Raw genomic sequence first — 72,089 nt, forward strand, 5'->3', positions numbered from 1 at the left:
AGTTCCTGAGAGGACAGGATAACCAGATGTGCCAGAGATCTTTCAGAGGGAGATGAGCGAGCTCCTGAGAGGACAGGATAACCAGATGCGCCAGAGATCTTTCAGAGGGAGATGAGCGAGTTCCTGAGAGGACAGGATAACCAGATGCGCCAGAGATCTTTCAGAGGGAGATGAGCGAGCTCCTGAGAGGACAGGATAACCAGATGCGCCAGAGATCTTTCAGAGGGAGATGAGCGAGCTCCTGAGAGGACAGGATAACCAGATGCGCCAGAGATCTTTCAGAGGGAGATGAGCGAGCTCCTGAGAGGACAGGATAACCAGATGCGCCAGAGATCTTTCAGAGGGAGATGAGCGAGCTCCTGAGAAGACAGGACGACATACTGGTGTACGGTGCAACAAACAAGGAAGAACGCGACAGGAATCTGAGCAAAGCGCTACAGACCATCAAAGAGTCAGGACTACAAGCGGAACAAAGACAAGTGCCACTTTGGGAAGTAAGGAGATACAATACTTTGGTCATGTGATCGGAGCAGACTTAAGAGCCCAATCCTGTAGACAGTTGGTATACAGGAAGTTGTAGAGCTAAGGAGAGTGTGTCCAGGGTTCTTTTTCCTCACGCCTCTAAGTTGTCTCATTTATCCTCAAAGAGACTCGTGACTTGGAATACATGGTGTTGCCATGACAAACAGTCTGCTGCCTTTTACAAAACATTTATTTTTATTTTTTACAACCATCCATTTCATAAATGGGAGACAGATGAGTTAATGAGCTCAGACGAAGAGATTGAAGCTCTGCGTTTCTCTCAACAACAGATGTACACAACACCAGTAGAATGTGAAACTACCCCTCAAAATGAATGGACAGGAAGAGTCTGAGAAACGAATCAAAACACACTTTATTGCTTGTGGTCGTAGTAATGTTGACATGGAATCATGAACAGTCAAACAGCATTAAAAACAGTAAATATGGTGTCAGTGTTTTCTAGTAAAACAGAATAAACATTCAGTTACTGTGTAAAGACCGAGGCTGGGACTATTACACGTTAGACTACAGACTGTGAGGATTGTATTGACAGACTGGATGCCAGTGTTGTTAAAGTCTCACACAGGACTACCATATTCCCCAGGACAAAGGTGTCAGCACTACAGGTGCAGATTTAAATAGAAAGAAGTCCTCACGGTGAAGTGATTGAAAAAACCTGATCATGATTGATGTACATCTTATTTGAAGAGTAAGCCAATGGTAACAGCACTTGAAAGGACCTGTGAAAACTACCAACGCTACAGTTGGTTATTCCATTTGTACTGCTGTTATTGATCATTCTGGGTACCTGAAGTCAAGTCACAGTATTTAAATTTGTCAACAACAAAATATGGAAGGAACACCGCTGTCCATATGCTTTTGAATCATAAAAATGTAGACAGGTGAAACATCAAATTAACTCGACGTGATTCAACAAATAAATGTAATTGTTATAAACTGTGAACTAGGCGATCACAGATTCAACCACATGAACGGTAGCTAAATCATGACGGTTACCAGTCAAACACACGATGACACAAAACACAGACAAAAATGAACGAAATCAACTGACTGATTTGGCCGTCTCCACGCCAAAGATCACGATTACAAACATGAAAACATAACGTCTTGTGATGATTTTCAACTGTTCATTGGAAAACTACCAGGAAAAGCAGGTTTCCGAGACAAGACATAATTAAACAACAAAAACCATGTTATCGTTGGAGACTATATAGACAAACTGTAACCAACACCGGGTAAACGTCTGTATCCGTCCACATCAAATACCTCATCAGTGTATCATTACGTCATCAGTGTATAAAAACATTGTCAGTCTATTAAAACCTCATCAGGGTATTAAAACCTCATCAGGGTATTAAAACCTCATCAGTGTATCAAAACCTCATCAGGGTATTAAAACCTCATCAGTGTATTAAAACCTTGTCAGGGTATTAAAACCTCATCAGAGTATTAAAACATTGTCAGGGTATTAAAACCTCATCAGTGTATTAAAGCATTGTCAGGGTATTAAAACCTCATCAGGGTATTAAAACCTCATCAGTGTATTAAAGCATTGTCAGGGTATTAAAACCTCATCAGGGTATTAAAACCTCATCAGGGTATTAAAACCTCATCAGGGTATTAAAACCTCATTAGTGTATCAAAACCTCATCAGGGTATTAAAACCTCATCAGTGTATTAAAACCTCATCAGGGTATTAAAACCTCAGAGTATCAAAACCTCATCAGAGTATTAAAACCTCATTAGTGTATTAAAACCTCATCAGTGTATTAAAACCTCTTCAGGGTATTAAAACCTCATCAGGGTATTAAAACCTCATCAGGGTATTAAAACCTCATCAGGGTATTAAAACCTCTTCAGGGTATTAAAACCTCTTCAGGGTATTAAAACCTCTTCAGGGTATTAAAACCTCATCAGGGTATTAAAACCTCATCAGGGTATTAAAACCTCATCAGGGTATTAAAACCTCATCAGTGTATCAAAACCTCATCAGTGTATTAAAACCTTGTCAGAGTATTAAAACCTCATCAGTGTATCAAAACCTCATCAGGGTATTAAAACCTCATCAGTGTATTAAAACCTCATCAGTGTATCATTACCTCGTTAGTGTATTAAAACCTCATCAGAGTATTAAAACCTCATCAGGATATTAAAACCTTGTCAGAGTATTAAAACCTCATCAGTGTATTAAAACCTCATCAGGATATTAAAACCTCACCAGGGTATTAAAACATTGTCAGGGTATTAAAACCTCATCAGGATATTAAAACCTCATTAGGGTATTAAAACCTCATTAGTGTATTAAAACCTCATCAGGGTATTAAAACCTCATTAGTGTATTAACCATGTGCAGCATTCTACAAAGCTTAAGTCCTACTGTAGAGCGCCCCATAGTGGAGAAAGGAGGTCAAACCTGTGTGTAGATTCTACCAGCAGTCAGTCATGTGGTCCTAGTAGGGAATAGGGTGCCATAGGGCTCTGGTCTAAGGTAGTGCTCTATTATAGGGAATAGGGCTCTGGTCTAAAGTAGTGCACTATATAGGGTGCCATAGGGCTCTGGTCTAAAGTAGTGCACTATATAGGGAACAGGGTGCCATTTTAGATGTACCTCTACTACGCAATCAACTCATGTAAATGTTAGTTAACTTCTCTAGGGTAGGGGGCAGCATTTTCACGTTTGGATGAAAAGCATACCCAAATTCAACTGCCAGCTACTCATCCCCAGGAGATAGGATATGCATATTATTAGTAGATTGGGATGGACAACACTCTGAAGTTTCTAAAACTGTTTGAATCATGTCTGAGTATAACTTATTTAGCTTATTTAACCCCGAGGACAAACCATTCAGATTTTTTTTTTTTTTGAGGTCACTGTCTCTTCAATGATTTTTCATTGGGAAACCAGATTTCTAAGCGAATTCTTACAGTTCCTACGGCTTCCACTAGATGTCAACAGTCATAAGAAATAGGTTGAGGTTATTCCTTTGTGTAATGAAGAAATACGGCCATCTTGAAGTCGAGGCACTCCAGGTGTCCTAGACATGCGTTTCAATCAAACAGAAGGCATGCTACATATCGTTTTAATCCTGTATTGAACACATATCATCCCGTCTTCAATTTTATCGATTATTAACGTTAAAAAATACCTAAAGTTGTATTACAAAAGTAGTTTGACATTTTTTGGCAAAGTTTACAGGTAACCTTTGAGATATTTTGTCGTCACGTTTGAGCAAGTTGGAACCAGTGTTTTTCTGGATCAAACGCGCCAAATAAATGGACATTTTGGATATATATCGACGGAATTAATCGAACAAAAGGACCATTTGTGATGTTTATGGGACATATTGGAGTGCCAACAGAAGAAGCTCGTCAAAGGTAAGGCATGCATTATATTTTTGTTTCTGCATTTTGTGTCTGCAGGGTTGAAAAGTTCTCTATTTTGTTTACTATGGTGCTATGCTCAGATAATAGCATCGTATGCTTTCGCTGAAAAACCTATTTGAATTCGGATGTGTTGGCTGGATTCACAACCAGTGTAGCTTTAATTTGGTATCTTTCATGCGTGATTTAATGAAATTTTGATTTTATAGTAATTTTCATAGTAATTAATTTTAATTTGGCGCTCTGCATTTTCTCAGGCTTTTTGCCAAGTGATACAATTTTCTACAAATCTACATGCATTTAAAAAGCAAAAAGCGGCTAGGAAGGTGAGCGGCACCATACCTATTATCTTGCCTAAACTCAGATTTTTGGATATAAATATGAACTTTACCGAATAAAAAATACATGTATTGTGTAACATGAAGTCCTATGGGTGTCATCTGATGAAGATTATCAAAGGTTAGTGATTAATTTTATCTCTATTTCTGCTTTTTGTTACTGCTCTCTTTGGCTGGAAAAATGGCTGTCTTTTTCTGTGACTTGGCTCATACCTAACATAATCATACCTAACATAATCGTTTGGTGTGCTTTCGTCGTAAAACCTTTTTGAAATCGGACACTTTGGCTGGATTTACAACAAGTGTATCTTTAAAATGGTGTAAAATACTTGTATGTTTGAGGAATTTAAATTATAGGATTTCTGTTGTTTTGAATTTGGCGCCCTGCAGTTTCACTGGCTGTTGACGAGGTGGGACGCTACCGTCCCACATACCCTAGAGAGGTTAAATCATCTCCTCCTCAATGACGTGGTGTTACAGAGGAGGTCCTCCTCAACGATGTGGTGTTACAGAGGGAGGTCCTCCTCAACGACGTGGTGTTACAGAAGGAGGTCCTCCTCAACAATGTGGTGTTACAGAGGGAGGTCCTCCTCAACGACGTGGTGTTACAGAGGGAGGTCCTCCTCAACGACGTGGTGTTACAGAGGGAGGTCCTCCTCAACGACGTGGTGTTACAGAGGGAGGTCCTCCTCAACGACGTGGTGTTACAGAGGGAGGTCCTGGTGTTACAGAGGGAGGTCCTCCTCAACGACGTGGTGTTACAGAGGGAGGTCCTCCTCAACGACGTGGTGTTACAGAGGGAGGGCCTCCTCAACGACGTGGTGTTACAGAGGGAGGTCCTCCTCAACGACGTGGTGTTACAGAGGGAGGTCCTCCTCAACGACGTGGTGTTACAGAGGGAGGTCCTCCTCAACGACGTGGTGTTACAGAGGGAGGTCCTCCTCAACGACGTGGTGTTACAGAGGGAGGTCCTCCTCAACGACGTGGTGTTACGGAGGGAGGTCCTCCTCAACGACGTGGTGTTACAGAGGGAGGTCCTCCTCAACGATGTGGTGTTACAGAGGGAGGTCCTGGTGTTACAGAGGGAGGTCCTCCTCAACGACGTGGTGTTACAGAGGGAGGTCCTCCTCAACGACGTGGTGTTACAGAGGGAGGGCCTCCTCAACGACGTGGTGTTACAGAGGGAGGTCCTCCTCAACGACGTGGTGTTACAGAGGGAGGTCCTCCTCAACAACGTGGTGTTACAGAGGGAGGTCCTCCTCAACGACGTGGTGTTACAGAGGGAGGTCCTCCTCAACGACGTGGTGTTACAGAGGGAGGTCCTGGTGTTACAGAGGAGGTCCTCCTCAACGATGTGGTGTTACAGAGGGAGGTCCTCCTCAATGACGTGGTGTTACAGAAGGAGGTCCTCCTCAACAATGTGGTGTTACAGAGGGAGGTCCTCCTCAACAACGTGGTGTTACAGAGGGAGGTCCTCCTCAACGACGTGGTGTTACAGAGGGAGGTCCTCCTCAACGACGTGGTGTTACAGAGGGAGGTCCTCCTCAACGACGTGGTGTTACAGAGGGAGGTCCTCCTCAACGACGTGGTGTTACAGAGGGAGGTCCTCCTCAACGACGTGGTGTTACAGAGGGAGGTCCTGGTGTTACAGAGGAGGTCCTCCTCAACGATGTGGTGTTACAGAGGGAGGTCCTCCTCAATGACGTGGTGTTACAGAGGGAGGTCCTCCTCAACGACGTGGTGTTACAGAGGGAGGTCCTCCTCAACGACGTGGTGTTACAGAGGGAGGTCCTCCTCAACGACGTGGTGTTACAGAGGGAGGTCCTCCTCAACGACGTGGTGTTACAGAGGGAGGTCCTCCTCAACGACGTGGTGTTACAGAGGGAGGTCCTCCTCAACGACGTGGTGTTACAGAGGGAGGTCCTCCTCAACGACGTGGTGTTGCAGAGGGAGGTCCTCCTCAACGACGTGGTGTTACAGAGGGAAGTCCTTAAAGTAAACTACAGTAGAAATAGTAGAATGTCTTTGCTACAGTGTCCATCCATCCATCCCATTCATCCATCCATCCATTCATCCGGGTATATCTGCAGGTAACAGGTTCTTCTCTTGCTATCAGAATGACAGCGATGACATCTAGCTAGTTGAATCACACTGATGATGTCATCAAGCTTCAGAGTCAACTGTGTACCCCTCCATATCTCCATGGTAACCTCCTGCCATGCCAGCAGGACGTCCCCGACAGTCCCTCAGCTGCTCCAGTGGTTCTGCTCCTCAGTGACACATCCCAGAAGTCATCTCTTTCTGGAAGGGAGAAAAGAAACACACGTGACTGAGACGATGAAACACACAGTTACACGTGACTGTGATGATGAAACACACAGTTACACGTGACTGTGACGATGAAACACACAGTTACACGTGACTGAGACGATGAAACACAGAGTAACACGTGACTGAGACGATGAAACACACAGTTACACGTGACTGAGACGATGAAACACACAGCTACACGTGACTGAGACAATGAAACACACAGTTACACGTGACTGAGACGATGAAACACACAGTTACACGTGACTGAGACGATGAAACACACAGTTACACGTGACTGAGACGATGAAACACACAGTTACACGTGACTGAGACGATGAAACACACAGTTACACGTGACTGTGACGATGAAACACAGTTACACGTGACTGAGACGATGAAACACACAGTTACACGTGACTGAGACGATGAAACACACAGTTGCACGTGACTGAGACGATGAAACACACAGTTGCACGTGACTGAGACGATGAAACACACAGTTGCACGTGACTGAGACGATGAAACACACAGTTGCACGTGACTGAGACGATGAAAGACACAGTTACACGTGACTGAGACGATGAAAGACACAGTTACACGTGACTGAGACGATGAAAGACACAGTTACACGTGACGGAGGATGAAACACACAGTTACACGTGACTGAGACGATGAAACACACAGTTACACGTGACTGAGACGATGAAACACACAGTTACACGTGACTGAGACGATGAAACACAGTTACACGTGACTGAGACGATGAAACACACAGTTACACGTGACTGAGACGATGAAACACACAGTTACACGTGACTGAGACGATGAAACACACAGTTACACGTGACTGAGACGATGAAACACACAGTTACACGTGACTGAGACGATGAAACACACAGTTACACGTGACTGAGACGATGAAACACACAGTTACACGTGACTGAGACGATGAAACACACAGTTACACGTGACTGAGACGATGAAACACACAGTTACACGTGACTGAGACGATGAAACACACAGTTACACGTGACTGTGACGATGAAACACACAGTTACACGTGACTGTGACGATGAAACACACAGTTACACGTGACTGTGACGATGAAACACACAGTTACACGTGACTGAGATGATGAAACACACAGTTACACGTGACTGAGACGATGAAACACACAGTTGCACGTGACTGAGACGATGAAACACACAGTTACACGTGACTGTGACGATGAAACACACAGTTACACGTGACTGTGACGATGAAACACACAGTTACACGTGACTGAGACGATGAAACACACAGTTACACGTGACTGAGACGTTGAAACACACAGTTACACGTGACTGTGACGATGAAACACACAGTTACACGTGACTGAGACGATGAAACACACAGTTACACGTGACTGAGACGATGAAACACACAGTTACACGTGACTGAGACGATGAAACACACAGTTACACGTGACTGAGACGATGAAACACACAGTTACACGTGACTGAGACGATGAAACACACAGTTACACGTGACTGAGACGATGAAACACACAGTTACACGTGACTGAGACGATGAAATACAGAGTTACACGTGACAGTGACGATGAAACACACAGTTACACGTGACTGAGGATGAAACACACAGTTACACGTGACTGTGACGATGAAACACCGAGTTACACGTGACTGAGACGATGAAACACCGAGTTACACGTGACTGAGACGATGAAACACACAGTTACACGTGACTGAGACGATGAAACACACAGTTACACGTGACTGTGACGATGAACACAGAGTTACACGTGACTGTGACGATGAAACACACAGTTACACGTGACTGAGGATGAAACACAGTTACACGTGACTGTGACGATGAAACACCGAGTTACACGTGACTGAGACGATGAAACACCGAGTTACACGTGACTGAGACGATGAAACACACAGTTACACGTGACTGAGACGATGAAACACACAGTTACACGTGACTGACGATGAAACACACAGTTACACGTGACTGAGACGATGAAACACACAGTTACACGTGACTGAGGAGGAAACACACAGTTACACGTGACTGAGACGATGAAACACACAGTTACACGTGACTGAGACGATGAAACACACAGCTACACGTGACTGAGACAATGAAACACACAGTTACACGTGACTGAGACGATGAAACACACAGTTACACGTGACTGAGACGATGAAACACACAGCTACACGTGACTGAGACAATGAAACACACAGTTACACGTGACTGAGACGATGAAACACGCAGTTACACGTGACTGAGACGATGAAACACACAGTTACACGTGACTGAGACGATGAAACACAGAGTTACACGTGACTGAGGAGGAAACACACAGTTACACGTGACTGAGACGATGAAACACACAGTTACACGTGACTGAGACGATGAAACACACAGCTACACGTGACTGAGACGATGAAACACACAGTTACACGTGACTGAGACGATGAAACACAGAGTTACACCTGACTGAGACGATGAAACACACAGTTACACGTGACTGACACGATGAAACACACAGTTACACGTGACTGAGACGATGAAACACACAGTTACACGTGACTGAGACGATGAAACACACAGTTACACGTGACTGAAACGATGAAACACACAGCTACACGTGACTGAGACGATGAAACACACAGTTACACGTGACTGACGATGAAACACACAGTTACACGTGACTGACGATGAAACACACAGTTACACGTGACTGAGACGATGAAACACACAGTTACACGTGACTGAGACGATGAAACACACAGTTACACGTGACTGAGACGATGAAACACACAGTTACACGTGACTGAGGAGGAAACACACAGTTACACGTGACTGAGACGATGAAACACACAGTTACACGTGACTGACGATGAAACACACAGTTACACGTGACTGACGATGAAACACACAGTTACACGTGACTGACGATGAAACACACAGTTACACGTGACTGAGACGATGAAACACACAGTTACACGTGACTGAGACGATGAAACACACAGTTACACGTGACTGAGGAGGAAACACACAGTTACACGTGACTGAGACGATGAAACACACAGTTACACGTGACTGACGATGAAACACACAGTTACACGTGACTGAGGAGGAAACACACAGTTACACGTGACTGAGACGATGAAACACACAGTTACACGTGACTGAGATGATGAAACACACAGCTGCACGTGACTGAGACAATGAAACACGCAGTTACACGTGACTGAGACGATGAAACACGCAGTTACACGTGACTGAGACGATGAAACACACAGTTACACGTGACTGAGACGATGAAACACACAGTTACACGTGACTGACACGATGAAACACGCAGTTACACGTGACTGAGACGATGAAACACGCAGTTACACGTGACTGAGACGATGAAACACACAGTTACACGTGACTGAAACGATGAAACACACAGCTACACGTGACTGAGACGATGAAACACACAGTTACACGTGACTGACGATGAAACACACAGTTACACGTGACTGACGATGAAACACACAGTTACACGTGACTGAGACGATGAAACACACAGTTACACGTGACTGAGACGATGAAACACACAGTTACACGTGACTGAGGAGGAAACACACAGTTACACGTGACTGAGACGATGAAACACACAATTACACGTGACTGACGATGAAACACACAGTTACACGTGACTGACGATGAAACACACAGTTGCACGTGACTGAGGAGGAAACACACAGTTACACGTGACTGAGACGATGAAACACACAGCTACACGTGACTGAGACGATGAAACACACAGCTGCACGTGACTGAGACAATGAAACACGCAGTTACACGTGACTGAGACGATGAAACACGCAGTTACACGTGACTGAGACGATGAAACACGCAGTTACACGTGACTGAGACGATGAAACACAGAGTTACACGTGACTGAGACGATGAAACACACAGTTACACGTGACTGAGACGATGAAACACGCAGTTACACGTGACTGAGACGATGAAACACAGAGTTACACCTGACTGAGACGATGAAACACAGAGTTACACCTGACTGAGACGATGAAACACAGAGTTACACGTGACTGAGACGATGAAACACAGAGTTACACGTGACTGAGGAGGAAACACACAGTTACACGTGACTGAGACGATGAAACACAGAGTTACACGTGACTGAGACGATGAAACACACAGTTACACGTGACTGAGACGATGAAACACACAGTTACACGTGACTGAGACGATGAAACACACAGTTACACGTGACTGAGACGATGAAACACACAGTTACACGTGACTGAGACGATGAAACACACAGTTACACGTGACTGAAACGATGAAACACACAGCTACACGTGACTGAGACGATGAAACACACAGTTACACGTGACTGACGATGAAACACACAGTTACACGTGACTGACGATGAAACACACAGTTACACGTGACTGAGACGATGAAACACACAGTTACACGTGACTGAGGAGGAAACACACAGTTACACGTGACTGACGATGAAACACACAGTTACACGTGACTGACACGATGAAACACGCAGTTACACGTGACTGAGACGATGAAACACGCAGTTACACGTGACTGAGACGATGAAACACACAGTTACACGTGACTGAAACGATGAAACACACAGCTACACGTGACTGAGACGATGAAACACACAGTTACACGTGACTGACGATGAAACACACAGTTACACGTGACTGACGATGAAACACACAGTTACACGTGACTGAGACGATGAAACACACAGTTACACGTGACTGAGACGATGAAACACACAGTTACACGTGACTGAGGAGGAAACACACAGTTACACGTGACTGAGACGATGAAACACACAGCTGCACGTGACTGAGACAATGAAACACGCAGTTACACGTGACTGAGACGATGAAACACGCAGTTACACGTGACTGAGACGATGAAACACGCAGTTACACGTGACTGAGACGATGAAACACAGAGTTACACGTGACTGAGACGATGAAACACACAGTTACACGTGACTGAGACGATGAAACACGCAGTTACACGTGACTGAGACGATGAAACACAGAGTTACACCTGACTGAGACGATGAAACACAGAGTTACACCTGACTGAGACGATGAAACACAGAGTTACACGTGACTGAGACGATGAAACACAGAGTTACACGTGACTGAGGAGGAAACACACAGTTACACGTGACTGAGACGATGAAACACAGAGTTACACGTGACTGAGACGATGAAACACAGAGTTACACGTGACTGAGACGATGAAACACACAGTTACACGTGACTGAGACGATGAAACACACAGTTACACGTGACTGAGACGATGAAACACACAGTTACACGTGACTGAGACGATGAAACACACAGTTACACGTGACTGAAACGATGAAACACACAGCTACACGTGACTGAGACGATGAAACACACAGTTACACGTGACTGACGATGAAACACACAGTTACACGTGACTGACGATGAAACACACAGTTACACGTGACTGAGACGATGAAACACACAGTTACACGTGACTGAGGAGGAAACACACAGTTACACGTGACTGACGATGAAACACACAGTTACACGTGACTGACACGATGAAACACGCAGTTACACGTGACTGAGACGATGAAACACGCAGTTACACGTGACTGAGACGATGAAACACACAGTTACACGTGACTGAAACGATGAAACACACAGCTACACGTGACTGAGACGATGAAAAACACAGTTACACGTGACTGACGATGAAACACACAGTTACACGTGACTGACGATGAAACACACAGTTACACGTGACTGAGACGATGAAACACACAGTTACACGTGACTGAGACGATGAAACACACAGTTACACGTGACTGAGGAGGAAACACACAGTTACACGTGACTGAGACGATGAAACACACAGTTACACGTGACTGACGATGAAACACACAGTTACACGTGACTGACGATGAAACACACAGTTGCACGTGACTGAGGAGGAAACACACAGTTACACGTGACTGAGACGATGAAACACACAGTTACACGTGACTGAGACGATGAAACACACAGCTGCACGTGACTGACACGATGAAACACACAGTTGCACGTGACTGAGGAGGAAACACACAGTTACACGTGACTGAGACGATGAAACACACAGTTACACGTGACTGAGACGATGAAACACACAGTTACACGTGACTGACACGATGAAACACGCAGTTACACGTGACTGAGACGATGAAACACGCAGTTACACGTGACTGAGACGATGAAACACACAGTTACACGTGACTGAAACGATGAAACACACAGCTACACGTGACTGAGACGATGAAACACACAGTTACACGTGACTGACGATGAAACACACAGTTACACGTGATTGACGATGAAACACACAGTTACACGTGACTGAGACGATGAAACACACAGTTACACGTGACTGAGACGATGAAACACACAGTTACACGTGACTGACACGATGAAACACGCAGTTACACGTGACTGAGACGATGAAACACGCAGTTACACGTGACTGAGGATGAAACACAGTTACACGTGACTGTGACGATGAAACACCGAGTTACACGTGACTGAGACGATGAAACACCGAGTTACACGTGACTGTGACGATGAAACACACAGTTACACGTGACTGAGGATGAAACACAGTTACACGTGACTGTGACGATGAAACACCGAGTTACACGTGACTGAGACGATGAAACACACAGCTACACGTGACTGAGACGATGAAACACACAGTTACACGTGACTGACGATGAAACACACAGTTACACGTGACTGACGATGAAACACACAGTTACACGTGACTGAGACGATGAAACACACAGTTACACGTGACTGAGACGATGAAACACACAGTTACACGTGACTGAGGAGGAAACACACAGTTACACGTGACTGAGACGATGAAACACACAGTTACACGTGACTGACGATGAAACACACAGTTACACGTGACTGACGATGAAACACACAGTTGCACGTGACTAAGGAGGAAACACACAGTTACACGTGACTGAGACGATGAAACACACAGTTACACGTGACTGAGACGATGAAACACACAGCTGCACGTGACTGACACGATGAAACACACAGTTGCACGTGACTGAGGAGGAAACACACAGTTACACGTGACTGAGACGATGAAACACACAGTTACACGTGACTGAGACGATGAAACACACAGTTACACGTGACTGACACGATGAAACACGCAGTTACACGTGACTGAGACGATGAAACACGCAGTTACACGTGACTGAGACGATGAAACACACAGTTACACGTGACTGAAACGATGAAACACACAGCTACACGTGACTGAGACGATGAAACACACAGTTACACGTGACTGACGATGAAACACACAGTTACACGTGATTGACGATGAAACACACAGTTACACGTGACTGAGACGATGAAACACACAGTTACACGTGACTGAGACGATGAAACACACAGTTACACGTGACTGACACGATGAAACACGCAGTTACACGTGACTGAGACGATGAAACACGCAGTTACACGTGACTGAGGATGAAACACAGTTACACGTGACTGTGACGATGAAACACCGAGTTACACGTGACTGAGACGATGAAACACCGAGTTACACGTGACTGTGACGATGAAACACACAGTTACACGTGACTGAGGATGAAACACAGTTACACGTGACTGTGACGATGAAACACCGAGTTACACGTGACTGAGACGATGAAACACAGAGTTACACGTGACTGTGACGATGAAACACACAGTTACACGTGACTGAGGATGAAACACAGTTACACGTGACTGTGACGATGAAACACCGAGTTACACGTGACTGAGACGATGAAACACCGAGTTACACGTGACTGAGACGATGAAACACACAGTTACACGTGACTGAGACGATGAAACACACAGTTACACGTGACTGACGATGAAACACACAGTTACACGTGACTGAGACGATGAAACACACAGTTACACGTGACTGAGGAGGAAACACACAGTTACACGTGACTGAGACGATGAAACACACAGTTACACGTGACTGAGACGATGAAACACACAGCTACACGTGACTGAGACAATGAAACACACAGTTACACGTGACTGAGACGATGAAACACACAGTTACACGTGACTGAGACGATGAAACACACAGCTACACGTGACTGAGACAATGAAACACACAGTTACACGTGACTGAGACGATGAAACATGCAGTTACACGTGACTGAGACGATGAAACACACAGTTACACGTGACTGAGACGATGAAACACAGAGTTACACGTGACTGAGGAGGAAACACACAGTTACACGTGACTGAGACGATGAAACACACAGTTACACGTGACTGAGACGATGAAACACACAGCTACACGTGACTGAGACGATGAAACACACAGTTACACGTGACTGAGACGATGAAACACAGAGTTACACCTGACTGAGACGATGAAACACACAGTTACACGTGACTGACACGATGAAACACACAGTTACACGTGACTGAGACGATGAAACACACAGTTACACGTGACTGAGACGATGAAACACACAGTTACACGTGACTGAAACGATGAAACACACAGCTACACGTGACTGAGACGATGAAACACACAGTTACACGTGATAGACGATGAAACACACAGTTACACGTGACTGACGATGAAACACACAGTTACACGTGACTGAGACGATGAAACACACAGTTACACGTGACTGAGACGATGAAACACACAGTTACACGTGACTGAGGAGGAAACACACAGTTACACGTGACTGAGACGATGAAACACACAGTTACACGTGACTGACGATGAAACACACAGTTACACGTGACTGACGATGAAACACACAGTTACACGTGACTGAGACGATGAAACACACAGTTACACGTGACTGAGACGATGAAACACACAGTTACACGTGACTGAGACGATGAAACACACAGTTACACGTGACTGAGGAGGAAACACACAGTTACACGTGACTGAGACGATGAAACACACAGTTACACGTGACTGACGATGAAACACACAGTTACACGTGACTGAGGAGGAAACACACAGTTACACGTGACTGAGACGATGAAACACACAGTTACACGTGACTGAGATGATGAAACACACAGCTGCACGTGACTGAGACAATGAAACACGCAGTTACACGTGACTGAGACGATGAAACACGCAGTTACACGTGACTGAGACGATGAAACACACAGTTACACGTGACTGAGACGATGAAACACACAGTTACACGTGACTGAGACGATGAAACACACAGTTACACGTGACTGACACGATGAAACACGCAGTTACACGTGACTGAGACGATGAAACACGCAGTTACACGTGACTGAGACGATGAAACACACAGTTACACGTGACTGAAACGATGAAACACACAGCTACACGTGACTGAGACGATGAAACACACAGTTACACGTGACTGACGATGAAACACACAGTTACACGTGACTGACGATGAAACACACAGTTACACGTGACTGAGACGATGAAACACACAGTTACACGTGACTGAGACGATGAAACACACAGTTACACGTGACTGAGGAGGAAACACACAGTTACACGTGACTGAGACGATGAAACACACAATTACACGTGACTGACGATGAAACACACAGTTACACGTGACTGACGATGAAACACACAGTTGCACGTGACTGAGGAGGAAACACACAGTTACACGTGACTGAGACGATGAAACACACAGCTACACGTGACTGAGACGATGAAACACACAGCTGCACGTGACTGAGACAATGAAACACGCAGTTACACGTGACTGAGACGATGAAACACGCAGTTACACGTGACTGAGACGATGAAACACGCAGTTACACGTGACTGAGACGATGAAACACAGAGTTACACGTGACTGAGACGATGAAACACACAGTTACACGTGACTGAGACGATGAAACACGCAGTTACACGTGACTGAGACGATGAAACACAGAGTTACACCTGACTGAGACGATGAAACACAGAGTTACACCTGACTGAGACGATGAAACACAGAGTTACACGTGACTGAGACGATGAAACACAGAGTTACACGTGACTGAGGAGGAAACACACAGTTACACGTGACTGAGACGATGAAACACAGAGTTACACGTGACTGAGACGATGAAACACACAGTTACACGTGACTGAGACGATGAAACACACAGTTACACGTGACTGAGACGATGAAACACACAGTTACACGTGACTGAGACGATGAAACACACAGTTACACGTGACTGAGACGATGAAACACACAGTTACACGTGACTGAAACGCTGAAACACACAGCTACACGTGACTGAGACGATGAAACACACAGTTACACGTGACTGACGATGAAACACACAGTTACACGTGACTGACGATGAAACACACAGTTGCACGTGACTGAGGAGGAAACACACAGTTACACGTGACTGAGACGATGAAACACACAGCTACACGTGACTGAGACGATGAAACACACAGCTGCACGTGACTGAGACAATGAAACACGCAGTTACACGTGACTGAGACGATGAAACACGCAGTTACACGTGACTGAGACGATGAAACACGCAGTTACACGTGACTGAGACGATGAAACACAGAGTTACACGTGACTGAGACGATGAAACACACAGTTACACGTGACTGAGACGATGAAACACGCAGTTACACGTGACTGAGACGATGAAACACAGAGTTACACCTGACTGAGACGATGAAACACAGAGTTACACCTGACTGAGACGATGAAACACAGAGTTACACGTGACTGAGACGATGAAACACAGAGTTACACGTGACTGAGGAGGAAACACACAGTTACACGTGACTGAGACGATGAAACACAGAGTTACACGTGACTGAGACGATGAAACACACAGTTACACGTGACTGAGACGATGAAACACACAGTTACACGTGACTGAGACGATGAAACACACAGTTACACGTGACTGAGACGATGAAACACACAGTTACACGTGACTGAGACGATGAAACACACAGTTACACGTGACTGAAACGCTGAAACACACAGCTACACGTGACTGAGACGATGAAACACACAGTTACACGTGACTGACGATGAAACACACAGTTACACGTGACTGACGATGAAACACACAGTTACACGTGACTGAGACGATGAAACACACAGTTACACGTGACTGAGGAGGAAACACACAGTTACACGTGACTGACGATGAAACACACAGTTACACGTGACTGACACGATGAAACACGCAGTTACACGTGACTGAGACGATGAAACACGCAGTTACACGTGACTGAGACGATGAAACACACAGTTACACGTGACTGAAACGATGAAACACACAGCTACACGTGACTGAGACGATGAAACACACAGTTACACGTGACTGACGATGAAACACACAGTTACACGTGACTGACGATGAAACACACAGTTACACGTGACTGAGACGATGAAACACACAGTTACACGTGACTGAGACGATGAAACACACAGTTACACGTGACTGAGGAGGAAACACACAGTTACACGTGACTGAGACGATGAAACACACAGCTGCACGTGACTGAGACAATGAAACACGCAGTTACACGTGACTGAGACGATGAAACACGCAGTTACACGTGACTGAGACGATGAAACACGCAGTTACACGTGACTGAGACGATGAAACACAGAGTTACACGTGACTGAGACGATGAAACACACAGTTACACGTGACTGAGACGATGAAACACGCAGTTACACGTGACTGAGACGATGAAACACAGAGTTACACCTGACTGAGACGATGAAACACAGAGTTACACCTGACTGAGACGATGAAACACAGAGTTACACGTGACTGAGACGATGAAACACAGAGTTACACGTGACTGAGGAGGAAACACACAGTTACACGTGACTGAGACGATGAAACACAGAGTTACACGTGACTGAGACGATGAAACACACAGTTACACGTGACTGAGACGATGAAACACACAGTTACACGTGACTGAGACGATGAAACACACAGTTACACGTGACTGAGACGATGAAACACACAGTTACACGTGACTGAGACGATGAAACACACAGTTACACGTGACTGAAACGATGAAACACACAGCTACACGTGACTGAGACGATGAAACACACAGTTACACGTGACTGACGATGAAACACACAGTTACACGTGACTGACGATGAAACACACAGTTACACGTGACTGAGACGATGAAACACACAGTTACACGTGACTGAGGAGGAAACACACAGTTACACGTGACTGACGATGAAACACACAGTTACACGTGACTGACACGATGAAACACGCAGTTACACGTGACTGAGACGATGAAACACGCAGTTACACGTGACTGAGACGATGAAACACACAGTTACACGTGACTGAAACGATGAAACACACAGCTACACGTGACTGAGACGATGAAACACACAGTTACACGTGACTGACGATGAAACACACAGTTACACGTGACTGACGATGAAACACACAGTTACACGTGACTGAGACGATGAAACACACAGTTACACGTGACTGAGACGATGAAACACACAGTTACACGTGACTGAGGAGGAAACACACAGTTACACGTGACTGAGACGATGAAACACACAGTTACACGTGACTGACGATGAAACACACAGTTACACGTGACTGACGATGAAACACACAGTTGCACGTGACTGAGGAGGAAACACACAGTTACACGTGACTGAGACGATGAAACACACAGTTACACGTGACTGAGACGATGAAACACACAGCTGCACGTGACTGACACGATGAAACACACAGTTGCACGTGACTGAGGAGGAAACACACAGTTACACGTGACTGAGACGATGAAACACACAGTTACACGTGACTGAGACGATGAAACACACAGTTACACGTGACTGACACGATGAAACACGCAGTTACACGTGACTGAGACGATGAAACACGCAGTTACACGTGACTGAGACGATGAAACACACAGTTACACGTGACTGAAACGATGAAACACACAGCTACACGTGACTGAGACGATGAAACACACAGTTACACGTGACTGACGATGAAACACACAGTTACACGTGACTGACGATGAAACACACAGTTACACGTGACTGAGACGATGAAACACACAGTTACACGTGACTGAGACGATGAAACACACAGTTACACGTGACTGACACGATGAAACACGCAGTTACACGTGACTGAGACGATGAAACACGCAGTTACACGTGACTGAGACGATGAAACACACAGTTACACGTGACTGAAACGATGAAACACACAGCTACACGTGACTGAGACGATGAAACACACAGTTACACGTGACTGACGATGAAACACACAGTTACACGTGACTGACGATGAAACACACAGTTACACGTGACTGAGACGATGAAACACACAGTTACACGTGACTGAGACGATGAAACACACAGTTACACGTGACTGAGGAGGAAACACACAGTTACACGTGACTGAGACGATGAAACACACAATTACACGTGACTGACGATGAAACACACAGTTACACGTGACTGACGATGAAACACACAGTTGCACGTGACTGAGGAGGAAACACACAGTTACACGTGACTGAGACGATGAAACACAGAGTTACACCTGACTGAGACGATGAAACACAGAGTTACACCTGACTGAGACGATGAAACACAGAGTTACACGTGACTGAGACGATGAAACACAGAGTTACACGTGACTGAGGAGGAAACACACAGTTACACGTGACTGAGACGATGAAACACACAGTTACACGTGACTGAGACGATGAAAAACACAGTTACACGTGACTGAGACGATGAAACACACAGTTACACGTGACTGAGACGATGAAACACACAGTTACACGTGACTGAGACGATGAAACACACAGTTACACGTGACTGAGACGATGAAACACACAGTTACACGTGACTGAGACGATGAAACACACAGTTACACGTGACTGACGATGAAACACACAGTTACACGTGACTGACGATGAAACACACAGTTACACGTGACTGACGATGAAACACACAGTTACACGTGACTGAGACGATGAAACACACAGTTACACGTGACTGAGGAGGAAACACACAGTTACACGTGACTGAGACGATGAAACACACAGTTACACGTGACTGACGATGAAACACACAGTTACACGTGACTGAGGAGGAAACACACAGTTACACGTGACTGAGGAGGAAACACACAGTTACACGTGACTGAGACGATGAAACACACAGTTACACGTGACTGAGACGATGAAACACACAGTTACACGTGACTGAGACGATGAAACACACAGTTACACGTGACTGAGACGATGAAACACAGAGTTACACGTGACTGAGACGATGAAACACAGAGTTACACGTGACTGAGACGATGAAACACACAGTTACACGTGACTGAGACGATGAAACACACAGTTACACGTGACTGAGACGATGAAACACACAGTTACACGTGACTGAGACGATGAAACACACAGTTACACGTGACTGAGACGATGAAACACACAGTTACACGTGACTGAGACGATGAAACACACAGTTACACGTGACTGAGACGATGAAACACACAGTTACACGTGACTGAGACGATGAAACACACAGTTACACGTGACTGAGACGATGAAACACACAATTACACGTGACTGAGACGATGAAACACGCAGTTACACGTGACTGAGACGATGAAACACGCAGTTACACGTGACTGAGACGATGAAACACGCAGTTACACGTGACTGAGACGATGAAACACAGAGTTACACGTGACTGAGACGATGAAACACACAGTTACACGTGACTGAGGAGGAAACACACAGTTACACGTGACTGAGACGATGAAACACACAGTTACACGTGACTGAGACGATGAAACACACAGCTACACGTGACTGAGACAATGAAACACACAGTTACACGTGACTGAGACGATGAAACACACAGTTACACGTGACTGAGACGATGAAACACACAGCTACACGTGACTGAGACAATGAAACACACAGTTACACGTGACTGAGACGATGAAACACGCAGTTACACGTGACTGAGACGATGAAACACACAGTTACACGTGACTGAGACGATGAAACACAGAGTTACACGTGACTGAGGAGGAAACACACAGTTACACGTGACTGAGACGATGAAACACACAGTTACACGTGACTGAGACGATGAAACACACAGCTACACGTGACTGAGACGATGAAACACACAGTTACACGTGACTGAGACGATGAAACACAGAGTTACACCTGACTGAGACGATGAAACACACAGTTACACGTGACTGACACGATGAAACACACAGTTACACGTGACTGAGACGATGAAACACACAGTTACACGTGACTGAAACGATGAAACACACAGCTACACGTGACTGAGACGATGAAACACACAGTTACACGTGACTGACGATGAAACACACAGTTACACGTGACTGACGATGAAACACACAGTTACACGTGACTGAGACGATGAAACACACAGTTACACGTGACTGAGACGATGAAACACACAGTTACACGTGACTGAGACGATGAAACGCACAGTTACACGTGACTGAGGAGGAAACACACAGTTACACGTGACTGAGACGATGAAACACACAGTTACACGTGACTGACGATGAAACACACAGTTACACGTGACTGACGATGAAACACACAGTTGCACGTGACTGAGGAGGAAACACACAGTTACACGTGACTGAGACGATGAAACACACAGTTACACGTGACTGAGACGATGAAACACACAGCTGCACGTGACTGAGACAATGAAACACGCAGTTACACGTGACTGAGACGATGAAACACGCAGTTACACGTGACTGAGACGATGAAACACGCAGTTACACGTGACTGAGACGATGAAACACAGAGTTACACGTGACTGAGACGATGAAACACACAGTTACACGTGACTGAGACGATGAAACACGCAGTTACACGTGACTGAGACGATGAAACACGCAGTTACACGTGACTGAGACGATGAAACACAGAGTTACACCTGACTGAGACGATGAAACACAGAGTTACACGTGACTGAGACGATGAAACACAGAGTTACACGTGACTGAGGAGGAAACACACAGTTACACGTGACTGAGACGATGAAACACAGAGTTACACGTGACTGAGACGATGAAACACACAGTTACACGTGACTGAGACGATGAAACACACAGTTACACGTGACTGAGACGATGAAACACACAGTTACACGTGACTGAGACGATGAAACACACAGTTACACGTGACTGAGACGATGAAACACACAGTTACACGTGACTGAAACGATGAAACACACAGCTACACGTGACTGAGACGATGAAACACACAGTTACACGTGACTGACGATGAAACACACAGTTACACGTGACTGACGATGAAACACACAGTTACACGTGACTGAAACGATGAAACACACAGCTACACGTGACTGAGACGATGAAACACACAGTTACACGTGACTGACGATGAAACACACAGTTACACGTGACTGACGATGAAACACACAGTTACACGTGACTGAGACGATGAAACACACAGTTACACGTGACTGAGACGATGAAACACACAGTTACACGTGACTGAGACGATGAAACGCACAGTTACACGTGACTGAGGAGGAAACACACAGTTACACGTGACTGAGACGATGAAACACACAGTTACACGTGACTGACGATGAAACACACAGTTACACGTGACTGACGATGAAACACACAGTTGCACGTGACTGAGGAGGAAACACACAGTTACACGTGACTGAGACGATGAAACACACAGTTACACGTGACTGAGACGATGAAACACACAGCTGCACGTGACTGAGACAATGAAACACGCAGTTACACGTGACTGAGACGATGAAACACGCAGTTACACGTGACTGAGACGATGAAACACGCAGTTACACGTGACTGAGACGATGAAACACAGAGTTACACGTGACTGAGACGATGAAACACACAGTTACACGTGACTGAGACGATGAAACACGCAGTTACACGTGACTGAGACGATGAAACACGCAGTTACACGTGACTGAGACGATGAAACACAGAGTTACACCTGACTGAGACGATGAAACACAGAGTTACACGTGACTGAGACGATGAAACACAGAGTTACACGTGACTGAGGAGGAAACACACAGTTACACGTGACTGAGACGATGAAACACAGAGTTACACGTGACTGAGACGATGAAACACACAGTTACACGTGACTGAGACGATGAAACACACAGTTACACGTGACTGAGACGATGAAACACACAGTTACACGTGACTGAGACGATGAAACACACAGTTACACGTGACTGAGACGATGAAACACACAGTTACACGTGACTGAGACGATGAAACACACAGTTACACGTGACTGACGATGAAACACACAGTTACACGTGACTGAGACGATGAAACACACAGTTACACGTGACTGAGACGATGAAACACACAGTTACACGTGACTGAGACGATGAAACACACAGTTACACGTGACTGAGACGATGAAACACACAGTTACACGTGACTGAGACGATGAAACACACAGTTACACGTGACTGAGACGATGAAACACGCAGTTACACGTGACTGAGACGATGAAACACGCAGTTACACGTGACTGAGACGATGAAACACGCAGTTACACGTGACTGAGACGATGAAACACGCAGTTACACGTGACTGAGACGATGAAACACAGAGTTACACGTGACTGAGACGATGAAACACACAGCTACACGTGACTGAGACAATGAAACACACAGTTACACGTGACTGAGACGATGAAACACGCAGTTACACGTGACTGAGACGATGAAACACACAGTTACACGTGACTGAGACGATGAAACAGAGTTACACGTGACTGAGGAGGAAACACACAGTTACACGTGACTGAGACGATGAAACACACAGTTACACGTGACTGAGACGATGAAACACACAGCTACACGTGACTGAGACGATGAAACACACAGTTACACGTGACTGAGACGATGAAACACAGAGTTACACCTGACTGAGACGATGAAACACACAGTTACACGTGACTGACACGATGAAACACACAGTTACACGTGACTGAGACGATGAAACACACAGTTACACGTGACTGAGACGATGAAACACACAGTTACACGTGACTGAAACGATGAAACACACAGCTACACGTGACTGAGACGATGAAACACACAGTTACACGTGACTGACGATGAAACACACAGTTACACGTGACTGACGATGAAACACACAGTTACACGTGACTGAGACGATGAAACACACAGTTACACGTGACTGAGACGATGAAACACACAGTTACACGTGACTGAGGAGGAAACACACAGTTACACGTGACTGAGACGATGAAACACACAGTTACACGTGACTGACGATGAAACACACAGTTACACGTGACTGACGATGAAACACACAGTTACACGTGACTGACGATGAAACACACAGTTGCACGTGACTGAGGAGGAAACACACAGTTACACGTGACTGAGACGATGAAACACACAGTTACACGTGACTGAGACGATGAAACACACAGCTGCACGTGACTGAGACAATGAAATACGCAGTTACACGTGACTGAGACGATGAAACACGCAGTTACACGTGACTGAGACGATGAAACACACAGTTACACGTGACTGAGACGATGAAACACACAGTTACACGTGACTGACACGATGAAACACGCAGTTACACGTGACTGAGACGATGAAACACACAGTTACACGTGACTGAGACGATGAAACACACAGTTACACGTGACTGAAACGATGAAACACACAGCTACACGTGACTGAGACGATGAAACACACAGTTACACGTGACTGACGATGAAACACACAGTTACACGTGACTGACGATGAAACACACAGTTACACGTGACTGAGACGATGAAACACACAGTTACACGTGACTGAGACGATGAAACACACAGTTACACGTGACTGAGGAGGAAACACACAGTTACACGTGACTGAGACGATGAAACACACAGTTACACGTGACTGACGATGAAACACACAGTTACACGTGACTGACGATGAAACACACAGTTGCACGTGACTGAGGAGGAAACACACAGTTACACGTGACTGAGACGATGAAACACACAGTTACACGTGACTGAGACGATGAAACACACAGCTGCACGTGACTGAGACAATGAAACACGCAGTTACACGTGACTGTGACGATGAAACACGCAGTTACACGTGACTGAGACGATGAAACACGCAGTTACACGTGACTGAGACGATGAAACACAGAGTTACACGTGACTGAGACGATGAAACACACAGTTACACGTGACTGAGACGATGAAACACGCAGTTACACGTGACTGAGACGATGAAACACAGAGTTACACCTGACTGAGACGATGAAACACAGAGTTACACCTGACTGAGACGATGAAACACAGAGTTACACGTGACTGAGACGATGAAACGCACAGTTACACGTGACTGAGGAGGAAACACACAGTTACACGTGACTGAGACGATGAAACACACAGTTACACGTGACTGACGATGAAACACACAGTTACACGTGACTGACGATGAAACACACAGTTGCACGTGACTGAGGAGGAAACACACAGTTACACGTGACTGAGACGATGAAACACACAGTTACACGTGACTGAGACGATGAAACACACAGCTGCACGTGACTGAGACAATGAAACACGCAGTTACACGTGACTGAGACGATGAAACACGCAGTTACACGTGACTGAGACGATGAAACACGCAGTTACACGTGACTGAGACGATGAAACACAGAGTTACACGTGACTGAGACGATGAAACACACAGTTACACGTGACTGAGACGATGAAACACGCAGTTACACGTGACTGAGACGATGAAACACGCAGTTACACGTGACTGAGACGATGAAACACAGAGTTACACCTGACTGAGACGATGAAACACAGAGTTACACGTGACTGAGACGATGAAACACAGAGTTACACGTGACTGAGGAGGAAACACACAGTTACACGTGACTGAGACGATGAAACACAGAGTTACACGTGACTGAGACGATGAAACACACAGTTACACGTGACTGAGACGATGAAACACACAGTTACACGTGACTGAGACGATGAAACACACAGTTACACGTGACTGAGACGATGAAACACACAGTTACACGTGACTGAGACGATGAAACACACAGTTACACGTGACTGAAACGATGAAACACACAGCTACACGTGACTGAGACGATGAAACACACAGTTACACGTGACTGACGATGAAACACACAGTTACACGTGACTGAGACGATGAAACACACAGTTACACGTGACTGAGACGATGAAACACACAGTTACACGTGACTGAGACGATGAAACACACAGTTACACGTGACTGAGACGATGAAACACACAGTTACACGTGACTGAGACGATGAAACACACAGTTACACGTGACTGAGACGATGAAACACGCAGTTACACGTGACTGAGACGATGAAACACGCAGTTACACGTGACTGAGACGATGAAACACGCAGTTACACGTGACTGAGACGATGAAACACAGAGTTACACGTGACTGAGACGATGAAACACACAGCTACACGTGACTGAGACAATGAAACACACAGTTACACGTGACTGAGACGATGAAACACGCAGTTACACGTGACTGAGACGATGAAACACACAGTTACACGTGACTGAGACGATGAAACAGAGTTACACGTGACTGAGGAGGAAACACACAGTTACACGTGACTGAGACGATGAAACACACAGTTACACGTGACTGAGACGATGAAACACACAGCTACACGTGACTGAGACGATGAAACACACAGTTACACGTGACTGAGACGATGAAACACAGAGTTACACCTGACTGAGACGATGAAACACACAGTTACACGTGACTGACACGATGAAACACACAGTTACACGTGACTGAGACGATGAAACACACAGTTACACGTGACTGAGACGATGAAACACACAGTTACACGTGACTGAAACGATGAAACACACAGCTACACGTGACTGAGACGATGAAACACACAGTTACACGTGACTGACGATGAAACACACAGTTACACGTGACTGACGATGAAACACACAGTTACACGTGACTGAGACGATGAAACACACAGTTACACGTGACTGAGACGATGAAACACACAGTTACACGTGACTGAGGAGGAAACACACAGTTACACGTGACTGAGACGATGAAACACACAGTTACACGTGACTGACGATGAAACACACAGTTACACGTGACTGACGATGAAACACACAGTTACACGTGACTGACGATGAAACACACAGTTGCACGTGACTGAGGAGGAAACACACAGTTACACGTGACTGAGACGATGAAACACACAGTTACACGTGACTGAGACGATGAAACACACAGCTGCACGTGACTGAGACAATGAAATACGCAGTTACACGTGACTGAGACGATGAAACACGCAGTTACACGTGACTGAGACGATGAAACACACAGTTACACGTGACTGAGACGATGAAACACACAGTTACACGTGACTGACACGATGAAACACGCAGTTACACGTGACTGAGACGATGAAACACACAGTTACACGTGACTGAGACGATGAAACACACAGTTACACGTGACTGAAACGATGAAACACACAGCTACACGTGACTGAGACGATGAAACACACAGTTACACGTGACTGACGATGAAACACACAGTTACACGTGACTGACGATGAAACACACAGTTACACGTGACTGAGACGATGAAACACACAGTTACACGTGACTGAGACGATGAAACACACAGTTACACGTGACTGAGGAGGAAACACACAGTTACACGTGACTGAGACGATGAAACACACAGTTACACGTGACTGACGATGAAACACACAGTTACACGTGACTGACGATGAAACACACAGTTGCACGTGACTGAGGAGGAAACACACAGTTACACGTGACTGAGACGATGAAACACACAGTTACACGTGACTGAGACGATGAAACACACAGCTGCACGTGACTGAGACAATGAAACACGCAGTTACACGTGACTGTGACGATGAAACACGCAGTTACACGTGACTGAGACGATGAAACACGCAGTTACACGTGACTGAGACGATGAAACACAGAGTTACACGTGACTGAGACGATGAAACACACAGTTACACGTGACTGAGACGATGAAACACGCAGTTACACGTGACTGAGACGATGAAACACAGAGTTACACCTGACTGAGACGATGAAACACAGAGTTACACCTGACTGAGACGATGAAACACAGAGTTACACGTGACTGAGACGATGAAACACAGAGTTACACGTGACTGAGGAGGAAACACACAGTTACACGTGACTGAGACGATGAAACACAGAGTTACACGTGACTGAGACGATGAAACACACAGTTACACGTGACTGAGACGATGAAACACACAGTTACACGTGACTGAGACGATGAAACACACAGTTACACGTGACTGAGACGATGAAACACACAGTTACACGTGACTGAGACGATGAAACACACAGTTACACGTGACTGAAACGATGAAACACACAGCTACACGTGACTGAGACGATGAAACACACAGTTACACGTGACTGACGATGAAACACACAGTTACACGTGACTGACGATGAAACACACAGTTACACGTGACTGAGACGATGAAACACACAGTTACACGTGACTGAGGAGGAAACACACAGTTACACGTGACTGAGACGATGAAACACACAGTTACACGTGACTGACGATGAAACACACAGTTACACGTGACTGAGGAGGAAACACACAGTTACACGTGACTGAGACGATGAAACACACAGTTACACGTGACTGAGACGATGAAACACACAGTTACACGTGACTGAGACGATGAAACACACAGTTACACGTGACTGAGACGATGAAACACAGAGTTACACCTGACTGAGACGATGAAACACAGAGTTACACGTGACTGAGACGATGAAACACACAGTTACACGTGACTGAGACGATGAAACACACAGTTACACGTGACTGAGACGATGAAACACACAGTTACACGTGACTGAGACGATGAAACACACAGTTACACGTGACTGAGACGATGAAACACACAGTTACACGTGACTGAGACGATGAAACACACAGTTACACGTGACTGAGACGATGAAACACACAATTACACGTGACTGAGACGATGAAACACGCAGTTACACGTGACTGAGACGATGAAACACGCAGTTACACGTGACTGAGACGATGAAACACGCAGTTACACGTGACTGAGACGATGAAACACAGAGTTACACGTGACTGAGACGATGAAACACACAGTTACACGTGACTGAGACGATGAAACACACAGTTACACGTGACTGAGACGATGAAACACAGAGTTACACCTGACTGAGACGATGAAACACACAGTTACACGTGACTGAGACGATGAAACACACAGTTACACGTGACTGAGACGATGAAACACACAGTTACACGTGACTGAGACGATGAAACACACAGTTACACGTGACTGAGACGATGAAACACACAGTTACACGTGACTGAGACGATGAAACACACAGTTACACGTGACTGAGACGATGAAACACACAGTTACACGTGACTGAGACGATGAAACACACAGTTACACGTGACTGAGACGATGAAACACACAGTTACACGTGACTGAGACGATGAAACACACAGTTACACGTGACTGAGACGATGAAACACACAGTTACACGTGACTGAGACGATGAAACACACAGTTACACGTGACTGAGACGATGAAACACACAGTTACACGTGACTGAGACGATGAAACACACAGTTACACGTGACTGAGACGATGAAACACACAGTTACACGTGACTGAGACGATGAAACACACAGTTACACGTGACTGAGACGATGAAACACACAGTTACACGTGACTGAGACGATGAAACACAGAGTTACACGTGACTGAGACGATGAAACACAGAGTTACACGTGACTGTGACGATGAAACACACAGTTACACGTGACTGAGACGATGAAACACGTGACTGAGACGATGAAACACACAGTTACACGTGACTGAGACGATGAAACACAGAGTTACACCTGACTGAGACGATGAAACACACAGTTACACGTGACTGAGACGATGAAACACACAGTTACACGTGACTGAGACGATGAAACACACAGTTACACGTGACTGAGACGATGAAACACACAGTTACACGTGACTGAGACGATGAAACACACAGTTACACGTGACTGAGACGATGAAACACACAGTTACACGTGACTGAGACGATGAAACACACAGTTACACGTGACTGAGACGATGAAACACACAGTTACACGTGACTGAGACGATGAAACACACAGTTACACGTGACTGAGACGATGAAACACACAGTTACACGTGACTGTGACGATGAAACACACAGTTACACGTGACTGTGACGATGAAACACACAGTTACACGTGACTGTGACGATGAAACACACAGTTACACGTGACTGGGACGATGAAACACACAGTTACACGTGACTGAGACGATGAAACACACAGTTACACGTGACTGAGACGATGAAACACACAGTTACACGTGACTGAGACGATGAAACACACAGTTACACGTGACTGAGGAGGAAACACACAGTTCCACGTGACTGAGACGATGAAACACACAGTTCCACGTGACTGAGACGATGAAACACACAGTTACACGTGACTGAGACGATGAAACACACAGTTACACGTGACTGAGACGATGAAACACACAGTTACACGTGACTGTGACGATGAAACACACAGTTACACGTGACTGTGACGATGAAACACACAGTTACACGTGACTGTGACGATGAAACACACAGTTACACGTGACTGAGATGATGAAACACACAGTTACACGTGACTGAGACGATGAAACACACAGTTGCACGTGACTGAGACGATGAAACACACAGTTACACGTGACTGTGACGATGAAACACACAGTTACACGTGACTGTGAAACACACAGTTACACGTGACTGAGACGATGAAACACACAGTTACACGTGACTGAGACGATGAAACACAGAGTTACACCTGACTGAGACAATGAAACACAGTTACACGTGACTGAGACGTTGAAACACACAGTTACACGTGACTGTGACGATGAAACACACAGTTACACGTGACTGAGACGATGAAACACACAGTTACACGTGACTGAGACGATGAAACACACAGTTACACGTGACTGAGACGATGAAACACACAGTTACACGTGACTGAGACGATGAAACACACAGTTACACGTGACTGAGACGATGAAACACACAGTTACACGTGACTGTGACGATGAAACACACAGTTACACGTGACTGTGACGATGAAACACAGAGTTACACGTGACAGTGACGATGAAACACACAGTTACACGTGACTGAGGATGAAACACACAGTTACACGTGACTGTGACGATGAAACACCGAGTTACACGTGACTGAGACGATGAAACACCGAGTTACACGTGACTGAGACGATGAAACACACAGTTACACGTGACTGTGACGATGAAACACAGAGTTACACGTGACTGTGACGATGAAACACACAGTTACACGTGACTGAGGATGAAACACACAGTTACACGTGACTGTGACGATGAAACACCGAGTTACACGTGACTGAGACGATGAAACACCGAGTTACACGTGACTGAGACGATGAAACACACAGTTACACGTGACTGAGACGATGAAACACACAGTTACACGTGACTGAGACGATGAAACACACAGTTACACGTGACTGAGACGATGAAACACACAGTTACACGTGACTGAGACGATGAAACACACAGTTACACGTGACTGAGGAGGAAACACACAGTTACACGTGACTGAGACATTGAAACAAACAGTTACACGTGACTGAGACGATGAAACACACAGTTACACGTGACTGAGACGATGAAACACACAGTTACACGTGACTGAGACGATGAAACACACAGTTACACGTGACTGAGACGATGAAACACACAGCTACACGTGACTGAGACAATGAAACACACAGTTACACGTGACTGAGACGATGAAACACGCAGTTACACGTGACTGAGACGATGAAACACGCAGTTACACGTGACTGAGACGATGAAACACAGAGTTACACGTGACTGAGACGATGAAACACACAGTTACACGTGACTGAGACGATGAAACACACAGTTACACGTGACTGAGACGATGAAACACACAGTTACACGTGACTGAGATGATGAAACACACAGTTACACGTGACTGAGACGATGAAACACACAGTTACACGTGACTGAGACGATGAAACACACAGTTACACGTGACTGAGACGATGAAACACACAGTTACACGTGACTGACACGATGAAACACACAGTTACACGTGACTGAGACGATGAAACACACAGTTACACGTGACTGAAACGATGAAACACACAGCTACACGTGACTGAGACGATGAAACACACAGTTACACGTGACTGACGATGAAACACACAGTTACACGTGACTGACGATGAAACACACAGTTACACGTGACTGAGACGATGAAACACACAGTTACACGTGACTGAGACGATGAAACACACAGTTACACGTGACTGAGGAGGAAACACACAGTTACACGTGACTGAGACGATGAAACACACAGTTACACGTGACTGACGATGAAACACACAGTTACACGTGACTGACGATGAAACACACAGTTACACGTGACTGAGGAGGAAACACACAGTTACACGTGACTGAGACGATGAAACACACAGTTACACGTGACTGACGATGAAACACACAGTCACACGTGACTGACGATGAAACACACAGTTGCACGTGACTGAGGAGGAAACACACAGTTACACGTGACTGAGACGATGAAACACACAGTTACACGTGACTGAGACGATGAAACACACAGCTACACGTGACTGAGACGATGAAACACGCAGTTACACGTGACTGAGACGATGAAACACGCAGTTACACGTGACTGAGACGATGAAACACAGAGTTACACGTGACTGAGACGATGAAACACACAGTTACACGTGACTGAGACGATGAAACACACAGTTACACGTGACTGAGACGATGAAACACAGAGTTACACCTGACTGAGACGATGAAACACAGAGTTACACCTGACTGAGACGATGAAACACACAGTTACACGTGACTGACGATGAAACACACAGTTACACGTGACTGACGATGAAACACACAGTTACACGTGACTGAGACGATGAAACACACAGTTACACGTGACTGAGGAGGAAACACAGTTACACGTGACTGAGACGATGAAACACACAGTTACACGTGACTGACGATGAAACACACAGTTACACGTGACTGAGACGATGAAACACACAGTTACACGTGACTGAGACGATGAAACACACAGTTACACGTGACTGAGACGATGAAACACACAGTTACACGTGACTGAGACGATGAAACACAGAGTTACACCTGACTGAGACGATGAAACACAGAGTTACACGTGACTGAGACGATGAAACACACAGTTACACGTGACTGAGACGATGAAACACACAGTTACACGTGACTGAGACGATGAAACACACAGTTACACGTGACTGAGACGATGAAACACACAGTTACACGTGACTGAGACGATGAAACACACAGTTACACGTGACTGAGACGATGAAACACACAGTTACACGTGACTGAGACGATGAAACACACAGTTACACGTGACTGAGACGATGAAACACACAGTTACACGTGACTGAGACGATGAAACACACAGTTACACGTGACTGAGACGATGAAACACACAATTACACGTGACTGAGACGATGAAACACGCAGTTACACGTGACTGAGACGATGAAACACGCAGTTACACGTGACTGAGACGATGAAACACGCAGTTACACGTGACTGAGACGATGAAACACAGAGTTACACGTGACTGAGACGATGAAACACACAGTTACACGTGACTGAGACGATGAAACACACAGTTACACGTGACTGAGACGATGAAACACAGAGTTACACCTGACTGAGACGATGAAACACAGAGTTACACGTGACTGAGACGATGAAACACACAGTTACACGTGACTGAGACGATGAAACACACAGTTACACGTGACTGAGACGATGAAACACCCAGTTACACGTGACTGAGACGATGAAACACCCAGTTACACGTGACTGAGACGATGAAACACACAGTTACACGTGACTGAGACGATGAAACACACAGTTACACGTGACTGAGACGATGAAACACAGAGTTACACCTGACTGAGACGATGAAACACACAGTTACACGTGACTGAGACGATGAAACACACAGTTACACGTGACTGAGACGATGAAACACACAGTTACACGTGACTGAGACGATGAAACACACAGTTACACGTGACTGAGACGATGAAACACACAGTTACACGTGACTGAGACGATGAAACACACAGTTACACGTGACTGAGACGATGAAACACACAGTTACACGTGACTGAGACGATGAAACACACAGTTACACGTGACTGAGACGATGAAACACACAGTTACACGTGACTGAGACGATGAAACACACAGTTACACGTGACTGAGACGATGAAACACACAGTTACACGTGACTGAGACGATGAAACACACAGTTACACGTGACTGAGACGATGAAACACACAGTTACACGTGACTGAGACGATGAAACACACAGTTACACGTGACTGAGACGATGAAACACACAGTTACACGTGACTGAGACGATGAAACACACAGTTACACGTGACTGAGACGATGAAACACACAGTTACACGTGACTGAGACGATGAAACACACAGTTACACGTGACTGAGACGATGAAACACACAGTTACACGTGACTGAGACGATGAAACACACAGTTACACGTGACTGAGACGATGAAACACACAGTTACACGTGACTGAGACGATGAAACACAGAGTTACACGTGACTGAGACGATGAAACACACAGTTACACGTGACTGAGACGATGAAACACGTGACTGTGACGATGAAACACACAGTTACACGTGACTGAGACGATGAAACACGTGACTGAGACGATGAAACACACAGTTACACGTGACTGAGACGATGAAACACAGAGTTACACCTGACTGAGACGATGAAACACAGAGTTACACGTGACTGAGACGATGAAACACACAGTTACACGTGACTGAGACGATGAAACACACAGTTACACGTGACTGAGACGATGAAACACACAGTTACACGTGACTGAGACGATGAAACACACAGTTACACGTGACTGAGACGATGAAACACACAGTTACACGTGACTGAGACGATGAAACACACAGTTACACGTGACTGAGACGATGAAACACACAGTTACACGTGACTGAGACGATGAAACACACAGTTACACGTGACTGAGACGATGAAACACACAGTTACACGTGACTGAGACGATGAAACACACAGTTACACGTGACTGAGACGATGAAACACACAGTTACACGTGACTGAGACGATGAAACACAGAGTTACACCTGACTGAGACGATGAAACACAGAGTTACACGTGACTGAGACGATGAAACACACAGTTACACGTGACTGAGACGATGAAACACACAGTTACACGTGACTGAGACGATGAAACACACAGTTACACGTGACTGAGACGATGAAACACACAGTTACACGTGACTGAGACGATGAAACACACAGTTACACGTGACTGAGACGATGAAACACACAGTTACACGTGACTGAGACGATGAAACACACAGTTCCACGTGACTGAGACGATGAAACACACAGTTCCACGTGACTGAGACGATGAAACACACAGTTACACGTGACTGAGACGATGAAACACACAGTTACACGTGACTGAGACGATGAAACACACAGTTACACGTGACTGAGACGATGAAACACACAGTTACACGTGACTGAGACGATGAAACACACAGTTACACGTGACTGAGACGATGAAACACACAGTTACACGTGACTGAGACGATGAAACACACAGTTACACGTGACTGAGACGATGAAACACACAGTTACACGTGACTGAGACGATGAAACACACAGTTACACGTGACTGAGACGATGAAACACACAGTTACACGTGACTGAGACGATGAAACACACAGTTACAGGTGACTGAGACGATGAAACACAGAGTTACACGTGACTGAGACGATGAAACACAGAGTTACACGTGACTGTGACGATGAAACACACAGTTACACGTGACTGAGACGATGAAACACGTGACTGAGACGATGAAACACACAGTTACACGTGACTGAGACGATGAAACACACAGTTACACGTGACAGACGATGAAACACACAGTTACACGTGACTGAGACGATGAAACACACAGTTACACGTGACAGACGATGAAACACACAGTTACACGTGACTGAGACGATGAAACACAGAGTTACACGTGACTGAGACGATGAAACACACAGTTACACGTGACTGAGACGATGAAACACACAGTTACACGTGACTGAGACGATGAAACACAGAGTTACACGTGACTGTGACGATGAAACACACAGTTACACGTGACTGAGACGATGAAACACACAGTTACACGTGACTGAGACGATGAAACACACAGTTACACGTGACTGAGACGATGAAACACACAGTTACACGTGACTGAGACGACGAAACACACAGTTACACGTGACTGAGACGACGAAACACACAGTTACACGTGACTGAGACGACGAAACACACAGTTACACGTGACTGAGACGATGAAACACACAGTTACACGTGACTGAGACGATGAAACACACAGTTACACGTGACTGAGACGATGAAACACACAGTTACACGTGACTGAGACGATGAAACACACAGTTACACGTGACTGAGACGATGAAACACACAGTTACACGTGACTGAGACGATGAAACACACAGTTACACGTGACTGAGACGATGAAACACAGAGTTACACCTGACTGAGACGATGAAACACACAGTTACACGTGACTGAGACGATGAAACACACAGTTACACGTGACTGAGACGATGAAACACACAGTTACACGTGACTGAGACGATGAAACACACAGTTACACGTGACTGAGACGATGAAACACACAGTTACACGTGACTGAGACGATGAAACACACAGTTACACGTGACTGAGACGATGAAACACACAGTTACACGTGACTGAGACGATGAAACACACAGTTACACGTGACTGAGACGATGAAACACACAGTTACACGTGACTGAGACGATGAAACACACAGTTACACGTGACTGAGACGATGAAACACACAGTTACACGTGACTGAGACGATGAAACACAGAGTTACACGTGACTGTGACGATGAAACACACAGTTACACGTGACTGAGACGATGAAACACACAGTTACACGTGACTGAGACGATGAAACACACAGTTACACGTGACTGAGACGATGAAACACACAGTTACACGTGACTGAGACGATGAAACACACAGTTACACGTGACTGAGACGATGAAACACACAGTTACACGTGACTGAGACGATGAAACACACAGTTACACGTGACTGAGACGATGAAACACACAGTTACACGTGACTGAGACGATGAAACACACAGTTACACGTGACTGAGACGATGAAACACACAGTTACACGTGACTGAGACGATGAAACACACAGTTACACGTGACTGAAACGATGAAACACACAGTTACACGTGACTGAGACGATGAAACACACAGTTACACGTGACTGAGACGATGAAACACAGAGTTACACGTGACTGTGACGATGAAACACACAGTTACACGTGACTGAGACGATGAAACACGTGACTGAGACGATGAAACACACAGTTACACGTGACTGAGACGATGAAACACACAGTTACACGTGACTGAGACGATGAAACACACAGTTACACGTGACTGAGACGATGAAACACACAGTTACACGTGACTGAGACGATGAAACACACAGTTACACGTGACTGAGACGATGAAACACACAGTTACACGTGACTGAGACGATGAAACACACAGTTACACGTGACTGAGACGATGAAACACACAGTTACACGTGACTGAGACGATGAAACACACAGTTACACGTGACTGAGACGATGAAACACACAGTTACACGTGACTGAAACGATGAAACACACAGTTACACGTGACTGAGACGATGAAACACACAGTTACACGTGACTGAGACGATGAAACACAGAGTTACACGTGACTGTGACGATGAAACACACAGTTACACGTGACTGAGACGATGAAACACGTGACTGAGACGATGAAACACACAGTTACACGTGACTGAGACGATGAAACACACAGTTACACGTGACAGACGATGAAACACACAGTTACACGTGACTGAGACGATGAAACACACAGTTACACGTGACAGACGATGAAACACACAGTTACACGTGACTGAGACGATGAAACACAGAGTTACACGTGACTGAGACGATGAAACACACAGTTACACGTGACTGAGACGATGAAACACACAGTTACACGTGACTGAGACGATGAAACACAGAGTTACACGTGACTGTGACGATGAAACACACAGTTACACGTGACTGAGACGATGAAACACACAGTTACACGTGACTGAGACGATGAAACACACAGTTACACGTGACTGAGACGATGAAACACAGAGTTACACGTGACTGTGACGATGAAACACACAGTTACACGTGACTGAGACGATGAAACACGTGACTGAGACGATGAAACACACAGTTACACGTGACAGACGATGAAACACACAGTTACACGTGACTGAGACGATGAAACACACAGTTACACGTGACAGACGATGAAACACACAGTTACACGTGACTGAGACGATGAAACACAGAGTTACACGTGACTGAGACGATGAAACACACAGTTACACGTGACTGAGACGATGAAACACACAGTTACACGTGACTGAGACGATGAAACACAGAGTTACACGTGACTGTGACGATGAAACACACAGTTACACGTGACTGAGACGATGAAACACACAGTTACACGTGACTGAGACGATGAAACACACAGTTACACGTGACTGAGACGATGAAACACACAGTTACACGTGACTGAGACGATGAAACACACAGTTACACGTGACTGAGACGATGAAACACACAGTTACACGTGACTGAGACGATGAAACTTCAATAGTCACAGCATTTTCACACATCCAGCATGTTAGACACAAGGTCAACACACACATTCATCTTCTGCACATCTATCACTCCAGTGTTTAATTGCTAAATTGTAATTATTTCGCCACCATGGCCTATTTATTGCCTTACCTTCCTTATCTCACCTCATTTGCACACACTGTATATAGACTTTTTCTACTGTTTTATTGACTGTATGTTTACTTCATGTGTAACTCTGTGTTGTTGTATGTGTCGAAGTGCTTTGCTTTATCTTGGCCAGGTCGCAGTTGTAAATGAGAACTTGTTCTCAACTGGCCACCTGGTTAAATAAAGGTGAAATATATATATATATATATTTTAAACACAGCCAGCCAGGCTGTTAGGCAGCAGCTTTCCTCTCTACAAGATCCCCAATGTTCCTGGAACCTTGCTCTCCTCCTCATACCCTACCTCTTCTCACTCTCCCTCTCCTCCTCATACCCTACCTCTTCTCTCTCCCTCTCCTCCTCATACCCTACCTCTTCTCTCTCTCTCTCCCTCTCATACCCTATCTCTTCTCTCTCTCTCTCCCTCTCCTCCTCATACCCTACCTCTTCTCTCACTCTCTCATACCCTACCTCTTCTCTCTCTCTCCCTCTCCTCCTCATACCCTACCTCTTCTCTCTCTCTCCCTCTCCTCCTCATACCCTACCTCTTCTCTCTCACCCTCTCATACCCTACCTCTTCTCTCTCTCCCTCTCATACCCTACCTCTTCTCTCTCTCCCTCTCATACCCTACCTCTTCTCTCTCTCCCTCTCCTCCTCATACCCTACCTCTTCTCTCTCATCCTCTCATACCCTACCTCTTCTCTCTCTCCCTCTCATACCGTACCTCTTCTCTCTCACACTCTCATACCCTACCTCTTCTCTCTCTCCCTCTCCTCCTCACACACTACCTCTTCTCTCTCACTCTCTCATACCCTACCTCTTCTCTCTCACCCTCTCATACCCTACCTCTTCTCTCTCTCTCCCTCTCCTCCTCATACCCTACCTCTTCTCTCTCACCCTCTCATACCCTACCTCTTCTCTCTCACCCTCTCATACCCTACCTCTTCTCTCTCACCCTCTCATACCCTGCCCCTCTTTCTCCCTCTCATACCCTACCTCTTCTCTCTCTCTCCCTCTCCTCCTCATACCCTACCTCTTCTCTCACCCTCTCATACCCTACCTCTTCTCTCTCTCCCTCTCCTCTTCATACCCTACCTCTTCTCTCTCTCCTCCTCCTCATAGCATACCTCTTCTCTTTCCTGTGTGTACATTACTTGCTCTGTTGCCTATCAACAAAATAATTCTCCCCACGTCCTCTTGTTCCCTCTCTCCTGAGCCACCATGAGACCAAACGAGACGGATTCACATACAGAACAGAGGACAGGTAAACGGTAAATGGAAAGAATTAAATATAATTATACACTGAACATCCAACTGAACTGTGAATAATGTTTGGTAAAAAGGAAAACCGACCAGGCATTTTCAAGTTCCATATTATTGCTTTAAAACAAACAAACAGAAACAAACAGCTATTTTAATCAAGCAAGGGGGAAAAAAACAATATTAGCACAATGAGACTTGATCTGATCAGCTCAGCCTCTAATTTCCTCCAGACTTTCACAGTGGGCTTCTCTCTCTCTCTCTCTCTCTCTCTGGGCTGTTTCATATCTACGTGGGTGTTGGCATTCTCCTGCCTTGGTCATGGGGATCTCTTATGATAGTCAAGAGAAAGAAGCCATTGTCTATTTGCTTTTTTAGCTAGGCTTGTTTTATTATTTTTATTTTCTCACCCACCCCCCCCTCTTAACCAGTGTTCATTGTCTGCTTGTGTTCTGTTTACAGGACCTCACTTGTAGGACTATTTTATATTCCCATTTAACTCAGAAGGGGTTTGAGTTAAAGGAGTTGGAGGCAGTAGGACTGAGAAGAACGTCTCTCTCTGTGTGAAAATAACAGCTCCTTTAATCATTATTCAGGATCACTGAAGGCGTTTTCATTGTGAAATGTGGCAAGAGCAAGAATGCAAAAGAAGAGGTTATTAGACCAGGAGAGTGGGGTTTATTTGACCAGGAGAGTGGGGTTTATTAGACCAGGAGAGTGGGGTTTATTAGACCAGGAGAGTGGGGTTTATTAGACCAGGAGAGTGGGGTTTATTAGACCAGGAGAGTGGGGTTTATTAGACCAGGAGAGTGGGGTTTATTAGACCAGGAGAGTGGGGTTTATTAGACCAGGAGAGTGGGGTTTATTAGACCAGGAGAGTGGGGTTTATTAGACCAGGAGAGTGGGGTTTATTAGACCAGGAGAGTGGGGTTTATTAGACCAGGAGAGTGGGGTTTATTAGACCAGGAGAGTGGGGTTTATTAGACCAGGAGAGTGGGGTTTATTAGACCAGGAGAGTGGGGTTTATTAGACCAGGAGAGTGGGGTTTATTAGACCAGGAGAGTGGGGTTTATTAGACCAGGAGAGTGGGGTTTATTAGACCAGGAGAGTGGGGTTTATTAGACCAGGAGAGTGGGGTTTATTAGACCAGGAGAGTGGGGTTTATTAGACCAGGAGAGTGGGGTTTATTAGACCAGGAGAGTGGGGTTTATTAGACCAGGAGAGTGGGGTTTATTAGACCAGGAGAGTGGGGTTTATTAGACCAGGAGAGTGGGGTTTATTAGACCAGGAGAGTGGGGTTTATTAGACCAGGAGAGTGGGGTTTATTAGACCAAGAGAGTGGGGTTTATTAGACCAGGAGAGTGGGGTTTATTAAAACCAAGAGAGTGGGGTTTATTAGACCAGGAGAGTGGGGTTTATTAGACCAGGAGAGTGGGGTTCATTAGACCAGGAGAGTGGGGTTCATTAGACCAGGAGAGTGGGGTTTATTAGACCAGGAGAGTGGGGTTTATTAGACCAAAAGAAGAGGTTATTAGACCAGGAGAGTGGGGTTTATTAGACCAGGAGAGTGGGGTTTATTAGACCAGGAGAGTGGGGTTTATTAGACCAGGAGAGTGGGGTTTATTAGACCAGGAGAGTGGGGTTTATTAGACCAGGAGAGTGGGGTTTATTAGACCAGGAGAGTGGGGTTTATTAGACCAGGAGAGTGGGGTTTATTAGACCAGGAGAGTGGGGTTTATTAGACCAGGAGAGTGGGGTTTATTAGACCAGGAGAGTGGGGTTTATTAGACCAAGAGAGTGGGGTTTATTAGACCAGGAGAGTGGGGTTTATTAAAACCAAGAGAGTGGGGTTTATTAGACCAGGAGAGTGGGGTTTATTAGACCAGGAGAGTGGGGTTCATTAGACCAGGAGAGTGGGGTTCATTAGACCAGGAGAGTGGGGTTTATTAGACCAGGAGAGTGGGGTTTATTAGACCAAAAGAAGAGGTTATTAGACCAGGAGAGTGGGGTTTATTAGACCAGGAGAGTGGGGTTTATTAGACCAGGAGAGTGGGGTTTATTAGACCAGGAGAGTGGGGTTTATTAGACCAGGAGAGTGGGGTTTATTAGACCAGGAGAGTGGGGTTCATTAGACCAGGAGAGTGGGGTTTATTATACCAGGAGAGTGGGGTTTATTAGACCAGGAGAGTGGGGTTTATTAGACCAAGAGAGTGGGGTTTATTAGACCAGGAGAGTGGGGTTTATTTGACCAGGAGAGTGGGGTTTATTTGACCAGGAGAGTGGGGTTCATTAGACCAGGAGAGTGGGGTTCATTAGACCAGGAGAGTGGGGTTCATTAGACCAGGAGAGTGGGGTTTATTAGACCAAAAGAAGAGGTTATTAGACCAGGAGAGTGGGGTTTATTAGACCAGGAGAGTGGGGTTTATTAGACCAGGAGAGTGGGGTTTATTAGACCAGGAGAGTGGGGTTTATTAGACCAGGAGAGTGGGGTTTATTAGACCAGGAGAGTGGGGTTTATTAGACCAGGAGAGTGGGGTTTATTAGACCAGGAGAGTGGGGTTTATTAGACCAGGAGAGTGGGGTTTATTAGACCAGGAGAGTGGGGTTTATTAGACCAGGAGAGTGGGGTTTATTAGACCAGGAGAGTGGGGTTTATTAGACCAAGAGAGTGGGGTTTATTAGACCAGGAGAGTGGGGTTTATTAGACCAAGAGAGTGGGGTTTATTAGACCAGGAGAGTGGGGTTTATTAGACCAGGAGAGTGGGGTTTATTAGACCAGGAGAGTGGGGTTCATTAGACCAGGAGAGTGGGGTTCATTAGACCAGGAGAGTGGGGTTCATTAGACCAGGAGAGTGGGGTTTATTAGACCAGGAGAGTGGGGTTTATTAGACCAAAAGAAGAGGTTATTAGACCAGGAGAGTGGGGTTTATTAGACCAGGAGAGTGGGGTTTATTAGACCAGGAGAGTGGGGTTTATTAGACCAGGAGAGTGGGGTTTATTAGACCAGGAGAGTGGGGTTTATTAGACCAGGAGAGTGGGGTTTATTATACCAGGAGAGTGGGGTTCATTAGACCAGGAGAGTGGGGTTTATTATACCAGGAGAGTGAGGTTTATTAGACCAGGAGAGTGGGGTTTATTAGACCAGGAGAGTGGGGTTTATTAGACCAGGAGAGTGGGGTTTATTAGACCAGGAGAGTGGGGGTTATTAGACCAAGAGAGTGGGGTTTATTAGACCAAGAGAGTGGGGTTTATTAGACCAGGAGAGTGGGGTTTATTAGACCAGGAGAGTGGGGTTTATTAGACATTTTAAAAAGGGAATGGAACTCTACTCCTCTTTTGAATTTTGGTTTTTATTATGACAGTGGAAGGGAGAACAGACAGACAGACAGAGACAGACAGAGACAGACAGAGACAGACAGAGACAGACAGAGACAGACAGAGACAGACAGACAGACAGACAGAGACAGAAGGGGGATGAATAGCATAGAAGGTGGTGAAGATATGTGGTCCGGAGGCAGCTGCGCTGACCACTGATCGCTTAATGTTCTGTGATCCGCGACTTCCTTCTAACCCGTAGGTGACACCAGTCCAGTCCTTTAGAACATTTATCTTATCCAGAGCGACTTACAGGAGCATTAAAAAGGTTAAGTGCTCGGGTTCCTGGCCCAATGCTCCTAAATCGCTAGCTTCCTGCCGACATAGTAGATGACTACCGGGTGAGCAGAGGATTTTAATAAACACCTAGTCACTTGTGTCTATCTGAGAGGATTACATTGGTTAATAGGGAATAGGGCTCTGGTCTAAAGTAGTGCACTATATAGGGAATAGGGCCCTGGTCTAAAGTAGTGCACTATATAGGGAATAGGGCTCTGGTCTAAAGTAGTGCCACTATCTAGGGAATAGGGCTCTGGTCTATAGTAGTACACTATATAGGGAATAGGGCCCTGGTCTAAAGTAGTGCACTATATAGGGAATAGGGCTCTGGTCTAAAGTAGGGCACTATATAGGGAATAGGGTGCCATTTGGGAGCCTCAGTCTTGACTCACCAGTGGCTCCAGCTCCTTGCGGTCTATGAGGTTGAGTTCTGTGCTGAAGTAGTAGAAGTGCTTGTAACAGGTGTTAACGTGGGCCTCAGCTCCCATCTGCATCATACGGTCAAAATGGTGGATGTAGACGTGGACAAACACCCGGAACAGACGGCAGATGATCTTCTTACAAATCTGGATGAAGTTCTTGGGGAACGGGATACCTGTGGGGGGGAGAAAGAGAGAGAGAGACACAGAGAGAGAGAGACACACAGAGAGGGAGAGACAGAGACACACAGAGAGAGAGAGAGACACAGACAGAGAGAGACACACAGAGAGGGAGAGACAGAGACACAGAGAGAGAGAGAGACACACAGACAGAGAGAGACACACAGAGAGGGTGAGACAGAGACACAGAGACAGAGAGAAAACTTAGAACACTATCCAACCAAAAGCACAGAGACCCAAATAATGGTGAATTACACCTTCATTACTGTGAGACTTTAAAACTCTATAAACGTTCACTCAGAACCAAAAAAGGCATGCGGACCTGATGGCATCCTAAATGAGATGCTCAAACTCACTAGTGCAAAATTTCAATTGGCTATATTAAAAAAAAAAAATTATTTTTTTTTGGGGGGTGTTAAAACTTTTTAATTTGATCCTGTGTGTAGGTTATTTCCCTGACATCTGGAATCAAAGACTCATAACCCCAATCTTTAAGAACGGAGACAAATTTGACCCTAACAATTACAGAGGCATTTGCGTGAACAGTAACCTGGGGAAGGTTTTCTGTAGTATTATCAATGTAAGAGTTCTAAACTTCCTTAAAACTTCTTGTCAATATGGGGGCGCTGTTTCACCAGTGGAAAAAATAGTGGCCAAATTAACTGCCTCGTACTCAATTCTTGCTCGTACAATATGCATATTATTATTACTATTGGATAGAAAACACTCTAGTTTCTAAAACCGTTTGAATTATTTCTCTGAGTGAAGCAACACTCATTCTGTAGCACTTTTCCTGTCAGGAAGTGAGATTTCAGAAATCCAGGTCCCTGTTCTGAGATCAGTTTATAAGTCCCCATGCAAGCTATGAGGGTACATGCACTGCATACGCCTTCCTCTAGATGTCAGTAAGCGGTGAGACTTTGAATGGAGTCGATTGCGCCATCTGGGACCTTATATAAGACTGTGGAACAGGAAGTACCGTTCTTTTCAACAGTGCGCTTGACGCATGAAGACATCACAATGGCGTCCTGCAAACGCTTTCGTTTTAGTATTTCTATATCTCCGGTCATGTTTTTATTCGTTATAGGTGTTAAAGACATCATAAGGTAGTTAATTTAAACCGACTTATAGCAGTTTATAGCAGTTTATTTCAATTTTCTGGGATTTCTTTGCCATGCGCTTTCACGAGTTGGACACCACTCCAGTTGGGCGGCTAACGTTTAGCGGCAAATTCGACCGGACAAGAGGACATCTTTCAACCCAAAGATAATTGTTTTGAAGAAAGGACACCTTGCCCAAGATTCTGATGGAAGCTCAGCTAATAGTAAGCAGTCTTTATGCTGATAATTCATTGTTCTGTTGAAAAATGTCAAATGCATGAAACGCCATTGTGTAGCATTGTGTTATCGCAGCCTGTATTGCGCAGTAAGGTTAATTTTAAAAATGTAATTCGGCGATTGCATTAAGAACTAATTTGTCTTTCAATTGCTGTCCAACCTGTATTTTTTTAGTCAAGTTTATGAATAGTTTTCGATTAGATTAGGTGGCTTTCCAAGATGGCGCCGGACAGATTGCTTGACGTTATGGACACTATTCTCATTGTATAAGCACGATTTGTGCAGCTAAATATGCACATTTTCGAACAAACTCTATATGCATTGTGTAATATGATGTTATAGGACTATCATCTGAAGAATTCTGAGAAGATTAGTGAAAAAATTCATATATTTTGGTGGTTTATACGCTATAGCTATTTTTGCCTTGAATCAATGCTGTTGTTATGTTTGCTATTGTGCTAAGCTAATATAACGCTATATTGTGTTTTCGCTGTAAAACACTTGATAAATCAGAAACATTGTCTGGAATCACAAGATGCCTGTCTTTCATTTGCTGTACACTATGTATTTTTCAGAAATGTTTTATGATGAGTAATTAGGTATTTGACGTTGGTGTCTGTAATTTTTCTGTCTGCTTTCGGTGCAATTTCTGACTGTAGCTGCAATGTAAACTATGATTTATACCTGAAATATGCACATTTTTCTAACAAAACATATGCTATACAATAAATATGTTATCAGACTGTCATCTGATGAGGTTGTTTCTTGGTTAGTGGCTATTTATATCTTTATTTGGTCGAATGTGTGATAGCTACTGATGTAGTAAAAAACGGATAGAGTAAAAATAGTGGTGTCTTTTGCTAACGTGGTTAGCTAATAGATTTACATATTGTGTCTTCCCTGTAAAACATTTTAAAAATCGGACTTGATGGCTTGATTCACAAGATGTGCACCTTTCATCTGGTGTCTTGGACTTGTTAATGTGTGAAAGTTAAATATTTAAAAAAAATATCTTTTGAATTTCGCGCCCTGCACTTTGAGCTGGCTGTTGTCATAAGTGTACCGACGTCGGGCTTGCATGCCAAACAGGTTAAATGTACTTGGCTAAGGTGTATGTAAACTTCCCGACTTCAACTGTATATGGAATAGGTGCCATTTAGGTCACATCCACAGTCTACTGTCTCGGCTCCGCTGGGTCTAGGGTAACAGGATCATACTGAGAGTGTAATCTCACAATCCAGGAACAGATTACTCCATTATTGCCTGAGGTATTAGGTTGACATTTAAACTGTAAGAATTCAACCATTCAGTTCTACAACAGAGAAGCTGAATACATGTGCAACTGTTAAAGGACATCCCAGAAAGCCCTGCAGTGTTTTCCACAAGCACATGGAGTAGCCAGCCAAATAGAAAAAGTAGCCAGCCAGGTTACTTGATTTGTTTTTCTCAAATACGTTTTTTTTTTTGGGGGGGGGGGGGGGGGGGCTCTGATACATTCTAATGCTAGGTTGTATTTTTAACCAGCAACTATAAGGAAATAACATTGATCCCATTTTTTTTACACTTATACAAGCGTTAGTTTCATCAGCTGTTGTAAAACACAGCAAAAATGTATTTTTGACAGCACTGGACCTTTAAGAACCCTTTAAGAGTCTGCTGACTCCCACAGCGTCAAGCTTCCCTTTAAGAGTCTGCTGACTCCCACAGCGTCAAGCTTCCCTTTAAGAACCCTTTAAGAGTCTGCTGACTCCCACAGCGTCAAGCTTCCCTTTAAGAACCCTTTAAGAGTCTGCTGACTCCCACAGCGTCAAGCTTCCCTTTAAGAACCCTTTAAGAGTCTGCTGACTCCCACAGCGTCAAGCTTCCCTTTAAGAACCCTTTAAGAGTCTGCTGACTCCCACAGCGTCAAGCTTCCCTTTAAGAACCCTTTAAGAGTCTGCTGACTCCCACAGCGTCAAGCTTCCCTTTAAGAACCCTTTAAGAGTCTGCTGACTCCCACAGCGTCAAGCTTCCCTTTAAGAACCCTTTAAGAGTCTGCTGACTCCCACAGCGTCAAGCTTCCCTTTAAGAACCCTTTAAGAGTCTGCTGACTCCCACGGCGTCAAGCTTCCCTTTAAGAACCCTTTAAGAGTCTGCTGACTCCCACAGCGTCAAGCTTCCCTTTAAGAACCCTTTAAGAGTCTGCTGACTCCCACAGCGTCAAGCTTCCCTTTAAGAACCCTTTAAGAGTCTGCTGACTCCCACAGGCTACAAGCTTCCCTTTAAGAACCCTTTAAGAGTCTGCTGACTCCCACAGCGTCAAGCTTCCCATTAAGAACCATTTAAGAGTCTGCTGACTCCCACAGCGTCAAGCTTCCCTTTAAGAACCCTTTAAGAGTCTGCTGACTCCCACAGCGTCAAGCTTCCCTTTAAGAACCCTTTAAGAGTCTGCTGACTCCCACAGCGTCAAGCTTCCCTTTAAGAACCCTTTACGAGTCTGCTGACTCCCACAGCGTCAAGCTTCCCTTTAAGAACCCTTTAAGAGTCTGCTGACTCCCACAGCGTCAAGCTTCCCTTTAAGAACCCTTTACGAGTCTGCTGACTCCCACAGCGTCAAGCTTCCCTTTAAGAACCCTTTAAGAGTCTGCTGACTCCCACAGCGTCAAGCTTCCCTTTAAGATCCCTTTAAGAGTCTGCTGACTCCCACAGCGTCAAGCTTCCCATTAAGAACCCTTTAAGAGTCTGCTGACTCCCACAGCGTCAAGCTTCCCTTTAAGAACCCTTTAAGAGTCTGCTGACTCCCACAGCGTCAAGCTTCCCATTAAGAACCATTTAAGAGTCTGCTGACTCCCACAGCGTCAAGCTTCCCTTTAAGAACCCTTTAAGAGTCTGCTGACTCCCACAGCGTCAAGCTTCCCTTTAAGAACCCTTTAAGAGTCTGCTGACTCCCACAGCGTCAAGCTTCCCTTTAAGATCCCTTTAAGAGTCTGCTGACTCCCACAGCGTCAAGCTTCCCTTTAAGAGGCATTTTGTCAGCTATCTGCAATCCAGGTATGATTGATGAATGAAGCAAGTGTTTAAACATGGGCATTGATACACAGAAAGCAGCAGTTGACGACTCCTGATCAAATCAATAGACCTACATAATTACCTTTGATAATACCAAATACAGAGCCTTCGGAAAGTGTTCAGACCCCTTGACTTTTTCCACATTTTGTTACGTTACAGCCTTATACTAAAATGGATTGAAGTGTTTTTTTTTGTCCCTCATCAATCTACACACAATACCCCATAATGACATCACAATACCCCATAATGCCATCACAATACCCCATAATGCCATCACAATACCCCATAATGCCATCACAATACCCCATAATGACGTCACAATACCCCATAATGACGTCACAATACCCCATAATGACATCACAATACCCCATAATGACATCACAATACCCCATAATGACATCACAATACCCCATAATGACATCACAGTACCCCATAATGACATCACAATACCCCATAATGACATCACAATACCCCATAATGCCATCACAATACCCCATAATGCCATCACAATACCCCATAATGCCAAAGCAAAAATATTTACACTACCGTTGAAAAGTTTGGGGGCACTTGGAAATGTCCTTGTTTTTGAAAGAAGAGCAAAAAAAATTGGTCCATTTAAATAACATCAAATTGATTATAACAGTGTAGACATTGTTAATGTTGTAAATGACTATTGTAGCTGGAATGGGCATATTTTTTATGCAATATCTACATAGGCGTACAGAGGCCCATTATCAGCAACCATCACTCCTCTGTTCCAATGGCACGTTGTGTTAGCTAATCCAAGTGAATCATTTTAAAAGGCTAATTGATCATTAGAAAACCCTTTTGCAATTATGTTAGCACAGCTGAAAACTGTTGTTCTAATTAAAGAAGCAATAAAACTGGCCTTAGACTAGTTGAGTATCTGGAGCATCAGCATTTGTGGGTTCGATTATTACAGGCTAAAAATGGCCAGAAACAAAGAACTTTCTTCTGAAACTCGTCAGTCTATTCTTGTTCTGAGAAATGAAGGCTATTCCATGCGAGAAATTGCCAAAAAACTGAAGATCTCGTACAACGCTGTGTACTACTCCCTTCACAGAACAGCGCAAACTGGCTCTAACCAGAATAGAAAGAGGAGTGGGAGGCCCTGGTGCACAACTGAGCAAGAAGACAAGTACATTAAAGTGTCTAGTTTGAGAAACAGACGCCTCACAAGTCCTCAACTGGCAGCTTCATTAAATAGTACCCGCAAAACACCAGTCTCAACGTCAACATGCTATGAAAACTGGCTCCAGTCTCAACATGGATGCTATGAAACTGGCTCTCATGAGGATCGCCACAGGAAAGGAAGACCCAGAGTTCACTCTGCTGCAGAGGATTACATTTTTATTTTTTTATTTAACCAGGCAAGTCAGTTATGAACAAATTCGTATTTACAATGACGGCCTACTGGGGAACAGTGGGTTAACTGCCTTGTTCAGGGGCAGAACGGCAAATTTTTACCTTGTCAGCTCGGGGATTCGATCCAGCAACCTTTCGGTTACTGGCCCAACTCTCTAACCTCTAGGCTACCTGCCAAACCAAGGATAGGTTGATTAGAGTTACCAGCCTCAGAGATTGTAGCTCAAATAAATGCCTCACAGAGTTCAAGTAACAAACACATCTCAACATCAACTGTTCAGAGGAGACTGTGTGAATCAGGCCTTCATGGTCGAATTGCTGCAAAGAAACCACTACTAAAGGACACCAATAATAAGAAGAGACTTGCTTGGGTCAAGAAACACGAACCATGGACAATAGACCGCGACAACCCTAACAGTAATCCGGACTACACTAACCCTGACTACACCAACACTAATGACACTAACCCCGACTACGCTAACCCCGACTAAAGTAACCCTGACTACAGGAACACTAACCCTGACTACACCAACCCTGACTACACCAACCCTGACTACACCAACCCTGACTACACCAACCCTGACTACACCAACCCTGACTACACCAACCCTGACTACACCAACCCTGACTACACCAACCCTGACTACACCAACCCTGACTACACCAACCCTGACTACACCAACCCTGACTACACCAACCCTGACTACACCAACCCTGACTACACTAACACTGACTACACCAACCCTGACTACACCAACCCTGACTACACCAACCCTGACTACACCAACCCTGACTACACCAACCCTGACTACACCAACCCTGACTACACCAACCCTGACTACACCAACCCTGACTACACCAACCCTGACTACACCAACCCTGACTACACTATTTCTAATGACACAACTCCTGACTAAACTAACCCTAATGACAACTCCTGACTAAACTAACCCTAATGACAGTAATCCTGACTACACTAACCCTAATGACAGTAATCCTGACTACACTAACCCTAATGACAGTAATCCTGACTACACTAACCCTAATGACAGTAATCCTGACTACACTAACCCTAATGACAGTAATCCTGACTACACTAACCCTAATAACACTAATCCTGACTACACTAACCCTAATGACAGTAATCCTGACTACACTAACCCTAATGACAGTAATCCTGACTACACTAACCCTAATGACACTAATCCTGACTACACTAACCCTAATGACAGTAATCCTGACTACACTAACCCTAATAACACTAATCCTGACTACACTAACCCTAATGACACTAATCCTGACTACACTAACCCTAATGACACTAATCCTGACTACACTAACCCTAATGACACTAATCCTGACTAAACTAACCATAATGACACTAATCCTGACTACACTAACCCTAATGACACTAATCCTGACTACACTAACCCTAATGACATTAACCCTAATGACACTAAGCCTGACTATACTAACCCTAATGACACTAAGCCTGACTACACTAACCCTAATGACATTAACCCTAATGACACTAATCCTGACTATACTAACCCTAATGACATTAATCCTGATGACACTAATACTGACTACACTAACCCTAATGACACTAATCCTGACTACACTAACCCTAATGACACTAATCCTGACTACACTAACCCTAATGACACTAATCCTGACTACACTAACCCTAATGACACTAATCCTGACTACACTAACCCTAATGACACTAATCCTGACTACACTAAGAGGTGAAAACAAAGGCTACACCTGGCACACGCATGATGACAGGACTGAGCTCCAGGGTGAATTATTCATGTGTCCCTCTCTCTCTGCCCCTACCTCTCTCTCTGCCCCTACCTCTCTCTCTGCCCCTGCCTCGCTCTCTGCCTCGCTCTCTGCCTCGCTCTCTGCCTCGCCCTCTGCCTCGCCCTCTGCCTCGCCCTCTGCCTCGCCCTCTGCCTCGCCCTCTGCCTCGCCCTCTGCCTCGCCCTCTGCCTCGCCCTCTGCCTCGCCCTCTGCCTCGCCCTCTGCCTCGCCCTCTGCCTCTCCCTCTGCCTCTCCCTCTGCCTCTGCCTCTCTGCCCCTGCCTCTGTCTCTCTGCCCCTGCCTCTGTCTCTGCCCCTGCCTCTGCCCCTGCCTCTGCCCCTGCCTCTCTCTCTGCCCCTGCCCCTCTCTCTCTGCCCCTGCCTCTGTCTCTCTGCCCCTGCCTCTGCCTCTCTCTCTGCCCCTGCCCCTCTCTCTCTGCCCCTGCCCCTCTCTCTCTGCCCCTGCCCCTCTCTCTCTGCCCCTGCCCCTCTCTCTCTGCCCCTGCCCCTCTCTCTCTGCCCCTGCCCCTCTCTCTCTGCCCCTGCCCCTCTCTCTCTGCCCCTGCCCCTCTCTCTCTGCCCCTGCCCCTCTGCCCCTGCCCCTCTCTCTCTGCCCCTCTCTCTCTGCCCCTGCCCCTCTCTCTCTGCCCCTGCCCCTCTCTCTCTGCCCCTGCCCCTCTCTCTCTGCCCCTGCCTCTCTCTCTCTGCCCCTGCCTCTCTCTCTGCCCCTGCCCCTCTCTCTCTGCCCCTGCCCCTCTCTCTCTGCCCCTGCCTCTCTCTCTCTGCCCCTGCCTCTCTCTCTCTGCCCCTGCCTCTCTCTCTGCCCCTGCCTCTCTCTCTGCCCCTGCCTCTCTCTCTGCCCCTGCCTCTCTCTCTGCCCCTGCCCCTCTCTCTGCCCCTGCCCCTCTCTCTCTGCCCCTGCCCCTCTCTCTCTGCCCCTGCCCCTCTCTCTCTGCCCCTGCCCCTCTCTCTCTGCCCCTGCCCCTCTCTCTCTGCCCCTGCCCCTCTCTCTCTGCCCCTGCCCCTCTCTCTCTGCCCCTGCCCCTCTCTCTCTGCCCCTGCCCTTGCCAACAAGGTATAACATCTGTTGATGTGCCCTTGAGCAAGGTACTTAACCCTGATTTGTTCCAGAGACTCCGTACTACTATGTATAACACCATGTTTTACTGCACCTGTCTGGTGTATGTCACAATAAAACACACACTATATATATATATATTAATATATATATACACATTATATACACACACTATATATATATATATTAATATATATACACATTATATACACACACTATATATATATATATATATATATATATCTAATCCAGCCTAGTTTATTTCTATTTTAACCCAAATAAAACAAGAAGATATGTAACTATAATCAGCTTGTACATCGGAGACGAGGAGCTCACCACCATCTACGTCAACAATTCAGGATTTGTGATCTTGTGACCTAAGCTGACATTAGTAGGATTTCACAGTCTGTTGGATGCTACAGGGTGAGATCAGTGTTTTCTAGCTGGGATCTACTTTGTCTGCGGCTGAAAAGAGCACCCTATTCCCTAACCAGGGCTCCGTAGTGATTGTCCTGGTAACCCACTCAGTTAGAGCAGGTTGGATAAGGGTAAGGTCAGAGGTTATAGGTCAGGGTTGTTAGAGGTTCTATCCAATTAGCATCCACCCCTGGCCCACCCTCCCCCCCCCTGCAGGATCACCTGTCTTTTCATGTCAGCATCAAAGCAGCCATCAGCAACACCATGACAACGCCATGACAACGCCATGACAACGCCATGACAACGCCATGAGTAGTGTTCCATTTGAACAGTATTTCTGTTGTCTTGTTTATAGAGATCTACAGAGGAATGCTGACAGTCAAAGGGTTGGGGATATATTTGTAATAGAGACCAAGAAGGCCTCTTGCTCAGTATAGTATAGTATTCCAGGTTGGACGATTCCATCACAGTTAAAATTCCCTGCTGATTGCAGAAATCCTCTAGCCGAGAATTCAGAAAAAATAATGTTTTGTGGAAAATTCAGGGATGATAATATTAATAATTAAAGGCCCATAAGCATAGTACTCACCTATACTGGTGGGGAAGATATCCTCATTGTTGATCTGAACCTCGATCCAGTCCATCAGTAGATTCATGTACTTGGGAGCCGGTAGAGCTGTTGGCTTCTTATACTTGTGATCGTCCTGCCATCGGTACTCATACCTAGGACCCCCGGACATGACCGGACAACTCTTCTCCGTGCAGAACTCACACACCGTCCCGTAGATGAGGTTGATTCGGTTGAAGAAGTCCACCACGTGTACTGCCACCCAGTCGTTCAGATCCTCCCCGTGGGGCAAAGCAACCGCCGCCCTCAGGTCAACTCCGGAGCTCAGTGACGCCTGAGCCTTCTTATGCAGCTCGAAACGCTGCGTCCCCGGCTCAAACTTACGCTTGGGGCGGAAGGTCTTGTCCTTGTTGAAGACCTGCTTCAGGGCGATGGACATGTTGCCTAGGATGGGGGCTAGGGGGGTGGAGGGCGAGGACCGTGGCGAGAGGGGAGAGGGGACAGGGACAGGGGGAGCAGAGAGGAGGGGAACAGCGGAGGTTTCTCAGCAGACCGTGTTGCGGGGGGGGGGGACCCCTGGGAAAAATCGAAGGTACCAATAGTCACTTCTGGAGGAGCAGGTAGAGGAGGAGTAGACAAAGAAGTGGGGGTTTCCTGTGAACAAAACACAAAAAATGCAATGTTTAAAAGACATCTCTAAAGTTACATGTGAACATTTCCTACGCACCTGCAGAAATGGTCTTCTATTTCCTACGCACCTGGAAAAATTATATTCTGATGTGCGAGTGCTTTACACATCCAAAACACATTCCCCCCAAAAAAACAAGCAAAGACAAATGTTTAAAAGACATTCTGTCAGTGTATCTCCCACTAATCTAAACTCCTAATCCACTGAATGTGGGAATCAAACAACACAACAGAACAGGGAGTTTCCTTTACTAAGCTGATAATATCGTGTTTAGACAGGTTAGTTGTGAAATGTGAAAAGGTTCCATTACTTTCCTTTGAGTCGTGACTTTTGATAGCATCATTCTGGCAGTGTATATTAAAGGTTTCTCTTTCTCTCTTTGTCAGTGAAAGCTTTGATTTAATATCTGCACTCATATCTTGTCCTAACTCTAACCCGGCAGCTTGTCCTAACTCTAACCCGGCAGCTTGTCCTAACTCTAACCCGGCTAGCTTGTCCTAACTCTAACCCGGCTAGCTTGTCCTAACTCTAACCCGGCAGCTTGTCCTAACTCTAACCCGGCAGCTTGTCCTAACTCTAACCCGGCAGCTTGTCCTAACTCTAACCCGGCAGCGTGTCCTAACTCTAACCCGGCAGCGTGTCCTAACTCTAACCCGGCAGCGTGTCCTAACTCTAACCCGGCAGCGTGTCCTAACTCTAACCCGGCAGCGTGTCCTAACTCTAACCCGGCAGCTTGTCCTAACTCTAACCCGGCAGCTTGTCCTAACTCTAACCCGGCAGCTTGTCCTAACTCTAACCCGGCAGCGTGTCCTAACTCTAACCCGGCAGCGTGTCCTAACTCTAACCCGGCAGCGTGTCCTATCTCTAACCCGGCAGCGTGTCCTAACTCTAACCCGGCAGCGTGTCCTAACTCTAACCCGGCAGCGTGTCCTAACTCTAACCCGGCAGCGTGTCCTAACTCTAACCCGGCAGCTTGTCCTAACTCTAACCCGGCAGCTTGTCCTAACTCTAACCCGGCAGCTTGTCCTAACTCTAACCCGGCAGCGTGTCCTAACTCTAACCCGGCAGCGTGTCCTAACTCTAACCCGGCAGCGTGTCCTAACTCTAACCCGGCAGCGTGTCCTAACTCTAAACCGGCAGCGTGTCCTAACTCTAACCCGGCAGCTTGTCCTAACTCTAACCCGGCAGCTTGTCCTAACTCTAACCCGGCAGCTTGTCCTAACTCTAACCCGGCAGCTTGTCCTAACTCTAACCCGGCAGCTTGTCCTAACTCTAACCCGGCAGCTTGTCCTAACTCTAACCCGGCAGCTTGTCCTAACTCTAACCCGGCAGCTTGTCCTAACTCTAACCCGGCAGCTTGTCCTAACTCTAACCCGGCAGCGTGTCCTTACTCTAACCCGGCAGCGTGTCCTAACTCTAACCCGGCAGCTTGTCCTAACTCTAACCCGGCAGCTTGTCCTAACTCTAACCCGGCAGCTTGTCCTAACTCTAACCCGGCAGCGTGTCCTAACTCTAACCCGGCAGCGTGTCCTAACTCTAACCCGGCAGCGTGTCCTAACTCTAACCCGGCAGCGTGTCCTAACTCTAACCCGGCAGCGTGTCCTAACTCTAACCCGGCAGCGTGTCCTATCTCTAACCCGGCAGCTTGTCCTAACTCTAACCCGGCAGCTTGTCCTAACTCTAACCCGGCAGCTTGTCCTAACTCTAACCCGGCAGCTTGTCCTAACTCTAACCCGGCAGCTTGTCCTAACTCTAACCCGGCAGCTTGTCCTAACTCTAACCCGGCAGCTTGTCCTAACTCTAACCCGGCAGCTTGTCCTAACTCTAACCCGGCAGCTTGTCCTAACTCCAACCCGGCAGCTTGTCCTAACTCCAACCCGGCAGCTTGTCCTAACTCTAACCCGGCAGCTTGTCCTAACTCTAACCCGGCAGCTTGTCCTAACTCTAACCCGGCAGCTTGTCCTAACTCTAACCCGGCAGCTTGTCCTAACTCTAACCCGGCAGCTTGTCCTAACTCTAACCCGGCAGCTTGTCCTAACTCTAACCCGGCAGCTTGTCCTAACTCTAACCCGGCAGCTTGTCCTAACTCTAACCCGGCAGCTTGTCCTAACTCTAACCCGGCAGCTTGTCCTAACTCTAACCCGGCAGCTTGTCCTAACTCTAACCCGGCAGCTTGTCCTAACTCTAACCCGGCAGCTTGTCCTAACTCTAACCCGGCAGCTTGTCCTAACTCTAACCCGGCAGCTTGTCCTAACTCTAACCCGGCAGCTGGTCCTAACTCTAACCCGGCAGCTGGTCCTAACTCTAACCCGGCAGCTGGTCCTAACTCTAAACCGGCAGCTGGTCCTAACTCTAAACCGGCAGCTGGTCCTAACTCTAACCCGGCAGCTTGTCCTAACTCTAACCCGGCAGCTTGCCCTAACTCTAACCCGGCAGCTTGTCCTAACTCTAACCCGGCAGCTTGTCCTAACTCTAACCCGGCAGCTTGTCCTAACTCTAACCCGGCAGCTTGTCCTTACTCTAACCCAGCAGCGTGTCCTAACTCTAACCCAGCAGCTTGTCCTAACTCTAACCCAGCAGCTTGTCCTAACTCTAACCCAGCAGCTTGTCCTAACTCTAAACCAGCAGCTTGTCCTAACTCTAAACCAGCAGCTTGTCCTAACTCTAAACCAGCAACTTGTCCTAACTCTAACCCAGCAGCTTGTCCTAACTCTAACCCAGCAGCTTGTCCTAACTCTAACCCAGCAGCTTGTCCTAACTCTAACCCAGCAGCTTGTCCTAACTCTAACCCAGCAGCTTGTCCTTACTCTAACCCAGCAGCTTGTCCTTACTCTAACCCAGCAGCTTGTCCTTACTCTAACCCAGCAGCGTGTCCTTACTCTAACCCAGCAGCGTGTCCTAACTCTAACCCAGCAGCTTGTCCTAACTCTAACCCAGCAGCTTGTCCTAACTCTAACCCAATAGCTTGTCCTAACTCTAACCCAGCAGCACGATGGATGACTCTGTGATGATATGTCAGTGTAAAGAGAGGCTGTGACAACTCGAGCCCTGTCAACTCCTCAGGTTACGTTCCAAAGTGTCTCCAAAATGAAGGATCAAAAATAGTGAATTATTTAGGGAAGAGGGTGTCATTTGATACGCACACAGTTGTAAAGAAAAGCTGTTTATGATGACACACCAAATGATGACCACCAATCAGAGACCACTATGATGACACACCAAATGATGACCACCAATCAGAGACCACTATGATGACACACCAAATGATGACCACCAATCAGAGACCACTATGATGACACACCAAATGATGACCACCAATCAGAGACCACTATGATGACACACCAAATGATGACCACCAATCAGAGACCACTATGATGACACACCAAATGATGACCACCAATCAGAGACCACTATGATGACACACCAAATGATGACCACCAATCAGAGCCCACAATGATGACACACCAAATGCATTTGATGGATCCATTTTGTCTTCTTCTAATACCTCTTAAGGGGAAAGTACTCCAAAAGTAACTGAAAGTAATCAGATGATGTTACTGTCCCACCCTGATCTGTTTCACCTGTCCTTGTGATTGTCTCCACCCCTCCTCCAGGTGTCACCCATCTTCCCCATTATCCCCAGTGCATTTATACCTGTGTTCTCTGTTTGTCCAGTTCGTCTTGTTGTCAAGTCAACCAGCGTTTTTGTTCTCAGCTCCTGCCTCCCCCAGTCTCTCCTTTTTCCTGCCCTCCTGGTTTTGACCATTGCCTGTCCTGACTCTGAGCCCGCCTGCCTGACCACTCTGCCTGTCCCTGACCCTAAGCCTGCGTTTCTGACCTGTACCTTTGCCCCACCTCTGGATTGTTGACCTCTGCCTACCCTGACCCTGAGGCTGCCTGCCGTCCGGTACCGTTGCCCCACCTCTGGTTTACTGACCCCTGCCTGCCTTGACTTGTCTATTACCTGCCCCTGTTGGATTATTAAACCATTGTCAATTCGACGTGTCTGCATCTGTGTTTGATTCCTGATAATGTGAACTGGCCATGACTGACCCAGCAGACCTGGGCCAGCTGCACAACGCCATCTCCACTCAAGGAGCCTCCATCGGTATGCACGAGGAATTGCTTCATGGCCTTGTGGAGGGGGTTGAAACGTTGGCTGAACGCCATGGCGGGGCGTTGGACAGTTTGCTGGAGCAATCCCACGGGTTGTCTGGGACGCCGCCTTCCACCTTGGTAACCACACAGATCCTCAGTGACTCAGCTGCTAGCAGCGCCGTCTGATTGGTCACTCCACCTTCCCGCTTACCTCCTCCGGAACGCTTCAATGGAGAGCCGAGCACCTGTGGGGCGTTCCTAGCTCAATGTGCCCTCGTCTTCAAGCTTCAGCCCTCCTCCTTCCCCTCGGATCGCTCCAAGATAGCCTACCTCATCACACTTCCGGGCGAAAGGTCGCCCTGAAGCTAATTCAGCTTCGGCAGGACTCCGCAGTGTAGATGATTATGCTGTGGATTTCTGCACTTTGGCAGCGGAGAGTGCTTGGAATCAAGAGGCACTGTTCGATATGTTCCTGCATGGCGTCTCGGAGGAGGTCAAGGACGAGCTTGCAGCCCGGGAGTTACCAACGGAGCTTGATTCCCTCATCGCTTTGACCATCCGTATCGATGGGCGATTATGGGAACGATGGAGCGAGAGGGAATTGGATTTCACTCGCACGTCCAGGGATCCCACCTTGCCTCTGAGTCATCCCGGAAGCTCCCGACGATCTTGCTGCCGAGAGAATCCGAGGCTTCCCGACCTGCCCAGGGGGCTGCCGAAGACGGCAGAGTCACCGCATACAAATCATTAAAATCCAGACGGAAAATATTTAAACAAGAAGCAACCTAATATCACACAGTCTAACTCTTCAGTCATTTAGTAAGTTCACCGTTCTGCGATTCTCACCGTTAAACATGGCACGGTGTTTCAACACAACGGCTCTTTATGGTCCAACTTTCCTGATCAAATTAAGCATGTACTGAATATGCAATAATGCATTTGTGACTAATGGGTGGACTGAAGAGCAAGGCTACCTATTTAGGCTCAGTAGTGAGTGGTTGGTTAGTCATCTTTCAATGGTCACAGCTCCTGTATCAGTAGCCTATGCCTGAGCCTATGCCACTAGGCAGAGCTGGGCTGTTGCCAGCGGAACGGCAATACAGGATTGACAAAAAGAGTTGTCTGTATTGCGGGACTCTTGGTCATTTTGTGTCCTCTTGTCCTTTAAAAAAAACAGGCTCACAGGTAGGAGCAGGGACTCTGGTGGGCCATATGGAGAACATTCCTGCTTCCCCTGCTCACACCCCTTTTCATGCCATTCTGCTGTCGGAAGACCAGTCCAAATCTCTCCGGGTTCTCATTGAGTCTGGGGCCGACGAGAGATTTTTTGGACGCTACTCTGGCGTCCGAGCTGAACATCCCCACTCAGCCCCTCTCCATTCCCATGGATGTTAGAGCACTGGACGGGCGCTCTATAGGCTGAGTCACACACAACACCACTCCCATCAACCTACGTATGTAAGGGAATCACATCGAGGCTATCCAGTTCCTGCTCATCAAGTCCCCTCAGATTCCCATGGTGTTGGAATCTCCTGGCTCCAGCACATTCTGCCACGCCCATTGCTGGAGGTCAGCACAACCTGCCCCCGGACGTCTTCCCTGGGGCTCGGAAGGTGCCCAGACCTCTCCGCAAATTTCCGTGGAGTACCAGGACCTCCGGGAGGTGTTCAGCATGGCCCGGGCCACTTCCCTCCTGCCGCACCGATCTTATGACTGCAGGATTGACCTTCTCCCTAGCACGACTCCTCCCCGGGGACGGCTGTACTCTCTGTCTGGACCAGAGACCAAGGAGATAGAGACCTACATCAGGGACTCCCTTGCCGCAGGATTCATCCGTCCTTCTTCTTCTCCCGCCGGCGCAGTGTTGTTCTTTGTGGAGAAGAAGGACAAGACCCTGCGCCTGTGCATCGACTACCGGTGAAGAACCGCTACCCGCTACCACTCATCTCCTCGGCCTTCAAGCCGCTCCAGGGGATCACCGTGTTTTCCAAGCTGGATCTACGGAACGCCTACCACCTGGTGCAGATACGGGAAGGGGACGAGTGAAAGACCGCCTTCAGCATGGCCAGCGGTCACTACAAGTATCTGGTCATGCCTTTTGGCATTACCAATGCCCCTGCTGTGTTCCAGGCTCTGGTTAATGATGTTCCCGGCGACATGTTGAACCGGTTCGTCTTTGTTTACCTAGCTGACATCCTCATCTTCTCTCCTTCCACCCAAGAACATGTGCTCCATGTCCGACAGGTTCTCCAATGCCTCCTGGAGAACCAGCTGTTTGTAAAAGCAGAGAAGTGCGAGTTCCATCGTTCCACCATCCCTTTTCTGGGTTTCATCTTCGTCGCAGGGAGTGTGCAAATGGATCCCAGGAAGGTGAGAGCAGTGGTGGATTGGCCCAAACCTACTTCCAATGTGCAGGTGCAATGCATCCTGGGGTTCGCCAACTTCTATCGTCGCTTTATCCAGGTTACAGCACCCTGGCTTCTCCACTGTCTGCACTCACCTCGCATTCTGGGACCTCAAACATCACTTCACCACAGCTCCCATCTTGGTTCATCCGGACCCTTCCCGTCAGTTCGTGGTGGAGGCTGATACTTCTGATGTCGGAGCCCGGGCGGTTCTGCCCTGGACCTCAAGCTACATCCCTGTGCCTTCTTATCCCACCGCCTTAATGCCACGGAAAATAACTACGATGAGGGGAATCGTGAGCTTCTCGCGGTAAAGATGGCGTTGGAGGAATGGAGGCACTGGCTGGAGGGGGCGGAACACACATTCATCGTGTGGACCGACCACAAGAACCTGGAGTATCTCCGCACCGCCAAGCGCCTCAACTCCAGGCAAGCCAGATGGGCCCTGCTGTTCACACAGGCCCTGATAATTGGATGTTTGTGCCTGACGCTGTCCGCTCTGCGGTCCTGGAGTGGGCCCATTCCTCCAGGCTTGCCTGCCACCCGGGCTCCCGTCGGACCCTGGCCTTTGTGTGACAACGCTTTTGGTGGCCTACTATTGGTTCTGGATGTCCCTGCGTTTGTCTCCACCTGCACGGTCTGTGCTCAGAATAAGACTCCTCAGCAAGATCCCGCTGGTCCATGGACTGGATCCATGGACTGCCCGTGGACATGGGGACTCAGTTCTGATCCCGGTTCTGGAAGGCATTCTGCGCCCTCATTGGGTCATCGGGCATCCTGTACTCTGAGTTCCATCCTCAGTCCAATGGCCAGACGGAGCGAGCCAACCAGGATTTTGAGACTACTCTGCGTTTCCTTAATATCCGACAACTCCACCTCCTGGAACCAGCAGCTGGTGTGGGTCGATTACGACCACAACACCAATCCCTGCTCTGCCACAGGCCTATCTCCGTTTGAGTGTTCCCTGGGGTATCAGCCCCCGCTCTTCCCCTGGGCAGGAGGAAGAGGTCGGCGTACCTTCTGCCCAGATGTTTGTCCTCCACTGTCATCGTACCTCGAGGAGAGCCCGGTCGGCCCTCCTCAAGACCCCCTCCAGGTATCAACGACAAGAGGATCGCCACCGGACCCCGGCATCATCTTGGGTAGAAGGTATGGCTATCCACCAGGGATCTGCCCCTACGGGTGGAATCCTGCAAACTGTCCCCCCGGTTTATCGGCCCATTTCCTATCTCCAAGATTATTAGCCCCTCTGCTGTTCGCCTTCTGTTGCCCTGGACCCTTCGTATACATTCCACGATTCATGTGTCAAGAGTCAAACCAATGTCTCAGCCCTTTGTCTCCGTCCCCTAACCCTGAGCCTGCCTGCCGATCTGTACCTTTGCCCCACCTCTGGATTGTTGACCTCTGGCTACCTCAACATCAGGCACGTCAACAACATATATCACACCCTCACTCAACAACATGTATCCCACCCTCACTCAACATCAGGCACATCAACAACATATATCCCACCCTCACTCAACAACATATATCCCACCCTCACTCAACAACATATATCCCACCCTCACTCAACAACATATATCCCACCCTCACTCAACAACATATATCCCACCCTCACTCAACAACATATATCACACCCTCACTCAACAACATGTATCCCACCCTCACTCATCATCAGGCACATCAACAACATATATCCCACCCTCACTCAACAACATATATCCCACCCTCACCCTCACTCAGTCAACAACATATATCCCACCCTCACTCAACAGTCAACAACATATATCCCACCCTCACTCAACAGTCAACAACATATATCCCACCCTCACTCAACAACATATATCCCACCCTCACTCAAAATTCAACAGCATATATCCCACCCTCACTCAAAATTCAACAGCATATATCCCACCCTCACTCAACAACATATATCCCACCCTCACTCAAAATTCAACAACATATATCCCACCCTCACTCAACAGTCAACAGCATATATCCCACCCTCACTCAAAATTCAACAGCATATATCCCACCCTCACTCAAAATTCAACAGCATATATCCCACCCTCACTCAACAACATATATCCCACCCTCACTCAACAGTCAACAGCATATATCCCACCCTCACTCAAAATTCAACAGCATATATCCCACCCTCACTCAACAACATATATCCCACCCTCATTCAACAACATATATCCCACCCTCACTCAACAGCATATATCCCACCCTCACTCAAAATTCAACAGCATATATCCCACCCTCACTCAAAATTCAACAGCATATATCCCACCCTCACTCAAAATTCAACAGCATATATCCCACCCTCACTCAAAATTCAACAGCATATATCCCACCCTCACTCAACAACATATATCCCACCCTCACTCAACAGTCAACAGCATATATCCCACCCTCACTCAAAATTCAACAGCATATATCCCACCCTCACTCAAAATTCAACAGCATATATCCCACCCTCACTCAACAACATATATCCCACCCTCACTCAACAGTCAACAGCATATATCCCACCCTCACTCAACAGAAAGTAAGCTGAAGAGGTACACTTTTGCAGGTGCACAAAAATGACTATGGGTTTCAATGCTATGTTCTGCCTCTCTGTGCTGTTGTTGAGATGGGTTGAGTGATGGTTGCTGTGGTGCCCAAGGTTAGCCGCAGAGGGGGCTAACCGTTCCCCCCCTATACTACAGTATATGTCACGGACCAGAATAATGTCCAGCTGTGTCAGATGACAGTGTGTCTTTAATGCTTTACAGTGCTGAAAGCTTTTCTCTACATATCCAGATGCCACTCCTAAAAGCTAGGGCCATTAAATCTTTCTGTCACAGTAAAGCATTTAAAACCTACTCTGTCTCTGTCATTACGTATCTTTTATACGAGCAGAGCAGAGAGCAGCGTGTTAAAAATCGAGCCACGTCCTCTTCCTCTTCCTCTTCCTCAAAACAACTGACATGTAAAACGCATCAAGTTCTGCCACAGTCCCCGTGGGTGACTTCTAGTGCACGTAGCTAGTTAGAAAAGGGGGATACAATGTCAAAGTGTGTTGCAAAGTAGGTTAACATCTCTACTGTGTCCTTGTCATTAATGACTTATAGCACGGTTATAGCACCCATTATGACATATAGCAAGGTTATAGCCCCCATTATGACTCATAGCAAGGTTATAGCCCCCATTATGACATATAGCAAGGTTATAGCCCCCATTATGACTCATAGCAAGGTTATAGCACCCATTATGACATATAGCAAGGTTATAGCCCCCATTATGACTCATAGCAAGGTTATAGCCCCCATTATGACATATAGCAAGGTTATAGCCCCCATTATGACTCATAGCAACGTTATAGCCCCCATTATGACGTATAGCAAGGTTATAGCCCCCATTATGAGATATAGCAATGTTATAGCCCCCATTATGACGTATAGCAAGGTTATAGCACCCATTATGACTCATATAGGTGTTATAGCACCCATTATGACTCATAGAGGTGTTATAGCACTCATTATGACTCGTAGAGGTGTTATAGCACCCATGACTCATAGCAATGTTATAGCACCCATTATGACTCATATAGGTGTTATAGCACCCATTATGACTCATAGAGGTGTTATAGCACCCATTATGACTCATAGAGGTGTTATAGCACCCATTATGACTCATATATGTGTTATAGCACCCATTATGACTCATAGCAATGTTATAGCACCCATTATGACTCATATAGGTGTTATAGCACCCATTATGACTCATAGAGGTGTTATAGCACCCATTATGACTCATATAGGTGTTATAGCACCCATTATGACTCATATAGGTGTTATAGCACCCATTATGACTCATAAAGGTGTTATAGCACTCATTATGACTTATAGCAATGTTATAGCCCCCATTATGACTCATAGAGGTGCTATAGCACCCATTATGACTTATAGGGAGGTTATAGCACCCATTATGACTCATTGCAATGTTATAGCACCCATTATGACTCATAGAGGTGTTATAGCACCCATTATGACTCATTGCAATGTTATAGCACCTATTATGACTTATAGGGAGGTTATAGCCCTCATTATGACTTATAGGGAGGTTATAGCACCCATTATGACTCATTGCAATGTTATAGCACCCATTATGACTTATAGGGAGGTTATAGCCCTCATTATGACTTATAGGGAGGTTATAGCCCTCATTATGACTTATAGCACTCATTATGACTTATAGCACTCATTATGACTCAGAGGTGTTATAGCACCCATTATGCATATCTTTCAAATAACTCTAATAAAGATGTGAGAGTGTCTGATATAAGCTTGAATCAGTCATATATATACACACCACAGAGTCCATGTTGAATGCATCTGTACAACCATGTAACTGTCTCTTTTACCTTTAACTGAACTAGGCAAGTCAGTTAAGAACTAATTCTTATTTTCAATGCCGGCCTCGGACCAGTGGGTTAACTGCCTTGTTCAGGGGGCAGAACGACAGATGTTGTACCTTGTCAGCTCGGGGATTCGATCTTGCAACCTTTCGGTTACTAGTCCAACGCTCTAACCACTAGGCTACCTGCCGCCCCTCCACTCTAACCACTAGGCTACCTGCCGCCCCTCCACTCTAACCACTAGGCTACCTGCCGCCCCTCCACTCTAACCACTAGGCTACCTGCCGCCCCTCCACTCTAACCACTAGGCTACCTGCCGCCCCTCCACTCTAACCACTAGGCTACCTGCCGCCCCTCCACTCTAACCACTAGGCTACCTGCCGCCCCTCCACTCTAACCACTAGGCTACCTGCCGCCCCTCCACTCTAACCACTAGGCTACCTGCCGCCCCTCCACTCTAACCACTAGGCTACCTGCCGCCCCTCCACTCTAACCACTAGGCTAATTGCCGCCCCTCCACTCTAACCACTAGGCTACCTGCCGCCCCTCCACTCTAACCACTAGGCTACCTGCCGCCCCTCCACTCTAACCACCAGGCTACCTGCCTCCCCTCCCATCCACTCTAACCACTAGGCTACCTGCCGCCCCTCCACTCTAGCCACTAGGCTACCTGCCGCCCCTCCACTCTAACCACTAGGCTACCTGCCGCCCCTCCACTCTAACCACTAGGCTACCTGCCGCCCCTCCACTCTAACCACTAGGCTACCTGCCGCCCCTCCACTCTAACCACTAGGCTACCTGCCGCCCCTCCACTCTAACCACTAGGCTACCTGCCGCCCCTCCACTCTAACCACTAGGCTACCTGCCGCCCCTCCACTCTAACCACTAGGCTACCTGCCGCCCCTCCACTCTAACCACTAGGTTACCTGCCACTCTGTGCTTGGCTGAGTGAAACCAATCCGTTCTCACACATTCCTTTCCCCTGAGACCTTCAACACACGTCTTATTCAAACAAATCACTGTTGAAGTGGAATACAAGGCAGGTCTAGTCACTGTAGTGACCAGGTTTTTTTCGTCTCACTTTGGCATTTATACAACTTGGCACATTATCAATAGTTAGTTACTCTCCGAACTGCAGGTACTTTCAGATAGTGGTGTTTTTTAAGGGGAGGAGAGTCTAGGTGTTCTCCATGTCTGATCTGCTATGAGGAAATGCATGAATTTCCAGTCCTGTATTGTTGAATATGTGGCTAAGATGAAAGAACATACGTATCCAGCGTACCAATGCAACGCATGAAAAGGCAAAGAAAGAGAGGAGAGCCTACGAATGTGAGTGATTTGCCAGACACGTCTTCCTGCCCCATAGGGCATCAGTTAGGGAGGAGAATGACACGTCTTCATGCCCCATAGGGCATCAGTTAGGGAGGAGAATGACACGTCTTCATGCCCCATAGGGCATCAGTTAGGGAGGAGAATGACACGTCTTCCTGCCCCATAGGGCATCAGTTAGGGAGGAGAATGACACGTCTTCCTGCCCCATAGGGCATCAGTTAGGGAGGAGAATGACACGTCTTCCTGCCCCATAGGGCATCAGTTAGGGAGGAGAATGACACGTCTTCCTGCCCCATAGGGCATCAGTTAGGGAGGAGAATGACACGTCTTCCTGCCCCATAGGGCATCAGTTAGGGAGGAGAATGACACGTCTTCCTGCCCCATAGGGCATCAGTTAGGGAGGAGAATGACACGTCTTCCTGCCCCATAGGGCATCAGTTAGGGAGGAGAATGACACGTCTTCCTGCCCCATAGGGCATCAGTTAGGGAGGAGAATGACGCGTCTTCCTGCCCCATAGGGCATCAGTTAGGGAGGAGAATGACACGTCTTCCTGCCCCATAGGGCATCAGTTAGGGAGGAGAATGACACGTCTTCATGCCCCATAGGGCATCAGTTAGGGAGGAGAATGACACGTCTTCCTGCCCCATAGGGCATCAGTTAGGGAGGAGAATGACACGTCTTCCTGCCCCATAGGGCATCAGTTAGGGAGGAGAATGACACGTCTTCCTGCCCCATAGGGCATCAGTTAGGGAGGAGAATGACGCGTCTTCCTGCCCCATAGGGCATCAGTTAGGGAGGAGAATGACGCGTCTTCATGCCCCATAGGGCATCAGTTAGGGAGGAGAATGACACGTCTTCCTGCCCCATAGGGCATCAGTTAGGGAGGAGAATGACACGTCTTCCTGCCCCATAGGGCATCAGTTAGGGAGGAGAATGACACGTCTTCCTGCCCCATAGGGCATCAGTTAGGGAGGAGAATGACACGTCTTCCTGCCCCATAGGGCATCAGTTAGGGAGGAGAATGACGCGTCTTCCTGCCCCATAGGGCATCAGTTAGGGAGGAGAATGACACGTCTTCCTGCCCCATAGGGCATCAGTTAGGGAGGAGAATGACACGTCTTCATGCCCCATAGGGCATCAGTTAGGGAGGAGAATGACACGTCTTCATGCCCCATAGGGCATCAGTTAGGGAGGAGAATGACACGTCTTCCTGCCCCATAGGGCATCAGTTAGGGAGGAGAATGACACGTCTTCCTGCCCCATAGGGCATCAGTTAGGGAGGAGAATGACACGTCTTCCTGCCCCATAGGGCATCAGTTAGGGAGGAGAATGACACGTCTTCCTGCCCCATAGGGCATCAGTTAGGGAGGAGAATGACACGTCTTCCTGCCCCATAGGGCATCAGTTAGGGAGGAGAATGACAAGTCTTCATGCCCCATAGGGCATCAGTTAGGGAGGAGAATGACACGTCTTCCTGCCCCATAGGGCATCAGTTAGGGAGGAGAATGACGCGTCTTCCTGCCCCATAGGGCATCAGTTAGGGAGGAGAATGACGCGTCTTCCTGCCCCATAGGGCATCAGTTAGGGAGGAGAATGACACGTCTTCATGCCCCATAGGGCATCAGTTAGGGAGGAGAATGACACGTCTTCCTGCCCCATAGGGCATCAGTTAGGGAGGAGAATGACACGTCTTCCTGCCCCATAGGGCATCAGTTAGGGAGGAGAATGACGCGTCTTCCTGTTCCATAGGGCATCAGTTAGGGAGGAGAATGACACGTCTTCCTGCCCCATAGGGCATCAGTTAGGGAGGAGAATGACGCGTCTTCCTGCCCCATAGGGCATCAGTTAGGGAGGAGAATGACACGTCTTCATGCCCCATAGGGCATCAGTTAGGGAGGAGAATGACACGTCTTCCTGCCCCATAGGGCATCAGTTAGGGAGGAGAATGACACGTCTTCCTGCCCCATATGGCATCAGTTAGGGAGGAGAATGACACGTCTTCCTGCCCCATAGGGCATCAGTTAGGGAGGAGAATGACACGTCTTCCTGCCCCATAGGGCATCAGTTAGGGAGGAGAATGACACGTCTTCCTGCCCCATAGGGCATCAGTTAGGGAGGAGAATGACACGTCTTCCTGCCCCATAGGGCATCAGTTAGGGAGGAGAATGACACGTCTTCCTGCCCCATAGGGCATCAGTTAGGGAGGAGAATGACACGTCTTCCTGCCCCATAGGGCATCAGTTAGGGAGGAGAATGACACGTCTTCCTGCCCCATAGGGCATCAGTTAGGGAGGAGAATGACGCGTCTTCCTGCCCCATAGGGCATCAGTTAGGGAGGAGAATGACACGTCTTCCTGCCCCATAGGGCATCAGTTAGGGAGGAGAATGACACGTCTTCATGCCCCATAGGGCATCAGTTAGGGAGGAGAATGACACGTCTTCCTGCCCCATAGGGCATCAGTTAGGGAGGAGAATGACACGTCTTCCTGCCCCATAGGGCATCAGTTAGGGAGGAGAATGACACGTCTTCCTGCCCCATAGGGCATCAGTTAGGGAGGAGAATGACACGTCTTCCTGCCCCATAGGGCATCAGTTAGGGAGGAGAATGACGCGTCTTCCTGCCCCATAGGGCATCAGTTAGGGAGGAGAATGACACGTCTTCATGCCCCATAGGGCATCAGTTAGGGAGGAGAATGACACGTCTTCCTGCCCCATAGGGCATCAGTTAGGGAGGAGAATGACACGTCTTCCTGCCCCATAGGGCATCAGTTAGGGAGGAGAATGACACGTCTTCCTGCCCCATAGGGCATCAGTTAGGGAGGAGAATGACGCGTCTTCCTGCCCCATAGGGCATCAGTTAGGGAGGAGAATGACGCGTCTTCCTGCCCCATAGGGCATCAGTTAGGGAGGAGAATGACACGTCTTCCTGCCCCATAGGGCATCAGTTAGGGAGGAGAATGACACGTCTTCATGCCCCATAGGGCATCAGTTAGGGAGGAGAATGACACGTCTTCATGCCCCATAGGGCATCAGTTAGGGAGGAGAATGACACGTCTTCCTGCCCCATAGGGCATCAGTTAGGGAGGAGAATGACACGTCTTCCTGCCCCATAGGGCATCAGTTAGGGAGGAGAATGACACGTCTTCCTGCCCCATAGGGCATCAGTTAGGGAGGAGAATGACACGTCTTCCTGCCCCATAGGGCATCAGTTAGGGAGGAGAATGACACGTCTTCCTGCCCCATAGGGCATCAGTTAGGGAGGAGAATGACACGTCTTCATGCCCCATAGGGCATCAGTTAGGGAGGAGAATGACACGTCTTCCTGCCCCATAGGGCATCAGTTAGGGAGGAGAATGACGCGTCTTCCTGCCCCATAGGGCATCAGTTAGGGAGGAGAATGACACGTCTTCCTGCCCCATAGGGCATCAGTTAGGGAGGAGAATGACACGTCTTCATGCCCCATAGGGCATCAGTTAGGGAGGAGAATGACACGTCTTCCTGCCCCATAGGGCATCAGTTAGGGAGGAGAATGACACGTCTTCCTGCCCCATAGGGCATCAGTTAGGGAGGAGAATGACGCGTCTTCCTGCCCCATAGGGCATCAGTTAGGGAGGAGAATGACGCGTCTTCCTGCCCCATAGGGCATCAGTTAGGGAGGAGAATGACGCGTCTTCCTGCCCCATAGGGCATCAGTTAGGGAGGAGAATGACACGTCTTCATGCCCCATAGGGCATCAGTTAGGGAGGAGAATGACACGTCTTCCTGCCCCATAGGGCATCAGTTAGGGAGGAGAATGACACGTCTTCCTGCCCCATAGGGCATCAGTTAGGAAGGAGAATGACACGTCTTCCTGCCCCATAGGGCATCAGTTAGGGAGGAGAATGACACGTCCTCCTGCCCC

General features: G+C 46.8%; 1 protein-coding gene across 1 annotated transcript; it reads right to left on the minus strand.

The window, feature by feature from the left end:
* Positions 1-877: 877 nt before the first annotated feature.
* LOC129818080 (MOB kinase activator 3B) lies at positions 878-55,907 on the minus strand. Its single transcript, XM_055873635.1, has 3 exons — positions 55,278-55,907; positions 45,411-45,613; positions 878-6,563 (listed from the first exon to the last, which is right to left on the minus strand). Exons 1-3 carry the CDS (start codon positions 55,693-55,695, stop codon positions 6,534-6,536), a joined length of 651 nt encoding a protein of 216 aa, XP_055729610.1. The 5' UTR covers positions 55,696-55,907; the 3' UTR covers positions 878-6,533.
* Positions 55,908-72,089: the final 16,182 nt, after the last annotated feature.

The sequence above is a fragment of the Salvelinus fontinalis genome, chromosome 21, assembly GCF_029448725.1.
Source record: "Salvelinus fontinalis isolate EN_2023a chromosome 21, ASM2944872v1, whole genome shotgun sequence".
Classification (NCBI taxonomy): Eukaryota; Metazoa; Chordata; class Actinopteri; order Salmoniformes; family Salmonidae; genus Salvelinus; species Salvelinus fontinalis.

Bases quoted from the DNA above. Each gene is read 5' to 3' on its own strand.
- LOC129818080 (XM_055873635.1), bottom strand. From the start codon at position 55,695: ATGTCCATCGCCCTGAAGCAGGTCTTCAACAAGGACAAGACCTTCCGC. The intron at 45,614-55,277 runs GTGAGTACTATG...TCCCCCCCACAG, and splicing joins TATCTTCCCCACCAGTATAG to GTATCCCGTTCCCCAAGAAC. The intron at 6,564-45,410 runs GTGAGTCAAGAC...TCTCCCTTCCAG, and splicing joins GCAAGGAGCTGGAGCCACTG to AAAGAGATGACTTCTGGGAT.